The 71,369-nt window shown below is 33.7% G+C and overlaps 7 protein-coding genes and 1 pseudogene across 13 annotated transcripts in view; 3 read left to right on the top strand and 5 right to left on the bottom strand.

The window, feature by feature from the left end:
* The window catches only part of LOC100803944 (U11/U12 small nuclear ribonucleoprotein 48 kDa protein), a 4,671-nt gene extending 2,185 nt beyond the window's left edge, over positions 1 to 2,486 (bottom strand). For all 6 annotated transcript variants that reach the window (XM_014763230.3, XM_014763231.3, XM_041005772.1 and 3 more), the window contains exons 1-3: positions 1,273 to 2,486; positions 985 to 1,099; positions 246 to 353 (exon numbers count right to left, since the gene is read on the bottom strand). In XM_014763230.3, the coding sequence (XP_014618716.1) occupies positions 246 to 353; positions 985 to 1,099; positions 1,273 to 2,471 (1,422 nt within the window). In that variant the 5' untranslated portion in view covers positions 2,472 to 2,486. The remainder of the gene's footprint in view (positions 1 to 245; positions 354 to 984; positions 1,100 to 1,272) is intronic.
* Positions 2,487 to 5,057: 2,571 nt separating this feature from the next.
* Positions 5,058 to 6,291, top strand: GER6 (germin-like protein). The gene is made up of 2 exons (NM_001253277.1): positions 5,058 to 5,234; positions 5,529 to 6,291. The coding sequence occupies exons 1-2, from the start codon at positions 5,105 to 5,107 to the stop codon at positions 6,095 to 6,097; spliced, it is 699 nt and encodes a 232-aa protein (NP_001240206.1). The 5' UTR covers positions 5,058 to 5,104; the 3' UTR covers positions 6,098 to 6,291.
* A 5,162-nt stretch (positions 6,292 to 11,453) lies between these two features.
* Positions 11,454 to 12,733, top strand: LOC100803407 (germin-like protein subfamily 1 member 13; annotated as a pseudogene).
* Positions 12,734 to 13,815: 1,082 nt separating this feature from the next.
* Positions 13,816 to 25,662, bottom strand: LOC100798815 (probable UDP-N-acetylglucosamine--peptide N-acetylglucosaminyltransferase SEC). The gene is made up of 28 exons (XM_003536104.4): positions 25,242 to 25,662; positions 24,604 to 24,749; positions 24,417 to 24,515; positions 24,250 to 24,300; positions 23,738 to 23,854; positions 23,535 to 23,591; positions 22,621 to 22,740; positions 22,221 to 22,283; positions 22,053 to 22,131; positions 21,510 to 21,619; positions 21,364 to 21,417; positions 21,190 to 21,257; positions 21,005 to 21,107; positions 20,610 to 20,812; positions 20,169 to 20,265; positions 16,914 to 16,985; positions 16,726 to 16,802; positions 16,505 to 16,621; positions 16,306 to 16,390; positions 16,050 to 16,217; positions 15,669 to 15,779; positions 15,492 to 15,578; positions 15,248 to 15,375; positions 15,031 to 15,113; positions 14,766 to 14,871; positions 14,484 to 14,630; positions 14,261 to 14,381; positions 13,816 to 14,168 (listed from the first exon to the last, which is right to left on the bottom strand). Exons 1-28 carry the CDS (start codon positions 25,423 to 25,425, stop codon positions 14,055 to 14,057), a joined length of 2,967 nt encoding a protein of 988 aa, XP_003536152.1. The 5' UTR covers positions 25,426 to 25,662; the 3' UTR covers positions 13,816 to 14,054.
* A 9,309-nt stretch (positions 25,663 to 34,971) lies between these two features.
* On the bottom strand, positions 34,972 to 54,998 carry LOC100802355 (uncharacterized). Of its 2 annotated transcripts, XR_416484.4 has the most exons (14): positions 54,494 to 54,971; positions 54,255 to 54,426; positions 53,647 to 53,864; positions 51,985 to 52,045; positions 51,635 to 51,707; positions 51,433 to 51,510; positions 49,584 to 49,741; positions 43,327 to 43,495; positions 39,052 to 39,517; positions 38,550 to 38,951; positions 38,030 to 38,233; positions 36,462 to 36,595; positions 35,398 to 35,698; positions 34,972 to 35,283 (listed from the first exon to the last, which is right to left on the bottom strand). XR_416484.4 is itself a non-coding variant. In XM_003535334.5 (13 exons), exons 1-13 carry the CDS (start codon positions 54,833 to 54,835, stop codon positions 35,512 to 35,514), a joined length of 2,664 nt encoding a protein of 887 aa, XP_003535382.1. In that variant the 5' UTR covers positions 54,836 to 54,998; the 3' UTR covers positions 35,339 to 35,511. The 2 variants fall into 2 exon arrangements, 1 of the variants encoding a protein (XP_003535382.1); XM_003535334.5 differs by lacking the exon at positions 34,972 to 35,283 and having other exon boundaries at positions 35,339 to 35,698; positions 54,494 to 54,998.
* Positions 40,564 to 43,286, top strand: LOC102665526 (uncharacterized). The gene is made up of 2 exons (XM_006589153.4): positions 40,564 to 41,732; positions 42,059 to 43,286. The coding sequence occupies exon 1, from the start codon at positions 40,678 to 40,680 to the stop codon at positions 41,491 to 41,493; it is 816 nt and encodes a 271-aa protein (XP_006589216.1). The 5' UTR covers positions 40,564 to 40,677; the 3' UTR covers positions 41,494 to 41,732; positions 42,059 to 43,286.
* A 1,620-nt stretch (positions 54,999 to 56,618) lies between the features above and the next one.
* LOC100801821 (GDSL esterase/lipase At5g33370) lies at positions 56,619 to 58,996 on the bottom strand. The gene is made up of 5 exons (XM_003535333.5): positions 58,705 to 58,996; positions 58,377 to 58,504; positions 58,036 to 58,278; positions 57,510 to 57,762; positions 56,619 to 57,157 (listed from the first exon to the last, which is right to left on the bottom strand). Exons 1-5 carry the CDS (start codon positions 58,958 to 58,960, stop codon positions 56,922 to 56,924), a joined length of 1,116 nt encoding a protein of 371 aa, XP_003535381.1. The 5' UTR covers positions 58,961 to 58,996; the 3' UTR covers positions 56,619 to 56,921.
* Positions 58,997 to 64,383: 5,387 nt separating this feature from the next.
* On the bottom strand, positions 64,384 to 66,792 carry LOC100500155 (GDSL esterase/lipase-like). Its single transcript, NM_001250712.2, has 5 exons — positions 66,477 to 66,792; positions 66,092 to 66,219; positions 65,756 to 65,998; positions 64,964 to 65,216; positions 64,384 to 64,870 (listed from the first exon to the last, which is right to left on the bottom strand). Exons 1-5 carry the CDS (start codon positions 66,712 to 66,714, stop codon positions 64,638 to 64,640), a joined length of 1,095 nt encoding a protein of 364 aa, NP_001237641.2. The 5' UTR covers positions 66,715 to 66,792; the 3' UTR covers positions 64,384 to 64,637.
* Between the last annotated feature and the right edge of the window lie 4,577 nt (positions 66,793 to 71,369).

Below are 71,369 nucleotides of genomic sequence, written 5' to 3'. Positions count from 1 at the left end.
GCTTCAACTCCACCATGATTTTTTCCATAGAAATTCAAAATCAAGCTTGACCCACCTCACCATGCTCTACCATGATTTTAAAGCCAGTCCAAACACACCTAGAATAACTGTGATAATTACAAGATACTCAAGATTATTCAGCTTCAACGGAGCAATTGGAAAATGAAACCAGGACTAAGTACGTGAAGTTACCATGGTTCAAGATATAAGTAGAAAATTTCAATAACTACAGCAGTACTTCTAACCTGCAAAGGTGATTGATTTGTTTTCTTGCCACGATAGGACATTCTTCGACGTTTGTAATCCCTTTCTTCAGCTAGCAACTCCTCTCGTGTCTTTTCTCTTGATGTTTCCTACAATTGATAGCAGATAGACAAAATGTAATTACAGGTAAAAATAACAGAAAATATAATATTCACTTCATGGTCAAGATTCATTAGGGTGTGTTTGTATATGTTTTTAATTTTAACTATAAAATTGTAACCTTGTTTTCAGAAGCTTATATATGAAACAGTGAAAATAATTTTTTATTGTTGTTTTCACTATTTCCTACATAAAGTTTTGAAAATATGAAATGAAGAAAATATAGAAAATGTTTCCTCAAATAAAATGGCCCCTTACATAGCATGACTTAGGCACAAATTTATAACAAATTGCTCTCATGCTATTGAATGCAGACCAAGTAAGGAAAACAAATAGAATGTGGATTGAACAGTCATTTTCATTTTTGGGTGAACCTAGGGCATCTCCCTATCGAGAGACATTAACTAATCCCCTAAGATACCAAGATTCATTTAAGAATTTGACCTCTCCTAACATAACATATAAGCAAACTAATTCCCTAATTAGTCATCTGTTTGGCATTTCAGTACTATAAAGTATAAACAAGGAAAAGAAAGGAGTAAAACCCCATGTAGTTAGACAAATTAAAGAATCGCAACATGAGACCTTATTCTTCTGAAAATTATTATAGATTAAAAATACCTGGTTGGATGATTGCGGAAGATGAATGCTATCATGATCAATTAGAGGTCTATAATCAGGACGCTTTGTCCGCTCTTCATTTGCTTTTTCAGACAAATAAGAATACTCAGCAACCCTAAAGAAATAAAGCTCCATGTATTCAGATTAAGCCCACAAAATTCCAAATCATTTGATTGTAAATGACCAAAGCCAAGATCAAAGACACTATTCGTATCTAATAAGTTTCACCAAAGACACATTTCTGAAAGAAAATATACACAATTTGAAGAGTATATAAATACAACATACAGCTGATAGTTACTTGGCTGCTGAGAAAACCAAAATCCCTTAATTTTTTGTTCAAGCAAAGATCGTTCGTGCAGTGCCGCAACCGCCGCTGCAACTTGGGACACAGAAATCTTTCTATTCAGTATCCAATTTTTCTTTTCTCCACACTGAGCACCAGGTTTCGCTTCTTTGGGGTCTCCACTCTCTGTACCTAAATTTTGGGACTCTTGCTTTGAAGCAGCATTGTCCCCTAAAGGAAACAACAACAGAACCGAAGCACCAACCAGAATGCATTTTTTCACGAAATTAAGAACAAAAGCCTTTCCGTTAGCCGCACCGTAAAGAATCGAAACCTGAGACGCTAACCACGTCAAAGCCTGGTTCGTAACGGGGCAATCCACGAGCGAGTTTTGGTTGTCCACGGAAACGGAAGCTTCTCTCAGAATTGACTTGAGGCACATACAGCATAGTAAAAATATATGGTGCTGCATAGAGGTATCAATAACGACGCCGTATCGAGGCGAATTCGCTATCATCCAGTCCGTTAAGTCACGGTCGTTGGCAATTCCGAGACCTAAAATTGCACGAAGAACGGAACTGGAGTAGGTAGCGGGAAAATCGTTCCAGCAGTCGAGTTCACGCGCGATGGAGAAGTACTGAGAGGGAAGAATGGGCGCGTGGAAAGAAGCGCTCTCGGGGATGGAGTGAGTGTATGTGTCGGCGCATTGGAGAGATAAAAACGAGGGAAGGGTGAGGGAGGCGGTTCTGGTGAGGGAGTCGGCATGGGAGAAAGCAACGACGGCGGGGGAATCGCGGTAGAAGAAGTTGGAGAGAGAATCAAGATAGAAAGAGAGTTGATCGGAGGGAGAATTGTGGAGGGTTTTGGGGTAAGTGAGAGAGGGAGAGGGGTTTAGATCGGGGAGAGGGCGAGGAGAGGAAGGGCAACGGAGGTGGTGAAGGAAGAGGGAGGGAGGGGGAAGGAGGTGGTGGGGATTGAAAGGGCATTGTATAAGGTTGGAGTTTAGGGTTGGCGGTGATGGTGTGAGGGAGAGAACATGGTTTGAGAGAGTGATTAGGTTGTTGAGGGATGTGAGGGTGGAAGAAAGACTAGAAGAGCTGGGAGATGGATTCATGGAAGAACGAACCCCCTGGAATCTAGATTGCCGCCGCACCAACTCCTCCAAAATCCAATCAACCAAGGGAAGGCCACCCGCATGCATATGTGAGAGACACTGGTTATTTTTGTTGGCTCTTGCTAAATACGCCTTCCTGTTTGTTAACTCAGTCCCCTTTCTTCTAATTAAATTTGTTATTACCCATTATATCCTTTTTCGATACCCTCTCCCTCACTTGTATTATTCTTTAAACTTCTTTCACACCCTATCTTTTTGTTATAGACAATTTTAATGGGTGGTAATAACAATTGTGATTCCATTGTATTTTTTTTTTGCACCCCCACTAGTGCAGCAAATGTGTGTTTCCTTTGAACATATGGGTTTGTGAAAAATGTGTATAGCGGAATTATGATAATAATGAAAGTATGATTTCACTGCACAATGTACAACGAAAATCATACTTTCGTTGTACAATGTACATAAATTGTTACACAATAAAATCTTGATTTCGTTGTTACATAGGGGACAAATTTGCAACACAACAAAATTATGATTTTATTATGTTACATAAATTCTTATACAATAGAATTGTCTTGCCAAAAACCTAGGAAAAGGTGAAATCATGATTTGGTTGTGCATATGAAAAAAAAAATGGATTGAACAAGGAAGAGTTGCATGAGGCAAGGAGTGAAGAGAGAGAAAGAGAAAATGAAGAAGGAATGAAGAAAGGGAAAAAAGAAAGGAGGGAAGAAATGAAGAAAGGGAAAGAGGAAAGAGTGATGGGTGGGAAAGGATGGTGCCAATTATTGGAAAAGGTGTTTTGGTCTTTACAAGAATCTGGTAGGGATCAATAGCAATTTTGTTGGGACAATAACAAACCCAGTTATGTAAGATCTAGCTTGCATTCTCATATATGGCCCAAAAACATTTCGCCCTAAATAACTTCAAGAACAAAAGATGGGCTATATAACAACACACAAAAAAATAGTTTTTTATTTAATTATTCCTGAAATAGTATAAAAGATGATAAAACACGGAACATTAAAACTCAAAGGACACGCATTTGTTATTATGAAGATAAACATACTCAATTTACCTTTTCATTATCCTAAATCCTAACTCTCCTAGACATTAAAACTACAGTCATATGTAATCATCACTACCACTTTGAACGCCACTATCATTATCTCCATCATCTTCATCTTTATTTTTTTTATAAAGATAACTTTGTCGTTTTTAAGAATTTAATTATTATTTTCCAAGTTATTCGGTACACATAAAATAAGCCTATATATTATAGGCAATTTTTCATTAGTCCATCTAATACTTATGCGTATCAAACAATATCATTCAGTGAAAGAAAAATATTTGTGTTGTATTTATAGACTGATCTAGCTATTACACAACTATACCATACAGTATTACAGTTCGGGAGTGCATATTCTATTTCTCAATAAACAACAAACGTAGTTGTTGGTTTTGAGTGTGAATTTTCCTATTCGCCTAAGACATGGAGGGGAAAATAAATGTATGTACATTCTGCTTGTTTTCTCAAATGCTGACTGGTTAAGATATTTAGAGTGGGTATAATATTTGTCCAGAAGGATAAAGATAAAATAAAACACGTTAATTATCCTTATGATTTTGCAACTGTAAAATATAACAGGGGAGGAGAAGGATCACAATTTTACCAGTGGATATTCCAAGTTTCATAAATTAAAATGAAACTCAGATTCATAAATTTTGAAGTCATTGTCATGAAACTCTTTAATTACCTGCTTTGTAACAACTTTCTTGTTGGTACCATTACTATCTTATTCTTGTCCTATTGCATGGGTAGAAAAAAGAAAAATATAGGGAAACAAAATAAAAGAGAGAAAATGATAGATATGATACATGATTTGATGAGAAATGAAAAAAGAAATAAGAAAAAATAGAATAGAAATGACATGGAATTGAAAAATAAATGTTTGATAATGTATGTTTATATATAATTACTCTTTCTTGGGTTTCTACCAAATCTGATATCTTTCTTGGGTAGGAACTAGGAACCATTCATTTACGTCACTTGTGTGAGTGAGTCATCTTCAAACACTGTAGTGCGTTTGAAATCCTTTGGTAGTGTAAGAAAACAAATCAAAGCTAGGATGCAACTTAGTTATTCCCCGGATAGAAATCTCGGATCAAAGACTTTATGGACAAGATAAATATACAAAAGTGGACACTCGTTTCTTTCAAAATATAATTACGAGTTGATACATATTTGAAAATTTAATCAATTTTTTTGTCTTAAATAATTTCCATTATCCTCCACTTACTCTATACGATATCTATACCGCAACATGAAGGACCAATTAAAGACTTTGGCAAAAATAAAATAAAACCATTGAGGTGTAGCACTAGTTCCGGTCTTCTAAATGCTCACAAGATTTTAATTAGCCGCCGGGTCTCAAAATTAACATGTTCTAAATCATGCACCAGCTCCCATTATAAAACTAAATATTTCAGGCACAGGTAGTGGATACGTACAATGTCGAATGTACACTGTAATACTGAAAAATTTATCATGACAAGCGTGCAGACATTAAGAATGCTTCCACCATCAAATAGTTTACTAATTCTACAAATGCTAAAATATCTATATCAATGGCTCCGTACCCTATAAATAGCTAGCTTCCCATGCTACAAAATACACATCTCTCACACACTTAGAATTAAGTTAGTAGCGAGGAAGAAAAATGAAGGTTGTTTACCTCTTCGTTGTGCTGATGGCTTTGGCATCATCTGTTGCCTTTGCTTATGATCCAAGCCCCCTGCAAGACTTTTGTGTCGCTATCAATGACACCAAAGCTGGTGGTCTATACGGTGGTATGTACTGTATTCTTATATGAGCACCACTATTTAGTACGAAACTTTGATGCACAAAGCATACGTAATACATGTGTTAATATATTATTGGTTAAAAGAAAAAATAAAAGATAAGATACTTAATACAAATCACGGTGAATTGTCTTTTTATATATATATATATATATATATGTACAAAACGAATTCGTACTCCATAGCATTTTCCATTCTTATATACGTAAATTTTGCAGCTACAATATTTTGTGTCAAGAATAATCATCATAAAAGTTACATTGTGATTTTATGTATGTGCAGTGTTCGTGAATGGAAAATTTTGCAAGGATCCTAAGTTTGCTTATGCTGATGATTTCTTCTTTGGTGGATTGGGACCCGGAGACACTGCAAACGCACAAGGATCAAAGGTGACAGCTGTCACAGTTAATGAAATATTAGGGCTCAACACACTTGGTATATCCTTGGCACGCATAGATTTTGCACCAAAAGGTTTGAACCCTCCTCACACTCATCCTCGAGGGACAGAGATTCTGGTAGTCTTGGAAGGTACCCTCTACGTTGGTTTTGTCGCGTCCAATCAAAACGACAACCGGTTATTCACCAAGGTGTTGTACAAGGGTGATGTGTTTGTGTTCCCAATAGGGCTGATTCACTTCCAGCAAAACGTAGGTTATGGAAATGCCGTGGCCATTGCTGCTCTTAGTAGCCAAAACCCTGGAGTTATTACAATTGCAAATGCTGTTTTTGGATCTAAACCTCCTATCTCTGATGAAGTTCTCGCCAAAGCTTTTCAAGTGGACAAAAACATAGTCGACTACCTTCAGAAGCAATTCGGATACAACAACAAAGTTAACAGGGAACATAATTAAATAGTGATACCATCTCTGGCTTGGACCTTGGATAAATAATTTTCTCAATTTCGCTTCCCAAGCCATTACTGCAATATTATGCTTAGTTGTTTTGTGTGGATTTGAACTTGTAAGTGTAATAAAGGACACAGTAACGTGGCTAGCATATGTGTCTTTACAAGATCTTATATATATCAATATTGATACTGTTAAGTAAAAAAAAACTAAGAGTTCAAAAATTTAAATAGTATATATATATACCTTCTTTAATTTCATATATTTTTCAATTAAATTATAACACATGACAACTTATAGAAAAAGATCTGTTTTCTTACTTGAGTTGTCCATGTAAGATTGAAAATAAATTAAATCAACTCGAGACTCAATTTAACAATTAATTTATTGAAGTGGAATTCTTGAATTAGAAGAGTTTAACTTAAATTAAAAATTGAGTTCATTAAATAAATAAATTAAACTTGAGAAATAATTATTTTGGCTCATTTAATTCATGAACAATTTTTGGATATAATTAAATTCATAAAATTAAGTTTCTAATTAATTTTATATTATAAAAATGTAATATAATCATAATTTTAAATTAAATCAAGCTAATGATCTAAACTAAATTAACTACTTCACAAGTTTGAATCTAATTGATCGAGTTTAAAGTGAAAAAAGAGTTCATTTTAAACTCAAATCAAACTTTGAGTGAATCAATTCTTATTAAGTTTAGATAAATTAATTAAGTTTAAGTGGATTCAACTCATTTATATATATATATATATATATATATATATATATATATATATATATATATATATATATATATATATATATATATATATATATATATATATATATATATATATATATATATATATATATATATATATATATATATATATATATATAATCCATGCTATGAAATAAAATGTGAATTTGGTCTTAAATTGGCCTTTTTTTTATCCAATCTCACAAGTATTTATCTCCATTCTATATATTTAAAATTTTTCCCCTTTCTTCTCTTTTAATCTTTGTTATAAATAAATTATAGATTTCTTATTTTTATCATTTTGGTAGTATTAATTTGTTAGAACAACAACTCTAATTGGTTTGCACAACTTTTATGGCATGTTTGGTTATGCTTCTCCCATTGTACCATATTTACCTTCAATTTATTTTTTATATATAAGAATCAAATGTTAAAAAAATAAAAGGAACACCTGTATACAATGCCTCCCTCCAAAACACGTATTTAATCAATTAAAACCTATTTAACAAAAAATAATAACATTAAAGCCTATTCCTAATTGAATAGATGTTTTAATTATCTAATCAACTAAAAATGTTGGAAAGTTTCTAATCCATTAGAGGCTCTCCTCTTTTTTTAGGACTTTGGATTTTTTGGATACACACAACTTTAAAAAATAAGACCATTAATATAAAACTTTAATTTGATAATATATATATATACATATACATATATATATATATATATATATATATATATATATATATATATATATATATATATATAATCATATCATAAATAAATGATCCTTATATTATGGTTATCTTATGCAAGAAATTCCAACTAACTTTTATTTTTGTTTATTAGTTGAAAAACTTGTTTAATTATTCGACAAATAAGTTTTTTAGTATCTTTTAATTTTTTTATATTTTCTTCCACTTTTATCCTCATCATTTTTCTTGTTACTTTTTTAAAAATAAATCATGATTTTATTATTTTTTTATCATTTTATATTTTTCAATTATTTCAACAACTAATTTTATCGAACACTGATAACTTCATAAGTAAGTTTTTCAATTTCTAACAAGTTTTGGCAAACGTGTGTGTGCGTGTGTGTAAAATGTCAATTTTGTCTTAAATTGGCCTTTTTTAATCCAATCTCAGTATTTAACTTCATTCCATATATTTAAAATTTATCTTTCTTTTCTTTTAATCTTTGTTATAAATTAATCATAGATTTCTTGTTTTTATCTTTTTGCATTATTTCAAGAATTTGATGTGAATATTAAAAGGAAATCATTCTGTTAAGAAATAAAAGGAACATGTGTATAAAACACCTCCCTCCAAAACACGTATTTAATCAATTAAAACCTATTTAACAAAAAAATTTAACACCTATTCCTAATTGAATAGATCTTTTAATTATCTAATTAACTCAAAAATTTTGGAAAGTTTCTAATCCATTAGATGCTCCCCTCTTATTTTATTAGAAGAACTTTGGAGTTTTTGGATACACACAACCTACCCTACTAGAAAAATGCATTTTAGCGACATAAAAGAGCAACTGAAATGTATTTGTGACAAATAGAGACCGAATTAGCCACTGATTCAAAATTAGCATTTGCACAAATCAAGGACCACCTTTGTGACCAATGTACTCATGGCAACACAAGAATAAATGAAAGGTTTAAATTTAAAATTATTTTTTGAAAACTCCAGCGACTGATTTTGTGACCAAGCTTAGAAATAGCAACCGCATGTCTTTCAATTGCGCCAACGTTTTTTCTTCCTTAGCAACCGAGTTTGTTTCAGTCGTTGTTTTGAATCTCAAGATAGCCATTGAAAAGGGAATCCGACACTAGGATAATATGGAGTTCATACCAATTTAGTGACCGATCAAATTTTTAATTATTAATATTAATAATATTGTATACATTTCATATATAACTAAATATAAATAATAATAACAACAACAACATAGTTACCATAAATTATTTAGGATGTAATTTTTTTTAAGAATACCTAACTTAAAAATAAAAATGTCTTAAAACATAATTTTTTTTTAAATATAATGTCACTTTACATATTATATTATATTATATTATATATATATATATATATATATATATATATATATATATATTGTCACTTTACATATTGTCTTGTTAATTGTGGATAAACATTATTGATATAATTAAAATTATAAATAATAATAGATCTATGTTTTTTGGTACAAATATAAAAAAAATATTTCATATATTACAAGTAATAAAAAAGTATTAGAATATAACATTAGAAATACAATATCATCCTATAAAATCCAAGTGTAACACTTATGATTTAAATAAGACACAAGTGTAACATTTATGATTGACCAATATTCAATAAGGCTTAAGGATAAAAGTAATTGACTAACCAAGGCCCAATACGACCCAAATGCAGAAACTAATAATTTATCAAGGCTTAGGTATAAACTAATGATTGGTCGAGGTTCAATATGACCTAAGTGTAACACTTATGATTGTCTAGGGTCCTAAAAGATTGAAGTATAAAACTAATGATTGACTAAGGTTCAATAAGGTCCAAGAGAAACATTGATAATTGATTATGGCCCAATAAGGTCTAATTGTAACAATTATATAATTAACCAAGGCCTAATAAGGCTCAAGTGTAACACTTGTGATTTACAAAGGTCCAATAAGGCCGAAGTATAACACTTATTATTGACCAAGGCCTAATAAGGTCCAAGAGCAACATTGATGATTAACCAAGGTCCAATGCAACACTGATGATTGATCAAGACCTAATAAAGCTCAAATGTAACACTTATGATTGACCAAAGCTCAATAAGACACCTAGTATGATTGACTAAGGCCTAATAAGGTCCAAGAGCAACAATGATGATTGATCAAAATCCAATAAGACTCAAGTATAACACTTATGATTGACAAGACCCAATAAAGTCCAAATGTAATCCTTATAATTTACTAAGATTCGAGTAACACTGAAGATTGATAATGTTCAATAAGACTCAAGTGTAACACTTATGCTTAACCAAGGCCCAAGTGCAACACTAATAGTTGATGAATGGATGTTGATATGTGTTGGTAGCTTACTAGTTGTTGAGTTATGAAAAGTGAGAATGAAGATTAAATAAGTTGCTTGTTGGATACTTACAAAGAGAAAGCAAGAGTTTTCCCTATGGCTCTATTCTATTTTTCCTAATCTCGTGACAGCAGCCAAAAACGAATTAGGATTAGGATTTGTGCTTTTGTAGAACAACAGTTTCAAGTGTCCTCTAATTAACTGAATTGGTTTTGTAATTTTTGGAGTCCTGTAGAATTTTTAGCAAATTTATTGGCAGAACATGAGAAAGCTGTCTAAGTGCAGGATTTTACTACATATGGCTACTAATTGAGTGCTTTTTTAATCGCTTAAGAGTCCTTACAGATAACCTCTGGATACTGGTCTACCCATTAGGAAAATTTCTCAAACATAATGCATTACATACTAGTTAGAACCTTTGAATACTTGTATGCCCATTAGGAAAATTTCTCAAACTCAATGCTATGCATATTAGTATAACCAGTGGATACTTGTCTGCCCATTAGAAAAATTTCTCAAACCTCTGGATACTTGCTATAACTTTAACCTTTCTGTATTTAATTTGTCCAAGAGCCAAATATGCTTTAAGGTTCATTTCACTTCTTTTTTTTTTTCAAAATTAGAACTGCCAAATAATCTATGTAAGCCCAATGCTCTTTTCCTTCACGAGCAATTTGTTTTGTGTGTGTATAACTCGTGAAAGTTGTGATTCTGTTGTATTAAATTGGCTTGTTTTTTTCTCATTTCTCATATATAAAGTTTATGAATAGGGTCAATTCAATCAACAAATGTTATGCATTACTTGTTGGACATTTAGGCTGATTTTCTATGTAGTAGATTGGGCAAAAAAAGACCATATATTCAATGCGGATGATTTGATAAATGAAATTTTGGCTGATTCATAACTCTTGAACTTATCTATATGTTTTATTACAATTTTTATTCATATGAATGAATGTTTTATCCTATCTGGATTCCTTTTTTCTCTTTAAGGTAGGTTCATTGTGCCTTCTAGTTGTTTCTACTTAAGCTACCAATGTACTATGTTTTTTTATTGGTTGCTTTGAAACTTACTAGTGTGGATTATATATAATTTTTTTCTTCATTTTGTTGTGATTTCCTTGAATCCTAAATCTTACTAGCTTGTGATTTTCTACTTAAGATCTGTGATGGACATATTTAACTTTATTTTGTAGATAGAATTTCAATAATTGCAGCAAGAGGTCGTGGAATGTGTCACGGAGGAAGACTCATCTACCCCTTCTTCCTCTGTCAACGACAATGGCATATATTTTAATGCTATTGGAGGCAATGTCAAAGGGAATGTGTATGGCCTAGGTGCATTAAGCAAAATGTTCACCTCAAAATCTGCCTAACCTTTTGTGATTCAGTTTAAGGTGGTAGACCAAATACAGGAGACGCGTGAGAGGATTCAAAACTTGAACGTTGAGCTTACAACAAATTCATCCGCAAAAGGACTAGATGCAACTTATATTAGGGAACTTAAATATTAAGTCTCTCATGTCAGGTCCTACTACAACTACTCCCAGTGTAAATGACATTCAGAATGATGTTGACGATGTGGTAGTTGATTGGGCCGGAGAACCGTTCATTGCACCATATGACAATATTTAGCACCATGTTTATTTTGATTTTATTAGTTTCATAGTTGCACTACATGTCTTTCTTGTTGGTACTTTTTGAGTTACGAATCTACACTTCTAAGAATTAAGTTAGTTGCGAGGAAGAAAAATGAAGGTTGTTTTACTTCTTCGTTGTGCTATGGGTTTTGGCATCATCTGTTGCCTTTGCTTATGATCCAAGCCCCCTGCAAGACTTTTGTGTAGCTATCAATGATACCAAAACTGGTGGTATATATTTATATTCTTACTCTTACATAAATATTGTTGCTACTTGTTACATTATTTTGTGTCAAAAATAATATTCATCATAAAAGTTTCTTTGTGATTTGGTTTTTAAATTAAATGTGCAGTGTTCGTGAATGGAAAACTTTGCCAGGATCCAAAGCTTGCTAAAGCTGAAGATTTCTTCTTTTCTGGATTGGGACCCGGAGATACTTCAAACCCACTAGGATCAAAGGTGGCAGCTGTCACAGTCAATGAAATATTAGGTCTCAATTCACTTGGCATATATATCCTTGGCACGCATAGATTTTGCACCTAACTCACCCTAGAGGGACAGAGATTCTTGTAGTCTTGGAAGGTACCCTCTACGTTGGTTTTGTCGCGTCCAATCAAAACGACAACCGTTTATTCACCAAAGTGCTGAACAAGGGTGATGTGTTTGTGTTCCCAATAGGGCTGATTCACTTCCAGCAAAACATAGGTTATGGAAATGCTTTGGCCATTGCTGGTCTTAGTAGCCAAAACCCTGGAGTTATTTCCATTGCAAATGCTGTGTTTGGATCTAAACCTCCTATCTCTGATGAAGTTCTTGCCAAAGCTTTTCAAGTGGACAAAAACGTAATCGACTACCTTCAGAAGCAATTCTGGTACAACAATAGTTGAGTGGGAATACATGATCGAATCGCGATACCGTATCATCTTGCTCGGGCTTTGGTTGGATAAATGATTTTCTCAATTTCGCTTCATGCAATAGTCAATTACTATACAATATTAAATAAATGAAATGCATGTAGCTATTATGTCTGTAAGAGTTGTTTTGTGTGGATTTTACTGTTTGATATATCAAATCTAATAAGAAAGGACAATAACGTGCCAACACATTTCTATTCATCTAGTTAGACCAAGTCAAGTTTTTTCTTTTTCACAAAAAAAGAAGCTTGGGCAATCCTTTGAAATTTTCTAACGCAAATATTTTTATTTTTTTAATATAAATACTCTAGCAAGAGTTAAAATTAGATAATATTTTACAATACGTCAACAATGTAACTCAATAGCGTACTTTTACTTTAAAAAATAAGGATATATACATTCCCTATATTAAAACCATATAATTATTTATCTTTTTAAACATTAAGCATGTTGATACATACACATGTATAAAAAGTTAAGCCTTTAAACTTATTGAATGATAAATTTATGTCTTATTTAATATTATTTTTAAAAGGTAATAAAATATCACATTCAACCTTGAAATAAGTTTATATTATTTAAACAAGTTAGAGTAGGTTCTTATACATTTTAATCTACTTACTTTCATCCTCATTCCATGCTTTGAGTATTAGTAATTTTAATTTTTATATTTTTTTTGATATTTTTTTTTCCAATTAGTCGATTATTCTACTCTGGGACATGTCATCTAAAAATTTCAACACAAAATAAATATTTAAGTAAACTAACAAGTCAAGTTTTCAAATAGATGAAGTCAACAGTAAAAAGAAACACCTTTAACACAAGTCAATTTAGACCTTGATTTTTTTAAATAAGTCAAAATTATTTAATAAAACCTTGTTTGCCCAATCTATTTCTATATTCATGACTGATACCGTCACTGCTGTTGAATAAATTAATAAAACACTGAATGTTAAAAATTTAAAATCTTCGTAAAATACTGCCTCAATTCATTATATTTTATCGTGTATCTACAAAATAATGATTACAAAGGTAATCTATACAGCTCCAATAAAATTTCATTATTAAACAAAAAATCAGATTAACTAATTTCATTTCATATTAAAATTCATTCATTTTACTTGAAAACAATATTTTAGAATGTCTATTGTTTTAAAAAATCTCTAAATTTAATGTCCAAACAAGTGATGTTTTTAAATTTGCTTATTTAATGCATATTTTAAATTCACTTTGAAACTAAATTCAACTCAAAATTCCTCATCCAAACACAGTCATCTCTTAATAACCCTAATCTTGGAAGAAGAAGAAAAGAGAGAAGGCAGAACACCAAAGGCAAACATTTTCTTTTATAAATAAAAATACGTCACATTGTTGTACTCTTTTTACTACTACGAGGTAATCCACCGACGGTGAGTACACATCACAAATTTTCTCTTTTACTAATACAAGATAGGGGTAGTACATCAACAATGAGTAACTAAATAACCCATCAACATTTGAGTAACTACGTCTCAACAATGCGACCTTCTCTTAATTTTCTTATCTACATTCCCGTCTAATTCCTATGCTACCTGTCGTAAGGGCATTCGAGATCATTTTCAGTGACCTTAAAATGCTGAGGACGTTGACCAGAGCAATGCAGATTCCACATTTTAAAATATGATCTCTCAAGATTCCTCACCTGCAACATTCAGTGCAGCAACTTAAAGAACTGAACAGGCAACAGAAATACCATAAGATTGTATAGAGGGTTTATATAATTTCGAAACTCACCCAGCGGGCAGTGTCAAATAGAGGGCAAGTCAAGCGTACAGCTTTAAGCTTATTAGTAAGAGCTTTAAGCTTCGGCCGATTCAGAGCCAATGAGACTGCTCTATCTTCATACTCTTTCATGCTACATGGTTCCACAAAAGTTGAAAATTAAGTAAAAGACAGGGAGAAGTTTACAAAAGTAAGCAACCAAATCAAACAAAAAAACAAACTGGAAAGTGCTAACCTGCTAACAATCATCTCGTCCCCTAGTCCAGTGGCAAGACAGAGTGAGCCCGCAACCCTAGTAGCCATTTTTTCAAGAGGCAGAGTAACCATTGGCAAACCTGCCCATAGTATATCTGTTCCTGTTGTATGTGCATTGCATAAAGGCCTACAAGAAAACAAAGTCCACGCACATAAGACGAAGAAAAACTATATAAGCAAACAATTGTAAGGAAGGGGGAGAGGGCCAATTGTTTGCGAACAGGAAAATGAAGATACAAATAAAATACAGGTCAGTAATTACGAGTCAAGGAATAAGTCTGCTAAAGAACTTCTTCTGATGTGTTCATTCTTCGTGGCAACATCTGTGAAAATAATTTGATCCGGTTGTACCCCTTGTGCAGCAGCATCTGAAAGAGGTCCAGTACTCAATACAAATAGGATAATAATAACTTAAAAAGATCTAAATGCGTATTCACATGGACAAAGCCCATTGGAGAACTAATGAAAATGAAACAGATATTACCGATCAGAGTCTTAAAAACATATAATCAAACGACAACACATACATGCTCTCAGTCTCATTTCCCCAGCTGCAGGAAATCTGAGGAGCCAGAGTGCACTGTTGGGTACACGTTTAAGAATATTACACCTAAAATAATACAAGCATTGTCAGACATGTAAAGAATAAGATGCCAAATTTTGGATAAAAAGAAGAAATATGGAATATAATTGAGGGATATTATATTTTATATAAACAAGCAATAAAGTCCTGACTGACATTACCATGTATTAAATATTTCAGGATCCATCTTGTACAGTTGATTGAAGCATGCAAATATAAATTTATCCTCAGGTAGACCATAATCTGATCGTTTGTGTGGGCAGTTGGGATCTAACACATCTTGATTTTTCTGAACAAACAAAACATGCAGGACAAAGACACTCAATGCCAAGCATACAAATACATTAAAAAAACACAAACAAAATTAAGCCCAAGGTTATCCATTAAAAGTTCAAAAAACATAACCTGTTTATAATCATTTACAAAGTAGCAATGGGGGAGATGTACAATCTTCTCTGAATATATATTTGCATACCCTAGTGGTGAAACAAACTGCAAGAGAAATAATAAGAAATCAGGAAGCAAGTAATGAGTTAATAAAAAATCGTTCTCTCACTTATCTGGAAGCATCAAGTTTCTAACCTCATCAGTGACTAAGTAGTCTATGTAAGTAGCCCCAGTTGTTCCAGGGAATCCCATATATGAAACTTGAATTGGTGCAGGTTGCATAGCAAATATCTCATTTCTGGCACCCTGAAAAATAATGAGAATTACACCGTGCAAGAAAAAAGAATATTTGAGACTTAGGAGGAGGAGGAGGAGGAGAGAGGGGCTATGAATTCCAAGCATAAAATTTACCAGGTCATGATACAATTACAGTTTCAAACAACAGGGGAAAAAAGTCACTCCCAATACTATAGTAAACAAGTAAAATAAAAAGTATAAAACCAACCCCGATATAACAAAATTGAATTAATTATGAAGCTTGAATACTAGAAGGAACATAAAAGAATTACTCCCTACCTTAGTATAACCATTTAGGTTGACAAGGATATGTATCTTATCCTCATTAATCATTTTTGCTATTGCATCTGATGACATGGCAGATACATCCACAAAGTGCTCTGCTTCAGACTGAATACGTTGCCTCCATTCAGTACCATCATTAGCACTCAAGGCATAGCAGAACACCTACATATATAGATTGATAATAATACATTGAGAACAGAAGGAAAAAAAATTGTAAGACAAATAGGTTGATTGAAACCACATTAAATACCTCCACATTCTTCCTGTTGTGCATACCAAAAACAGATCCCATGAGATGAGACAAGGGATGATTACCAAAGTCACTACTCACATAACTGCAACCCAAAAGTTTCCCACACTTAAAAAAAATATAACAAAACTTTTTGGTACAGATAGAACAGAAGGAGGAGAAAATTATTTAGAGATTTAGCTACAAAATTATGACATACCCAATCCTTAGTCTTTCATATCCTCCCTCGCGCTTGATTGGAATAGGAGAAGGATGGTTGAATGGAGGAAGAGCAAAACGAGATGCAATTACCGAGCAGTGTGCAGCATATTTACGGCTGCAAAGAGAGAATGGAAAGGATATTATAAACTGAATATACTATAGAATAGAGCATTTCATATTTTAATTGGTTGTGCCTCCTATGAACAGCAATATTCATACCTAATTTCCAGAGCAAGCATTGGATCAAGAGGATATGCTATGGCATGGAATGGCTGGACACTAGGAAGAACAGACATCTGAAAGACAGAAAGGATAATAACTGAAGGACATTCAAACAAAAGCATGGTTGTACATATCATTATATTTTTAATAGAAGAAAAGCAAATGGAGTATTCATTGCTACTGACATTAATCTGCCTCCTGATTATTGATTCAACTTCCTTGAACATTTTATCGCGATCCTCCCAACAGCAGACACACTGCAATATGACAAAAGATTATATACTGATTGATGCCAAATGAAATTACAAACTACACTAAATAATTTTAATAGTACTACCAACACTTGATCATGAACTAGCAGAGCAAAGCATTGTGATAACCAAACAATGGAGAAATGGCATTTAAATACATTACACACACCAACAGACGGGAATTAACACCGTAATTCCTTTTTAGGTTGTGGGAATGGGCAGAGCATCATCACAAGACAATGCTAAAGATAATAGTAAACAAAAATGAGAAAGAACATTGTTGCATTATAACATATAGAGCATCATTTTAATCATGACTTCGGTCAATTTTACTGGAAAGCATATCTAAAACCCAAGTTTATGATATAGTCCAATCAGCTCTAACATACAGAAGGCTATACTATACTTATTATTCATTCCAACCACATGACCTGACCAGCATCATCTATCTGAAGCCCATAAATGCAATAGCCACTTAATCATATGGGTGGTACATTGGTGTAACAGCCCATAAATGCAATAGCCACTTAATCATATGGGTGGTACATTGGTGTAACAGCCGTGCCTTTTAAGTTTTCCTATAAATAAATAAATTAAATAAATTAGGTCATAATTTTCCAAAACACTTTTGTTCCTTTTTTCTTCTTCTAAGAACCCTAATAGAGCAACCGGAGGAGGAGCTCTAGAAAGCACCAGAAACGCCACAATTGCTAACGCAGAATGCTTCAGCGACTACATCGAGGTAAGGGATGAGCTACTCACACTTGGGGATTAGAAGAAGCATGTATAGGGATCCTTAGAGAATCAATTCTGGGTTATTTTGGGTTGTTTCTTTTTCTTTTTTTTCTCTAAAATTAAGTTCTGTTTTTTTTAATAGTTTCTCTTGTCATTGTGATCGAATTTTACTCGTGCAAGATTTGTTTTTTTTTTTTATGTTTCCAGCTTTGAATTTTACATGAATCATTTACATGTTTCAAGCTTTGATTTCAAATTTTGAATTGTATAATATACACGTTAATTCCTTTTTTTTATATACGATCCCCTAACGTGAATGGCCAAACCTCAAATGGATATTTTTTTTTGTATGAATGATTCTTATGGCCTGGACTTTCTGAGTTTGGCATTAAGCAGCATCGCACCCCTATGTCCTTTGGTTATAATAATTAACTTTGTGAGAAGATGGATATAAGAGTGGCTTTCCAAATGTTTACTGGTCTAAAAAGAATTGCAGCGGCTAAAGAAAAAAGAACTGGTACGTTAAGGTGCAGTATGTATGTTTAATATGTTAATGAATTTTTAATATTAAATTGATAAACGGATTGTGGCAGGTGAACATTCTTTCAAGGTGCAATAATATATGTTAATCATTGGAAATATTAATTCATAAACGGCTGTGCAGTAGTGAAGCTTTAATTTACATATATATATATAAAGTAGATATCAAGCTTTTTGTTGAAAGTGCCCTGTACGTGATTCCTTGTGGCACTGTTTTTGCTGTTTGAGATTTCCTATAGCAGTTTAACATATATATTAGAGCATTAAGAAACATTTGAAAGTATACAAAATGGTTTGATACAGTGTTTATTTTTGTCTTAGTGTATTTCAAGTATGCATCTTCACTATGATGTGTAATAATAATAATAATAATAATAATAATAGGAATAAATAAAATAAGATTATAGAAATTATTGTTTCATAGTGATTATTTTTTTTACTTTATAAATTATTTGTTGTAGAAGTTTTTTTAATTATTTTGTTGAATTAATATATTTCAATTTAATTAATTTTTTTTTGTTTTGTTGCGTCAAGTAAATGTTACTATTGAATGATATGTGTAGGATGCATGGGATGTGATAAATTATTTTATTATGAAATTGTGATTGGGATTGTGTGTAAGTGATAATCATTTGGTACGTAATGGATTGTGAATTACATGATTGTTGAGATGGTGTATGTATTGAGTTTTGAGCTATGAATTATGTAATCACACAACTGTAAGACCCTTTAAGGGCGACGAGTTAATGTGCAATGAGTTGTGAGTGTGAGAACCCAACAAGTTTAATCACTTGAGGTGCGATGAGTTAAAATAGTTTTTAAAAAAAAATTGAAATTTCGAAAACAATTGAATAGTTGTGTGCATTGCATAATTCATAGGTAAAGTTTATGTGTTCAAATGTTTTTTTCTGGATTGGACCTGAATCAGGAAGGAGAGGCCCTAACGGACTCTTTGGAGTGTAGGCTTTGGGGGTCACCCGATTTGAGTGCTCCTTTAAGCCTGTGTCGATCCCATATGGTTGGAGCATTCTTGCAAAACAAGCATGACCCTGACTGATCTCCCTATGATTTTACTTAGTGAGCATGACTTGATATACCCATTGCGTGGTGTTTCTTGTCATGTACTCCTAAACGTCCGACGAGGTTTTTCACCGAAAAATGGTACCACATTGCATGTAGGCTTGAGTCTAGAGTATTTGTTGCATAACGCATGTGTTTGACATTCATTGAGTTAACAATAATTGTGGTTTGATGTTATTTTATGGAGTATGTGATTTTGTGAAGTGATGTTATTTATATAAATTCAGCTTTAAGTATTATATGTTTTAATGCTCTAATATTTTATTATATATGAATGTGATAACTAATTCCTGGTGTGTGTTTGTGTTTGAGTTGATTGTCATTTTCTTTCAGGTGAGCCATCATATGATGAGTTCCATGCTAGAGATGGAGAGACGTAGTCTGTGATAGGGATATGCTCTAGTAAGTGTGACATTAGGACATGGGATTGTACTTCACATGTGATAATTTCCGTAAATGATATGATTGCGTTATATTTTCTATTTTAGCTTTTTTATTCAGAATGGACAGCCTTGTTTTGAGCCAGGATAACTTTTTTTTTTATTCGAACAATTTCTACTATGTTTTTCACTAATTTCTACTATGTTTTTCACTAAGTGAATGTGAATCCTTTATCTTTTGAAATTAATTTAAAGTCAATGTGTTTTTAAAAAAAAAAAAAAAATTCACATGATTGTATTTCCTTTTATTTGTTATTTGTGTGGGTAGAGGGTGTCACAATTGGGATATAGGATAATGAATTCATGTAACACATAAGCAACAGGATTATATCAAAAGCTTCTCTGCCAAACTCAGAAAATAATAAATAATATTATAATAAAGAATGGACAAAACCTGAAGTGTATGAAGGAGATTGCAAGTTGCTTCAGGGAAGTCTGGACGAAGAATCAATGCTTGTTTATAGCTCTTCACAGCAGCCTCTACATGTCCACTGAAATAGGTGACATAATTTAGATTAGCTTACAGCTATGACCAAGTATCTAGAGAGATCACATTGTTTACACAAGCCACACAAAGGTTCTGCAAGGGCAATGCAACGATATGAAGTCTAGAAAACGCAAGAAACTTAACTAATAATGCAGCCAACTAGAGTAAAAAAGAAACAAGAAAAAAATTCCTAAAAGATGCAAGTTCCAGGTTCAAATTCAATATCCGACTAAAGGATACTTATATTTCATGCTCGTGCTGCTAAGAATGTAGTTTGACTTATTCTCTAAAGTTTAAGAGTATGCTGTGGGCTTCACTACCATGAAGCAAAACTAAAAATTAGCGTACCTATCTTTATAAGCAGAAGCCAAATTAGCATGGGCTTCTGCCATGGTGGGCCTGACAACAATTGCCCGTATGTAATCCTGGATAGCATCACTAACTCTACCAATCTCCTTATATGTATTGCCTCTATTTACTAGTCCATCAGCTGCCAAGGGGTCAATGCGGAGGACCTCATTGTAGCACGATATGGCATCTACATAATTCCCCTGCAATAATTTGTCCACAAAATATCAGTAATGATATATTTTCAACAACAATTTTTTTGTAAAAGCTTCTGATCCTTACAGCCCACCCCCCCCCCCCCCCAAAAAAAAAAAACAAAAGTTTTATCAAAGCCTACATAGAACAATTAAGACATACAAGCACTGTATTCATAATTATATTCACATCAGAGCTACCTGCTGCTTATAGATTATGGCAAGGTTGTTATAAGGAGCAGACAACCCAGTTGTTACATTCAGTGTAGCTTTATAATATTGAGCAGCAGCAGCTACCATGTTCCTGCATTTAACCAAGAAAACTCATTCCTACATGTACAACACAAATCACTACCATTAACATGATGATACAAGGGATCACATACCATTCCATGTATATATTTCCAAGATTGGTCAATGCTTGTGGATGGTTGGGCTGTAATGTAAGGCATTGCTTCATCCCACAAAGAAAGTACATTGAGTAGGAATTTTAATGGCATTAAAGCATAATGACTAGAAATATATGTATTGCAAGGCCACGGGATAAGGAAAGAACATACATTATAGCACTGGATTGCTTCCTCCACTCTGCCAACATCTTTTAGAGCATTACCCTATAAGTAAATCAAATAAAATATTATATAATTGCACATAAAATTGCATGTTCCGGTTTTTTAAACCAATTATGACACAAGAAGAAACCAACCAAGTTATTGTAAGCTTCCAAAAATCTGGGGTCACATGCAACAGCTTGTTTATAGTGTAGAATTGCCATATCCAGTTGACCTTGCTCATAATATATACTGGCCAAATTACCTGTGCACCATTTGAAGTGATAAGTATAAATTGGGTTCAATATATCAGTAATCGCAAAGCAGCATAATTTGAATAAATGGAAAGTAAATTTGGATTTTGCCAACAGGCAATAGTTATCTGCATATAGGACACATTTATTCACTGTTTAACAATTTTCAAAATGTTATTTTACATGAACAGCAGGATATATAAACCAATTATGCTACAAATCTACAATATATCAGTGGCCATTTGAGACAAGTCATTGATAGTGATTTTAGAACTAGATAGATAGTACATCAGTTGCACAAATATCAATTTTGCAATGGTTATACAAGTGATTATGAAAAATGAGTATTAGATCTTCATTAATATTCGAAGTCTTTGCACTGATCTTGTACCAAGAAAATAAATTAGTAGCAAACAGATAAAGAAATAAAACAACAGAACCCACCATAAGCCATGCCATAGTTTGGTCGTGTCTGAAGAGCATGTTGATAACATGCAATAGCTTCTTGAGGCATCCCTAAAGCCTGATATAGGGAGAATAAAGAAAACTTTCAGGTTTCCAACAACAATTGAAGTACTAATCCTATCCAACCAATCATGCTAAACACCATACCTTGTATACATTCCCAAGGTTCAGATATGCATCAGGGAAGGAAGGTTTTAGTTTCACTGCTTCCTGAAATATTTTTCAAAAATAAAAGTATGAGAATATATAATGACAGAATAGTGTGAGCAGCATCAGAGACAATTCTAAATATAAATATATCAGGACTTCACAAGTATGAAGCAAACAGCACAAATTTAAGGAAGACAAATGCACCGCACATATGTATGATATATCAAAACTTACACAAGTCCCTCTTGCAGGTAAACATCATTTAGTAATGAGAAACGAAACATCACAAGCAAATTCATCAAAATTAATCAGAGAATCTGATGCACCACTGACAATCTGACATCTATCACAAGTTTAAGAATTTCATTCGAGCATGTAATGTAGTAAAGAGACATACCTTGTAATACTGAAGGGCTCTGTTGAAATCACCAGACTCCATGAACAGGCCAGCAAGATTTGACCATGCAATAGCGAAGGTAGGTTGAATGCGCAATGCCTCAAGGTAACAACTGTATGCCTGCAAAAAATGTTAGATTCTGACTATTTGCAGTCTTGGAGATGGAAGTTACAACAAGAGCAACCATCATCTGAGCCCTGGCTTGAAGACAACAACTTCATATCTGTATCGAACTGTGTATTTGAGCACAGTTCCCATGCACGAATTACTTAAATCAGTAACTAAATTGTAAAGAAAAGATGTAGGGTACAAAATACAAAGCACTGAAGGAGCCCTCCAGGCTTCAAGGCCAGCACACAGCCAGTTTTACTACTTTTATGGGGCTATACAGAAAAGGGAAGATGAATTTGACCAGCATAATATCCAATGCAGACACTCATTCAGGGGAATCCAGTAGATAAGCATCTCAAACTAGAAGCCACATTAGGGTAAAGAAACTATAATGGCTCTGACAGCATGATGTGGTACACCAAGATCTGGGTAAGTAGCATTATGGCAGAAAAGGTCTTCAAAAAGTCAAATCAAGTCAAATCTCACATAAAACAACTAATTCAACGCGATGGAATATAACTCATACTTGCAAATCAAGTAGAGCATAGTCTAAAACTAGGAAGTAGAAAGCCCAATTCCACTTTAGAGAAACTATACAGGCTAAAGAATCAGGAAAGTGGTACAACAAATCCAATTTCAGGGATGTCCCACTGTGGCAGAAAGGTCATTAAGAAAAGACTAACCTCCTATGCGGTAAGAATTGATAGTTCAAAAAAACAAAATTATAGGTCATAGAAAAACCTCAAAACTCAAAAAGAATACCACTTAAACAAGATAATACATTATCCAATGTTAGGACTTACTTCTTGCACCAAGCCTTGAGCTTTCATAAGATTACCCAAGTTGCTATGGGCATCAACCTGTAGTAGTACAGTAGAAAACAATCATATAAGCCACATGATAAAACAGAATGTAGAACAAAAGTAAGAGATTACACACTATTCTTTCTGAATAACTACTACTTAGCATGAGAAACTATTGTCATCAAACAAGAAGTAAATAATACCATTAGAGGATTTATAGCAAGTGCTTGACGACAACACTGGGCTGCTTCAGTGAGTCTTCCTTTACGCATGTATGCACTAGCTAGATTTGACCATGCATCAGCAAAATTGGGACGGAGCTACAGCAGCAAAACCAAGAGGAGGCAACGGGTTAAATAAACCAATCAAGGATTGCACAAAAACATTACAAGAAAGTACATAAGGAAAAATTGCATTAAATGAAAGGGGAAATGACTAACTATTGAAAGATATATAACATAAATAACAGTAAAGCATTATTCTCATAATAAGAACGAGCACCAAAGAATTTTATGGTGAAGCTTATATGGTTGTTGGACACACAACGAGAATTTTGGTTGGGAAAAGGTTACTACCATATCTGAGGGGAATAATAATAATAATAATAATAATAATAATAATACAAAATAAAATAAAACTAAAACAAAACAACAAATAAGCTCATAAAACATTCACAAAACAAACTACAATTATTAGTCAAGAATTGCATACGGACCTCTATGGCAATCAAGTAGTAGCGAATTGCAAGGTCAATGTTTCCTTTCTCCTGCACAAAATAAAGCTCTACTGATTCTGGAAAATGTATGATATTCGCCTACTGCACACAAAAAATAGTATAACAAGCTCCATCACAGTCATACTGAATTGCCGGCGGTTACTAACCTTCCATGCATTTGCCATATTCCCGTAACACTCAGCAAAGTGTGGCTCAATCCTCAGTGCTTCTTCATTTTTTGCAACACACATATCAAAATCATGCAACTGCCAGTACAAGAAATCAGCACCGGATCATAAACAAAACATCCAACAAATGACAAGACTAAGCAACGACAATAGAAGAAGAACAAACCTGATAATAAACTGCACCCAGGAGTAGTAAGTTGTCAGTACGGAGCGGATTTCTCTCATAGACAGTGTTGCTGTGTTCTAGGGCTTGCTTATAATTGCCAGTCTTGTACATTTGATGTGCAAGAGACAAGTACACATCTTCATCAACTGCATCACGGAGTAGTACAAAAATCATTTCACGAAATGCTAAGGATACATACAAATGCTTCAATCAAAAAATTGTGACTTTACTTCAAATGCTCACACACTTTACCAACTAAAAAAAAAAAACAAAGGGCAAGCAACTACGAATAGGCTATCCTTGCTCACCAAAACAAGCCACGAGATCGAATAACAGAAAAATCAATAAACAAATATTCCCAATTAAAAATTTCCTAATAAAACCTAATTATGAAATAGATGAAGCCAGAGTAAAATTAAAACTAATTTCAAATGTATTTGGCGCGAAAGAAGTGTAAAACCTCCTGAAAAATCCGCCACCAGCTGACTTAACTCCATCAAGAGCAATCAATAAAATGACGCACCGAAAACACAAACCATAAACATAGAGCAAGAAGGAAAAACAAAAAAAGTTGCAACACAAAATCAATAATGAACTGGATTTACAGTGAATAGATTAAAGGGAAGAAAAAAAAAAACCTTCACTAGAATCATGACCGCGTAACGGCAGAAGAGTGAGCGACGCGGGTTCCTGCTTGACGGAGAAGGGCTCCACGCGATCCGCGGTGAACTGCTGCCGAGAGGTGTCGGCGGAGCCGGGAAGCTGCGGCTGGTGGTGGTAGTGGTGGTGGTGGCGGTGGTGGTCGCCCTGCGCGGAGATCATGGTTCCGGCGGAGAGGTGCGGCGAGAGAGATCAGAGCCGAATCAGAGGCTGCGGAAGACGACGATCATTAAAACGTGTGCGATCGGAACCAGATCGCGTGAGGTGAAGTGGCGGAGAGAGAAGATTGCTCGAAAAATCCAAACCCTATGTGAGAAATTTCTCGAGTGTTTCTTCTTCTTTCTCTCCTCTTTTGGGGCTTCGCTTCGTTTCTGTTAAAACTGTGGGAATGGTGACACGACGGAGGAGTCTTTTATAGTTGATGAGGGTCTCGCTCTGGAGTGATCTCGGCCGTTGATGTCAGACAGCAAGAAAATGCCACCGTTCGGTAAATGGTGATCTCATTATACAGTGACACGTAAGTGCTGATATTTAATATTATGTGATTTTGTTATCTTTCTTTTTTTCTCCGACAAACCATGATGGAATTTTTTCACCTTTTTTCTGCTTTTTTATTTTAAAAAAACAAACTAGTAGAATTTAAAATATATATATATATATATAATCTTTCATAAATATATGAAGAAATAAGAAGTAAAAACTATATTTTTTAAATCTTTATGTTTACATCTGATTAAAGAAATAAGATAAGGTTAGGAGACTCTTCACATTTATTATGAGTTTGAATGAGAGAAAAAGAGAATAAAAAAAGGAAAGTTTAAAATTTGAATTGAAATAAAAAAAAGTTGAATTCTTGTTTCTAAAACTCAACTTTTTTTATTTTTTATTTAACTAAACAAAAGAAAATACATTGCTATTTGTATTTTTTTTCTTTTGGTTTTGTTTCCTTTTTACCAAACGTATCATTAAAGTTGATTTGGTGAATTTGAATTAATTATAACCTAACTCAATTTATAAAAATGTTATACAGTATAAATATGTACAATTTTAAGTGCGAAGAAATATGTTGAAACCCTGTATTGATTATAAATATGAAAGAGTGAGAACTTTTTATACACTTATAATTAACTAAAAATAAGTTAAATTAATTTTTGGTACTCTAATTTATTACTTAAATTCGATTTAGTTTTTTAATTTGTTTGGGTTCAATGGTCAATGACTAACTAGTATTAGTATTAGTGTTAGTGATTATGATAACAATGGCACCGATAATAATAACAACAATACCAACAAAAATAATGATTAACTAATGACACGGATAATAATGATAAGGATGATAGTAATAATATGGAAATATTTTAAAAGATAAAATATACTTTTTATTTTAGACTTATTTGGTGGTTAATTAAATTGATGGTAGGATGATGGAGCAGTGGTGAAATTATGACAATGACAAACAATGATAATAATAACAACAAAAATAATAGTTAGGATTATTTGGAGTGGAACAATTATATTGATAGTCTATTTTCAGTTAAGGACACCTATCTCAGGTTATCAAACTCCCATAATCTTAAAAGATAATAGTTTATTTAAGAACATTTGGCAGCAGGATGTTATGAAAATTGGTAAGAAGTTATTCCAACAAATGAGTTGAGATATAAATGGCATATGACCACTTATGTTAATTGTCCTTTGTGTAATGAGAAAGTGGAAGATATGTTGCATGCGTTCAGACACTGCAAATAATTGGACAAATAGCATAGGGCTAGTGATGAGTGTTTGGGCTTGTTCGTGATATCAGTAGGAGTAAGGTAACTCATAAAATCTTAACTCCGGAGAATCCTAAAGACAATCGTGATGTATCTAGGAGATGGAAGAGTGAAAATAGTGAATGTTTAAGAGCAAATATTTTGACTAAAGAATGAATATGTTAACTATCATTTTATTGATGCATATGCACTGTATTTCACTAGCTAATACAATCGAAGTAGGATTAAATATGTTATATCACTTATATGTGATAACACCATTTGTAAGAGATTAATAATACTAACTTGCCACGTGTCAATCAACACAAACCAATATGCTTAGAGGTGGGGAAATCATGCACAAAAAAGTAATTACAAGGTTCCTACTTCTCAAAAGTTGATAATTAGGTTTAAGCTTGGAAAGTATTTCAAAAGGCGACTTATCGTTTAGGATAGTCTGTTTATTAAGTACGTAGTAGTAGTAACTAGTAAAAGCATCACTCCAAAAATGTTTTGATGGGGAAGAAGATGCAAGCAAGACATGTGTGTATATGGGCTATTTGGTGTGAGATGATAGGTTGTGAATTCTAAGAGAGAAGAATATCAACATCAGAGTAATGATAGATAACGCACGCAGATCTAGTTATGAGCCAACACTGTTTTTTTATTGATGAATATAAATCCACATTACAATCTTCTTTAATCTGTACAAAACAAAGTCTATTTATAGACAACTAAACTTAACTAACATTTTAAGAAATAGCAAACAGTTAGTCAGTTAATAACAGAATTGCATAAAATTGAATAGAATTGAACAGGTCAGCATAGCTGACTGGACCAAACCTACAAATCTCCACCTTGGTTCAGTAGCTATGAATTTTTGAAGGATCAACAATGTGGCTGCTAATTTTTGACAAAACAGTGGACAAGGATCACTTGAGTTGAATCAGATCCAAACAGTAATAGAACTTGCTGCTTGGTAACACTTTAATGATCATGTCAGATGGGTTATCTTCAGTAGCAACTTTCTGAATAGTTACAACTCCCTCTGAGATGACTTCTCAAACAAAATGTAGCTTGATGTCCACATGCTTGGTTCTCTCATGATAAACTTGATTTTTGGACAAGTGTATTGCACTTTGATTATCACAGTGTACTATGATGATTTGATCTTGAAGTTTGAGTTCTTGAGCTATTCCTCTCAGCCAAAGAGCTTCCTTTACAGCCTCTGTTAGTGCAATATACTCTGCCTCTGTAGTGGATAAAGCCACCACCTTTTGTAGGCTTGCTTTCCTGTGAGTGATTTCCTAGTGTCAAGGCAGCCATCATAATCAGAGTCCACAAACCTTTCTATGGCAGCTGAACTGTAACTGTTCTTATTAGTTCCACCATAAACCAGACCCTTCCTAAATGAACCTTTGATGTATCTCAAAATCAACTTCAAGGCTTGCCAATGCTCCTTCCCAGAATTTGACATGAACCTACTCACTAAACTCACTGAATATGCTATATCAGGTCGAGTACACACCATGGCATACATCAAAGAGCCTACTGCATTTGCATAAGGAATTTTAGCCATAAATTCCATGTCTCTTTCTGAACTAGGTGCTTGATCATTGCTTAGTTTGAATTGTTAGGATATAGGTAGGGTTACTTTCTTAGCTCTAGACATTCCAAACCTGTCCAATACTTTCTTTAAGTATGACTCTTGAGATAGGAACAAGTACTTCTTGTTTCTGTCCCTTTTGGTTTCAATTCCCAAAATCTTACTGGCAGCACCTAAATCTTTCATTTCAAACTCCCTTTTAAGTTCAACCTTTACCTTTGTTAACTCACTCTTATCATTGCTTGTTAGCAAGATATCATCATACAACAATAAGAAAACAAAGGTATTGGGTGTGATGAATTTGAAGTAAACACAGTTGTCATACTTACTTTTGTTGAACTTAATTCTTGACATGAAATCATCAAATATCTTATTCCATTGTTTGGGAGATTGTTTCAGACCATACAAGGATTTGTTCAGCTTACAGACATGATCTTCCTTACCATTTGCTTCATATCCTTCAGGTTGTCTCACGTGGATAACCTCTTCCAGCTCTCCATACAAAAAAGTTGTCTTCACATCCATTTGTTCTAGCTTCAAATCAAACTTTGCAACCATAGCTAGAAGTATCCTGATAGACCTGTGCTTTACAATTGGTGAGGAAACATCATTGTAATCAATGCCTTCTCTCTGTGTGAAGCCTCTAGCAACTAGCCTTGCCTTAAATTTGCCATGTTCAACTCCTGGAATTCCTTCTTTCATCTTGTAGACCCATTTACAACTTACTAACTTGGCATCAACTGGTTTCTTCACTAACTCCCATGTGTGGTTGTCATGGAATAATTTCATTTCCTCATCCATAGCTTTTCCTTATTTCAACTTTTCCTTACTTGCCATTGCAACCTTGTAGCTTTTTGGCTCATCATCCTAAACTTCACTAGCAACTACAAGGGAGAAAGCCATTAGATCAGCATAACCAACTTTTTCTGGTGGTTTGATCTGTCTCCTGGTCTTATCTCGAGCCAGCAAGTAATCATTTGTCTCATCTTCAATATCAGGTTGAGTTCCTTCTAGACATTCTTCCTCATGGGGTATGTTGTCATCTTGTTTACTCTGAGTTGTATCAGGAGGCTCCACCTCAACCATTGGTTTTATTGGAGCTAGATCCAATTGTCCCTTGTTAGTATTTGATGTTGTTTTGTAGGCCATTTCAGACTCATTGAAAACCACATCTCTACTTATAATGCATGTCTTATGTCCATCTTCCAGACACCATGGCTTATAGCCTTTGACACCTTCTGGATACCCTATAAACATGCACTTCAAGGCCCTGAGTTTCAACTTGTCTTACTTTATGTGCACATAGGCAACACAACCAAACACTCTAAGTCTGTCATAGGTTAGAGGATGACCAGACCAGACTTCTTATGATGTTTTCATGTTCAAGGCTGTAGATGGACATTTGTTTATAAAGAAACAAGTTGTTGTCACAGCTTTTGCCCAAAAGGTCTTTGGGATAGTTGCACTCGAGAGCATGCATCTAACTTTCTCAAGTATGGTTCCGTTGAACCTTTCTGCTAGGCCTTTTTGTTGGGGCGTTCTAGCAACTAATTTATGCCTAGCAATTCCTATCTTCTTACAATAATCACTGAAAAATCATAATAGAATTGAAGACCATTATCTGTATGAAACCTCTTGATTTTCCTTTCAGTCTGATTCTCAATCATTGTTTTCCAATTCTTGAAAATCTCATAAACCTCATCTTTAGTTTTGAGAATGTGAATCCATAACTTCCCTAAGAAATCATCTACACAAGTCAGGAAGTATCTTGCACCAAAATGAGATAGAGTTCTAGAGGGATCCCCATAAATCAGCATGTATCAAATCCAAGGTGCCTTTAGTTCTTTGTTGACCAACTCCAAACTTTACTCTACAGGCCTTACCATAAACACAATGTTCACAAAAATTCAGTTTCTCCACTTTGTCACCACATAGCAAACCTTGTTTACAGCGCTCCACCAGACCCTTTTCACTCACATGCCCCAACCTTCTATGCCACAACTTAGTTCTTGACATATCTCTTACCGAAACTAAAGCTACTGACCCAGCTACTACCTCTCCTTCCAATGAGTACAAGCCATGTTTCCTCACACCCCTTCATTACAATTCTTGAGTCCTTTATAACCTCCAATGTGCCATTTTCACCTCTAAACAAACAACCTTTTCTATCTAGTTCGCCAAGAGAAATTAAATTTCTCTTAAGATCAGGAACAAATCTCACATCTTGGATAATCTTTTCAAGCCCGTCATGTAATTTTAATCTGATTGATCCAATACCTTGAATTTTACATGGCTTATTGTTTCCAAGTAACACTGACCCTCCCTGTAGCTTAGTGAACTTCTCAAACCAGGGCTTATTTGGTGTCATATGGAATGAACACCCAGAATCCATAATCCATTCTCCATCAGATTTCCCAGAGCCTACCATTAAAGTTTCTGTAGATTCATAACCATCTTGGACTATCGCTGCATTTCCTCCTTCCTTTGATCTATGAGAATTGTAACCATTCTGCCTTTCAAGACAAAATCTTCGAGTGTGCCTTTCCTTTTTGCAGTGGTAACATGTTATATTAGGCACATTTCCACTATTTCCAGAATGCGGCTTTGATTTCTTCTTTTCTTAATGTGATATTTCTTGGTTCGTTTCCCTCGGACTATTAAACCTTCACCACTCATAGAAGCCTTTTGTTTATTTCTTTCATTCAATTCCTTTGAGTTTAGGGCTAATTGAACCTCTACCAGGGACAAAAATTCTCTCCCATCCAAGAGAATTTCTTTAAAATGAGAGAAAGACTTTGGTAAAGCACACAATAGTAATAGGGTCTGATCTTAGTCATCAATAGTCACATCTATAATTTCTAGATCAAGAATCAGTTTATTGAAGACATCTAATTGAGATTCCATAGTTCTATCTTCTTGCATCTTGAATGAATATAAGGCTTGTTTAAGATAAAGATGATTTACCAGAGATTTGCAATTTCGACCAAATTCCAATTGTTATCTTCTCCTTCGAGACCTGTCTTGGTAACTTGTCTCCAAGACTCAAGATGATTGCATTGTGAGCCTTATCCATCAAGATCTTCTTATCCCTTTCCTCCAGCTTTGCATTAAGAGCGGTTTCACCTTGCAAAGCTTCTTCAAGACCCTGATGAACAAATAATGCTCTCATCTTCAATCGCCATAAGCCAAAATCATTTTGGCTTGTGAATTTTTCAACCTCATAGTTCACAGATGCCATATTTTTTCATTCTGCGCTCACTGCACCAGTTTGTTGTGAATTCTGAGAGAGAAGAATATGAAGATCAAAGCAATGATGGATAACGCACGTAGATCTAGTTATGAGCCAACACTTCAACATTGTTTCTTTACTAATGAATATAAATCCACATTACAATCTTCTTTAATCTGTAGAAAAACAGAATGAACAAAATTGCACAAAATTGAACATAATTGAACAGGTCAGCATAGCTGATTGGACCAAACCTACATAGGTTCTAGAGGGATAAGATTTTTGTTGGTGGTGGTGTGTGATGTTTGGTAAACATAGAGTCAGAGTAACTCATGCGACCAACACAAAAGTATTGTTGAGAAAGGGTGTTGAGTTAGATGATTAAGCCATAATAGTTCTAATGATTAGAGACCTAATATAGCAATACCAGGTTTTGTGGCCAAATTTTTCAGACATGGAACCATGATCTCTGTCCTTATCAGATTTACCATGATAATTACCACCAAAAAAATTCCCAAAATTACCTCAACACCTTGAAGTGTAGACATGACTAGAAGCATATTTCTTTTATTGGAGAGAAGTAGAGAACCAACATTTTTTGTACTTCTCTAAGCTTTCGAGTTCTGAGGCCGTGTAAGGCTATTTTAAAGTTTTAAAGTCACAGAATTAGTGAAAGCATCAATCCATCAAAGATGCTTCTAAATGATCTATAGAGTCTACTGCTGTGAGCATATTTATCAACACTTAATTACTTGATTTTCAACATGGATGGTGTAACATTCCAAAAATAATTTAATAATTATTTAGATGAAAATTATCTAAATATATCTTCTAATAAATAAAGGAAAAGATAGATTAAATCGTTTTAATATATTAAATTGTTATTTAAAAAAATATATTAGTATGTATAATAATATATTAGATTGATTAAAGATAATAATAAGTAAATATAGTAAAAATAAGAGATAAAAAAAAGTTGGTGAAACAAATCTTAAAATATATAATTTTAAATTGTGTATAACATTTATATATAAGAATAAACCGTTATTTTTCTTAAAATCATATAAATAAATAATTTTTTTTACATTAGTGGATTGTTTAAGGATTGAGAAGAATGAAAAAACTGAAGAAATCTTGTTGAAACAATTGATAGAAAAAAAAAGATAATGAAAAACTCATATTAAAGATTCAAGAATTGAGCAAAATATTTATCTTTTTAAAACTTTCATGGTATAGTTTTTAAAGAAAGTGTTTTATATTCTTGATATAAATAAATTGGATCGACCAAATTGTAAGTGTACTACTAAAGTTCATAAAAAGAAATCCTTAGGTGCAATCTACTAACAATTAAATTAACCAAGGCATGCTATGCCGACATTTAATTTGTGGTGATGATACTTGCTTCTTCTTGTTTTTGTGTACAAATTGAAACCTTGAAAAATACAGATATGCGGCACGGGTGTTTAAAAATACAAAAGAGAACCCGAGTAGTATCAATTCCTTTCAATTGCTAAAGGGACCCCCCCTATTATGATGACCTATATTGGAGTCTTGCCTTTAAAAATCATGGTGCTAGTAAAGGACAAGAATTTGGATGCTATTGGCCTAAATTTTGTAATATAATAACAGTAAGTTAGAATACATGACACTAGTAAGGGAAAAGTTAGAGTACGAGTAATATATACTCATTATGTAAATTAATGTTACTTTATGATATTGTGTGTGTGTCTTGTGTTTGAGTGATTGTATTGGTATTTGTATATTTGTATGTTTATTTAAGTATATTTTGAATAGTGTATTGTTTATATCATAAATTGATAATTTTGAATTATATGATAGATATTTTTATTTGGGATAATGATGAAATTATTATAGATAACTCCATGTGGGATGAGAAAAAGATTTCAAATACCTTTATCTATGATGGGAAAAACACTAAGACGTCATTCTATAAAATATGAGCTCACAAATTCTTTAAAGAATTTAAGATCCGTAGTGATTTCAAGAATCAAAAAATTGAGTCTAATGATTGCGATTATGAGAATCACCAAGTTAGATATGTTATATTTATTTGAATGCATTGAGGTGTTGTTGTTTATTTAAATATTTTATTTATTCAGAATGTCATAAATTGTGATTGTTTTAATCTTATTTTTATTGGAGTATTTGTATATATATATAATCTTGTTTTCAATTTATCGCAGATGTTATGGTTTATTTTTTGGATTACTGTGTCAATTGAAAATAATATTATTTATAAACACTTTAAGTTTGTTTTATTCACTGAAATTATCATCTTGTTAAAAATGTTATTTTTGGACCACGAGGAAGAAGATGTTAGAATTGAGGATAAGACTTAGTTACCTTTAAATACATTTTTAACTTTGTTAATATTCAAAATAATATACCAAATGTGGTTGATTAAGTTATATTTTTAGTGAGTTATTTTTAGATGTTCATATTTAAGAGTAATATTTTTATTTATGTAAAGACTTACTTATTTGACTTTATTTATTATACATAAGATATTTTTCTACCAATATAATTTTGAAATTTTATATTCTTTACCGTATGGGATGTTATTTTAATAAAGAAGTTTACATATGAGTTCTTACGGAAATTAGCCAACTCAATTTTCAATCTACAATCTATCGGAATATTCGAGGAAGGATCAACTAAAATTACTTCATCTCATTTACCTTGTTTGGGCATTGCATTTGCAAGGCAGCAGGTGTAATTTCCATTGTCAACTAGAACTCCTAGTAAAACAAAATGTCTACCTTCAATGCTATTTCACGTACCTAACTAATAAGTAATAACTACAGCACTTAATTATACTTTTTTGTCAACTTTTTTAATTTTGGCAATTTTTTTATCCAATAAATTAATTTGATTCATTTTATCCTCAACTTTTAATAAACTTGAAAATTTTATCCATCAATTTATCCATTGATAAGCACAAAAGTTGTGGTAAAATTTGTCAATAATAATTCGGGGTAAAAAATATAATTATGTTAGGAGCAAATTAACATATTAGATAAAATTCCCAAATTTCTTAAAAATTGGGATAAAATGAACCAAATTTAATACCAAAAATAAAAAATTAAGAATAAAAAATGTAATTAAACCTAACGAAGTCCTATAATGCTGTCATTAGTTTCTTCAATAAATGTTATTAAATTCCTTAAATATTTTACATGAAATCTACTAGTACTAATCAACCAATGAAGTTTTGTTGCTGAAAGGAAGGGAGAATCAACAAATAAAGTGGACCGGGTCTTGACAACCCAATCACATTATTATCCACCGTGAAACCCGAGTAATTGGTTGTTGGTGACGTTAAATTTTCCACAGCATCATTTCGTGTTGGTGGAATGAATAAGCATCGTCGTTGCAACAGTAGGAACCTTCCATTGCTTCATTTTCAAAACACCCTGATCAAAACAATAGATTGTGGCGGAGTCAAAGAGAACCGAAAAACTCGGGAGAGGAGAAGAAGTGCTACCAATTTAAGTAAATTTTCAAGGCTTGATACTGTACATACATACATTTGGCTCAGCACAAAATTTGCACATATGTGCAATGGTGGTGATTCATTAAACATCAACCGCTAGCTATACCAGTCCGAAACATTACAACCATTACAGCATGAAGGTATAGTTTTACAATCCTGCATCCCTAATGACACCATTGGAGGTATTGTCAATCCTCTGTTTGGCAGAAATCACCCTATCTAAAGTGTGGTCTGAAACTGAGATCCCTGTGGTTTCCAAATCTGCAACTACAGCAACAGCTGCATCTAGTTCCCCAAGATCAACGCAGAGAGAGATGGTCTCATCATAAAGAGGACTGCAACATGGCATGGGGGAAAACAGGGAAACAATAAGCTGAAAAGCAACAGATATGGGATGGCAGAAAACAAAAGGTTGCCTTCATTTTGCAGCTCTTAATCATAGTGAATAAACTGCTGCATAATCTAATCCAACCCAGTCGAACAGTTATGCCTTCAACCATAGGAATTAAAAAAAATAGCGTACAGAAGTTAAATACTGCATCTCAATTTTAAAAAAAGCAGTAATACACAATTTTTTCACTTATTCATTCCAAGGTGGAACTATGTGGTCCATTATGCTTTAGCTCCAAAGGAACCATAATGACTAAATTAAGCCACAAATTGCAAGAGAGTTTCTTGAAATGTAAGAAGATAGAGTTAAGGAGTACCTTAAGGCACTTGTTAAGAATTCAAAATTGGAAAATAGTAATGAAAAGTAAAGCTTTTTAAGTTGACAAATGCATCATTAAACACTTTCTATTTTTCATTTCTTAAAAAGTGTCCTTCGTGCATCCATTGTCAGGACCCAATGTAAAATAGTGAACTTCTACAAATTAGAGAGGAACAGTAAATTCATATGATTTTGAAGAATGTTATGCTTTATGTACTACAGATATGACAGTTTCAGGTGCCAAATTTAGGAGGGTAATTCTTTCCTCCGAAATCTCAGTTGGTTTAACTTTCTTTACCCCTGGTCAAGCACATAAAATGTCTAGATTTTTGTTGACTGGGTTGGGAAACCCACACTAGAAAGTCTTTTTATATGAAGAAAATAGTTACCTCCCAAACTTAAAACCAAGAGCATGAGTTGTTTGCAAAATTGTCAAGAAAGCTGAAGGTAGAGGTGCCCTTATAGCTGCACGCAATATCATGGCACAATCTCCTATAGTTGGTCTCCCTCCCAACTCTATGACCTGTACCATACAGCCCAGAATCTCATTCAGCAAAGACATGCATATTACAGAAGAATGTTGTTAGGTTAAATACATCCAAAAAGACCAAAATAGTATTGCTATTTGCTAAAAAATATTTATTGAATGTGCTGGCTTCAAAAATCAGAGGGAGCTTCTAACTTTAAACAAAATTAGAGGAAGTTTCAGAAATATTTACAAGGATGATGAATATATCTCTACTCCATTGTAATATATAAGCCAAATTTCCAAATTGAATGAAATATTACACTATGCCTGAACAGGAATGTACAAGCGGATAGGTAGACAACTAGACATCAATGTAGTCCTTTTCTTTCTTCTTTGATGCAAAACAAAAATAAATATCACTATTCAGAGTATTTATAAGTTCATTTGTGACATGCCAATAATGTTTAATGTCCCATTGAAGGGAGGAATGAATCAATAGCTTAAGAAAACAAGAGCAACATATCCATGTATCCCTGTAAAAGTTGAACCAAGTAAAAAAAAAAACTTGTCACCAAAAAGATTGCCAACCAGTATGTTCCAGTAAATTATTTTCACAATTGACAACCGGAAGACATAATCTCAAGAGTATCCCTTACATTTAAGAGATAAAAAAATGTAAAGTGATATCCTAGATATGCTAGTATTCAGAACATAAATGGAAGAAGTGCTCCAATGAATCTTTCTCACAATATATTTCATAGAAATTCCCTTGGTTTTATGATCTTCAGTCTTCACCTCAAGTGAATGAATAAACTCAGAAATGGAACTAAAATAATTTACAGATTAAGCAACTTCACCCAAACTATTGGAGCTTCTGGAGACTGACCATTACCAGTAGAAAGGAGAGAAGATACTAAAACAGGGGATACAATATCCCCCCAAATATGGGTATAAAAAAAGGCAGTTGCCCAATAAAAGCATAAAATATAATAAAATAAAGCACTCCAATTTATTTGTCTATCTGCTACTTAGAAAACCAAAACACGCTCAAGTAGAACTAACTGATGCCAAATTAAATTACTAATCCAAAGGCATAAAAACATTTTTGCTAAAAGTTCCAGCATCAAAATTAATAAACACTAAAAAACACTGAGGAATAAATTTTTTATAGTGGCATCAAATACACTGATGTTTGAAACCTGTATGAAAATAGATGTCTTAATATATGAGCAAATCAATCAAGAATACAAGATAATTAACACTATCAAAATCAAAATACAAAATTTAATGTCATTCAATATCCTTTTGGATCTAAGTTTACTTAAAAGTGGAGTGTGAAAAAGTATAGTTTTCATTTTGTACATGTGAAGAGGCAGTAGTCATGTTCTCTGTCTACAAGAAACAGAGGAATTTGATCATTTAAAACCATTTCAACAAGAAGCAAGTTTGCAGTTAAAAGGAAAAAACAGTTAAGGTTTAGCTATTTACCTTGTGCATAACTTTGATTGCCAACTCAACTTCCCTTTCCTGTGACCATCTACGAGGAGGTTTGTTCTTGAGTTCTCTCTCCCATGTCCATCCCCAAGCATCTGCTAATGTATACATGTCTGACACATCAAAAATTTTCCGTTTCCTCATTTCCTTAAATGCCTCAAATAGGTTCAGCGGAAGCCAATCATCATCATCATCATCCTGCAAGCAAACAATATTAGATTCTCAAAGAACAGAATGTTCAGAATGTAAAAACTGCAACAAAGGTTGAAAGAATGTAATGTTAACAGTGAACACAATTTATGGTCCAGACATGGCTCTCAGTTTCTCATGAATCACTCTCACTCAAAATCTCAGGCTCCTATATTAGTTTTATCATATTTGTTGACACATCCCAACATTTTACGATCTTTTGTACAAAAAAACTTGCCTGACTGACCAAACAAGTTGCTGAATCTCACTATCCCACCCAAATTTACAAAGGAAAAGAAGAATACCAAGGAATCATCTATCGTACCTCAACCTGCACTCTGCGAGATCTTTTAAACTTTTTTGATGTAGCAGTAGGTTGATCAATATCTTTCAACAACTGGACTCCAATCATTTGAAGAGGCCTTTTAGCTTCAACTTCTTTCTCCTTTATCCTGTTTACATCTTGGTTCTCTGCTGGTTCTACTTCCTCTTCTGCCTGCTCTGCTTCCTCCTCCTCATCATCTGCTTCATCATCTTCAACCTCTTTTGCAGCATCTTCAATAGCATCAACATCATCCAAAACTTCAGGGACATCTGATTGAACTGCATCCGTTGGCATTTCTTGATCACCATTTAAGCCTTCTCCTAAAAAGCGACGTTTCCAGAACTCTGTATTTCCTTCCTCCAGCTTTATACGTGAAATTAATGCATCCAGCTCTTCGTCCACCTGGAATATGAATCACATTTAAGTTTAGGCATTATATATTAAAGATCCAGATGGAGAGAAAAGAAAAAGGTATTTAGATGAAACAAATGAAGAAATCAACCTCTTCTTCCTCCTCTTCCACGGGAGGAACCCAAAGGGGCCTACCACGAGATCGATTTATTCTCCTTGCTTTCTGTACACGCTGGTAAAGAACATTTCTAGTTCCATCAATAGGCAAGCCTTGTGCATCTAGTTCTTCCTTCAGTTCAGACACGAGCATTTTACTAGCAGCCTTAGGCTTTAAAACATTCTGTTCAGGCCCCTTCATGAGCTTTTTTAGCCTTTCCTGCACTCTAATATAATCAAATTCAGATACATCATCCCCTAAAGCTGCAAGTCCTTCATTCTGCAAGGTCTTCAGAAGCTTTTTATTGTGCAACTTCAACTCCTCCATGCATCTTTGCTTGAAGGATGTCTCCATTGGGTTTGAATAAATAAATCCATGAGCATCAGGATCTAGAGGTGTTTTACCTCTTCGAGGCACCCACCGCTTACGCTCCCCAGTTAGGCCACCCTCATCAATATATCTGTTTCAATTAATAGCAATCAACACATCAACAAAAATAAATCAATACACAATAATAAGCATGAGTTCATTAAGGTTGTTAAGAAAAACTCAAGTCCCACATCGGCTAAAGATAAGGCCAAAATAGAGTATATAAGTGGGAGACAACCCTCACCCCAAAGCTAGTTTTTGGGGTTAAGTTAAGTCCAAACCTACATTCTAAGATGGTATCAGAGCCTATCCTAGATCCATTAGACAGGTCATCTACCAAGTTATCCATGCACCAAGCCCAAAAGTGTTGGGTGTGAGGGAGTGTGTTGAGAAAAACACAAGTCCCACATCGGCTAAAGATAAGACCAAAATAGAGTTATAAATGGGAGATAACCCTCACTCCAGAGCTAGCTTTTGGGGGTTGAATTAGGCTCAAACCCACATTCTAAGAAAGGTCATCAACTAATATATACTAGATATTAAATAAGAAAGAAAACCAAAAAGAAAAAGTAAGAAACTTTTCTAACTAGAAAACTTACAGGAGATTCTTAGGACCGCTGCTTAGATTTTGATTTGCATATTTCGCCAATATTGGCTACTACTGGTATTTTCAAAATATTTAAGTTGCCCCTGGTATGCAAACTAGGATGCACACAAACACAAACTATAGAAACACAATTTACGATCAAGAGGTAAAATAACATGCATTTGGTATGCACACTGCTCTTGTACAGCATAAACACAATTGAAAAGAAAAGCCAATTGAAATAAATAAATAAAAGACAAGTCAAATCATTATAATAATTTCAATTCTCCCTAGCCGAGAATAGATAACTGTTGACAACTGTATGTCTATATTAAGAAATAATTAGACAGCTGGATGTTTATTTTTGGAATTAATTTTCTAGAAGATTGAATAATTAGGATCAAGATCAGATTATTCCGATTTGATCTGATTAGATTATTATTTTGGATCAGAATCAAATCTCTTTGATTTGATCTGATCCCTTTTTATTTACTTTCTTTTCTGCATTTATTATTATGTAATTGGCAGCCTTGCCTATATATGTAAATCTTTTATTCCTGAATAATATACAAGAATTATTCTTCCTTTCCTATTGTTTTTCTCCCCAGCAGTCCCTAAAATCACATGGTATCAGAGCTTCGGCTCTGATCTTGTGGTATCCCGCCATGGAAAAAAATGCTGCGACTGGAGAAAATTCCTCCACCACTTCTACGAATTCTGGTGGTAATGAAACTGTATCATCCCCTATCATATCTGATTCTCTGTCCATAGGTACCAATTTACAGCTTGTGATTCAAAAGCTGAATGGTAAAAATTATGTTGAATGGGCTCAATCTGTGAAACTGGCCCTTGATGGCAAGGGAAAGTTGGGCTACCTGACAGGAGACACCTCTCAACCAGGAGTGACCGACCCCTCTCTCCCAAGATGGAAGTCAGAAAATTCACTAATCATCGCATGGCTGATCAACTTAATGGACTCTTCCATTGGGAAGTCATACTTATTCCTCCCAACTGCGAAAGATGTGTTGGAGGCCGTCCGTGATTGTTATTCTGATCTAGAAAACTCTTCTCAGATTTATGAACTTAAGACTCAGTTGTGGCAGTCCAAACAAGGAGACAAGGATGTCACAACCTTTTACAATCTCATGGTTACTCTCTGGCAGGAGCTGGACCAATACTATGAGGATGATTGGGAAAATCCCAATGATGCAACCAGGTTCAAGAAGAGAGAAGAGAATGATAGAGTTTACATGTTTTTAGCAGGCTTAAATCAAGAATTGAATGAGGTGCGTGGTAGAATTTTGGGCAGAAAATCACTGCCGTCAATGCGAGAAGTGTTCTTTGAAGTTAGGAGGGAGGAATCCAGGAGGAAATCATGCTGCGAAACTCTGATGGTACAAGGATGCAAGAAGCTGAAAGTTCAGCCCTGGTTGCAAGGGGACACGAACCAGAAGGAGAAAAAAGAAGCGACCTTGGTGTGATCATTGTAGAAGACCATGGCACACTAAGGAAACCTGCTGGAAACTCCATGGAAAACCACCCAACTCCAAAAAGAAACCAACTGGAGGGGGTCAGGCTTTCCAAACCTCAAATGCTGAAAATGTGGAGTAGAAAGGCAACTCCGAGTCATCTCCGTTCACTAAGGAATAACTAGAGCACTTGTATAAACTCTTTACCACAAAAATGTCAGTGACTCCATCCTCTTCTTTGGCTCAAAAAGGTATCTCTTTCTCTGCTGCTCTCCTTAGTTCCAAACCTGATTCCAAAGCTCCATGGATCATCGATTCTGGAGCCTCTGACCATATGACAAACTGTTCAAAATTGTTTTCCACATATAGTCCTTGTGCAGGTCACAAAAAGGTCAAAATAGCTGATGGTACCTTTTCTACTATAGCCGGTGTTGGTTCTATTCCTATATCTAAAACTTTAACCCTTCACAATGTCCTTCATGTTCCAAATTTATCATGTAATTTTTTGTCTATAAGTAAATTAACACAGGACTTAAATTGTTTGGCTATTTTTTATTCCTTTACATGTAAATTTCAGGAGTTGAGTTCAGGGAGGATGATTGGCAGTTCTAAAGAGGTTGATGGTCTCTATCTCTTTGAAGATGAGTCTGGTCCTAAGGAGAAACTCCAAAAAAATTGTCTCAATTCAATTCTGATTCATGAAGATGAAGAAATAATGCTATGGCATTATCGGCTAGGTCACCCCAATTTTTTGTATTTGAAGCATTTATTTCCTGACCTCTTTAAAAATAAAAATCCAAATTTGTTTTCTTGTGAAATTTGTCAATTTGCAAAACATCATTGTTCTTCTTATTCCCCTAAGGATTATAAACAATCTAGTTCATTCACCTTAATTCATAGTGACGTTTGGGGACCTTGTCGGGACCCTACACCAAATGGAAAAAGATGGTTTATTCACAGATGCAGACTGGGCAGGATCTATTACTGATCAGAAATCAACATCCGGTTACTGCACATTTGTTTGGGGAAACTTGGTTACTTGGAGGAACAAAAAACAAGATGTTGTGGCCAGGAGCAGTGCCAAGGCTGAGTACAGGGCAATGGCCCAAGGTGTTTGTGAGATTTTATAGCTTAAAAGGATTCTAGAAGAATTGCAGCTTCCTATGACTCTTCCAATGAAATTGTATTGTGATAACAAGGCTGCAATCAATATCTCCCAGAACCCTGTTCAACATGACCGAACCAAGCATGTTGAAATTGATAGACATTTCATAAAGGAAAAGGTGGATGCCGGCCTAATTTGCATGCCTTTTGTTCCTTCTTCACAGCAAGTTGCTGACATTCTTACAAAAGGATTGTTTAGGCCCAACTTTGAGTTTCTTGTAAGCAAGTTGGACATGTTGGACATCTATGCACCAACTTGAGGGGGGGTGTTGACAGCTATATGTCTATATTAAGAATTAATTAGACAGATGGATGTTTATTTTTGGAATTAATTTTCTAGAAGATTGAATAATTAGGATCAAGATCAGATTATTCCGATTTGATCTGATTAGATTATTATTTTGGGTCAGAATCAAATCTCTCTAATTTGATCTGATCCCTTTTTATTTACTTTCCTTTCTGCATTTATTATTATGTAATTGGCAGCCTTGCCTATATATGTAAATCTTTTATTCCTGAATAATATACAAGAATTATTCTTCCTCTACTATTGTTTTTCTCCCTAGCAGTCCCTAAAATCACAATAACAATCATATATGCAAACATAAATAAAATAATAATAATAATAACAACAACAAAATAAAATAAAAAATGCAACTATTGCTGAAATAGAAACAATACCTAGAAATATAATCAATCTCATAGCCAATTTCAGCCTCCTCTTGTAATGGTTCAATCCATGAGCTCACTAATGTCCGGTATTTTCTGCTCAAGATCATTGCCCGTGAGGGGATTGGCTGGTTATCTTTGGCCATAGCTTCTAAAGCTTCAAGCATTTCAACAATTCTTCCTGAATTTAAAAATGACAACTAGGTTGAGGCAAAGCATTCCAAGAGAATTTTGGTCATAAGATTTTATGAACTATAAATTGAACTCCAGAGAGAAGGCAATACCATGATGGTTATCTTTAGTAACAAAGTTCTTGGTCTCAACAGGGGCAACAAAATATAAGAAAAATAAATTTTAAAAAAATGATTATGTATTGTGGAACCAGATCTTCTACATATAATGGCAAGGCGGGTTACCCATCAACTACTCTCCTATAAAAGGATTTCAGAATCGAAAAGAGAGAAAAAGCTTAAACTCAGAAATGGAGTTTTTGATATTAACTAACTCAACTGAAAGTAGTTACATCTCTAGTATTTATACTAGAGCTAAAGGTTGTTACAACTAACAATAGTAATTGTCAACTAACCACTGTCAACTAACCTAAGGTTAGTTGAGAAACTAACTCAGTTAACATAACTATCAATAGTTAAAAGACAGAAAAGGAGTAATTCTGCTCCTATAATCTAATACCCCCCGGCAAGCTCACGAGGGGTTGACAAAGTGTTTGTCAACAACTCTGAGCCTGTCCCTAAAGATAGTGAAGTTGGAAGGGGAGAGAGATTTGGTGAGAATATCTGCATATTGATCAATGGCAGGAACATGAATCACTTGAAGGCTTTTCTCCATGACTTTTTCTCGTACAAAAAATAAGTTCAGTTCCATGTGCTTGGTTCTGGAGTGCAGAACAGGATTATGAGCCAAGGAAACTGTGCTCTTATTATCACAGAACACCACTGGAGTAGAGTGTCTCACATGTAATTCAGACAGCAAAGTCTGAATCCAAGTTACTTCAGCATAGGCAAGAGCCAGGCTTCTATACTCTGCCTCAGTACTTGATCTAGTCACAACCTTCTGCTTCTTAGACCACCAGGACACCAGTTTTGGGCCTAAGCAAACAGCTACTCCTGAGGTTGACCTTCTGTCATCTGGGTCTGAAGCCCAGTCAGTATCACAGTATGCTTGAACAGAAAAACTGGATGATTTAGAAGCCTGTAGCCTTAATCCCAGGGTAATGGAACCATTCAAATATCGCAGAATCCTCTTAACAGCCTGCCAATGCTGCTCTGAAGGATTGGACATAAACAGACATACTTTATTTACAGAAAAACTGATTTCTGGTCTTGTGATAGTGGCATACTGAAGTGCACCAACCACTGATCTATAAAGAGTAGGATCTGAGAACCTTTCTGAACCTGACTTGGATAGTTTGCACCCTCCAACCATGGGAGGTGCAATGAGATTAGCTTCATCCATATTTGTTTTGGCTAGTAGATCCCTGAGATACTTGGATTGAGTGAGAGTAAGAGAGCCATCAGCCTGATGAGTACTTCAATCCCTAGGAAGTAATCCAAATCCCCAAGATCTTTTAAAGAAGAAACACTATTTAACTGAGAAACCAGTGTTCTAATGAGTTTAGAGTCACTCCCTGTGATTATAATATCATCCACATAGATGAGGATGTAAACCATAGAACCTGCCTTAGAATAGACAAATAGAGAAGGATCACACTTGCTGGGAACAAACTGAAACTGCAGCAAAGTGTGTTTAAGTTTATCATACCATGCTCTAGGTGCTTGCTTAAGCCCATAGATTGCCTTATTCAGTCTACAAACCAGCTGTTTGTTAGAATTTTCAAAACTAGAGGGTTGTTGCATGTACACTTCCTCTTCCAGCACAACATTGAGGAAGGCATTGTTGACATCCAGCTGTTGAAGGGGCCATTTATTGGAGATAGCAAGAGTAAGAATAATCCTTACAGTGACAGGTTTTATCACGGGAGAAAAGTTTTCATTATAATCATGACCAAGCCTCTGATGAAAACCCTTGGCAACCAGGCATGCCTTGTATTTGTTGACAGAACCGTCTGGATTTTGTTTTAACCGAAAGACCCACTTACATCCAATAGCTATCTTGTCAGAAGGAAGCTCAACCAAAGTCCAAGTTCCATTTCTATTAAAGCATCATATTCAGACTGCATGGCTGCAAACCATGTGGGATTTGAGATGTCAGTTTTAACAGATTTGGGTTCAGCATGAGTCAACAGCAGTGTAGGGTTAAGTCTGGGTTTTACTATTCCAGACTTGGCCCTTGTACACATGGGATGAGTATTTTCTGGTCTAGATAAGGAGGGTTGAGGTGGGGAAGCAGGCTGTAAAGGTTCAGGAATTGGGGAGGGAGGGTCAGGTGGTAAGTTTTGAGAAGTGGGGATAACAGGATCAGAGGGAGTGTAGGTGTAGGGGAATGCAGCTGTGAAACAGAAGCAGTTGTGGTAGGAGAAGAAAGGCTAGGTTCAGGTGTGGGATGATAAGAAGATTGCTGCTGTTGTATAGAAGCAGTGGATAGGGATAAGGTTGAGAAACAACAGAAGAAGCAGGGATAGTTGGTAAAACTGTGAGAGGAGTTGGATTTGATTGGTCAGCAATAATAGGGTTAGGCTTTGAAGAAAATAGGGTAGGATAGGGAAATTTTGACTCATTACACAGTACATCCTTTGAGATGTAAATTCTGCCATCAGATGCTAGACATTTGTAACCTTTGTGTGAGTAAGAGTAGCCCAAGAAAACACATTCTTGTGATGTGTATTGATGTTTATGGATGTTGCAGGGTCTTAGAAGAGGGAAACAAACACACCCAAATATTCTGAGAAAAAAATAATCTGGTGTTTTGTGAAACAATTGCTGAAAAGGAACCTCATTTTGGATGGATGTAGATGGAAGTCTGTTGATCTAGTATACTGCAGTTAGAAAGGCCTGACCCCAATAATGAAGAGGCATAGCAGCCTGAGATAACAGTGCCAACCCCATATCAACTATGTGCCTGTGTTTTCTTTCTATCACCCCATTTTGGTGATGGGTATGAGGGCATATTAATCTGTGCTGAATGCCCAAATCACTCAGAAACTTAGTAAAGGGTCTGAATTCACCACCCCAGTCAGATTTCACAGCTTCAATAGGAAAGTTAAACTGAGTATTCACCATAGCCTTAAACTGCTTAAACACATCCAGAGTTTATGACTTGTTGTTAAGTAGATAAATCCAGGTAAATCTGGTATTAGCATCAACAAAAGAAACATAATACTTGGTACCAGTACTCGATAAAAATGGTGCAGGGCCCCACAGGTCAGTGAAAACAAGTTCAAAAGGACTAGAATAGGCAGATAGGGAAGGAGAAGGCAGTCTATGTGACTTGCCAAGACAGAAATGGGAAAAGAAATCTGAGATATTCTTATTGATTGTTGAAATTTTACAGATTTGGGATACATGTCTCAAGACATCAACACTAGGGTGTCCTAGTCTAGCATGCCAAGTGGCAGCAGAAAAAGGTTTACAAGTGGCAGAAGTGCCAACAGAAGTATTATTCTGAGTACTATTTACAGAATCAGAACTAGAACTTGAGTAAACAGTAGTGTAAGACTTTGACTTGGGAAGTTGAAGCAAGTCAGGAAATTGGTAGAGACCATCTTGTCCCACCAAGCCCTTGAGAAGAACTTCTTTAGAAACCTGTGTTCTCACCAAACAGAAGGTAGGGTGAAACTCAAAATAGACCAAATTGTCCTTACAAAACTGACTCACACTAATCAGATTTTTAGTAATTGAAGGAACAAAGAGAAAATTATTAAGAATGAGAGAAAACTTAGGGTTTAAAGGAGATGGAAATAAGGTTAGACTTGTGGAATTAATATCAATACCCTGCCCATTACCAATGGTTATTTGATCTGGACCTTCAAATGGTGTCAACAGCTGACTGTTTTGAGAAACATTAGTGACATGATGGGAGGCACCAGAATCTGGATACCAACTGTTTGAAGGAGCTGAACCAGCAGTAGCAAGGTTAGCTTGAGGAGGGGCTTGAGGAGGAAGAGTTGCTTGAACTCCAGCATCATGCACATATGGCATTTGAGGACAGTAGTAAGGAAAAGGACATGATAGGCATGTATTGCTGAGCAGAGGGAAGTTGTTGTGTTACAGCTTGCTGAGTGGAAGGTTGCTGAACTGAAGACGTGGTTTGTGTTTTCATAAACCATGGGCTGTGTAGCAACATAATAAAAACTTCATAGCGATGGTAGCAAAATGAAGCCTCATGACCAAATTTGTGACAAACTTGGCACTGAACATTTGCAAACCTACCATCACCACAGCCATCTCCTCTACTGGCATTGCTTCTCCCTCCATTGCAACCTCCATAGCCACGTCCACCTCTACCAGAATTAAAAAATCTGTTACCATTGTTTGCATTGCTTCCATTGTTCGAAACATTGGAATTATTATAATTCCCTTGAGTGAGGTGAGCTTGAGCATTAACAGTTTGAGTGCTTGAGCTACCACTGGAGGAACTTGGCAAATTTTGTAGCACTTGAACTGGTTGGACATAGGCAGAACTGTTAGAAGTTGAAGCTCCTTGGGAGAAATTAACAGCAGAGTTAGTAGAAGCCCCTTGAGTCAAGTTAACACTGATTTGGGAGTCAAGTTTCTGAAACCTATTAAGCCTAGCTTCATGACCTAGCAGTAACATCGCAACCTCATCAATGGAAAGTGGTTCAAACTTACTGCAGATTAGTGGCATAGTGGACTCATAATCCCTGGGTAGCCCCTCAAGAATAACATCAAGTCGCTCATCAGGAGAAATTGTGACTCCAATTGAACCAAGTGAATAAACAATAGTCTGAATTTGTAGCAAGTACTCAGATATAGACTTATTTTGCAACTGCATACTACGAAGCTCAGTTCTCAGTTTACAAGTTTTTGCACGAATTAAAAAATGAAAGTGAGAATGTAGCCTATCCCACAAATGCCACGAGGTGCGACATCCAAGAAGCCTAGGAAGTCCTCAGGAGAGATTGTTGCTTGAAGACAGGACAGCAGCAACTGATCCTGTGATTCCCAAGCAAGGTACTCCGGAGAAGAGATTCCAAGATCGTGATCTGCTAGGGTTCTGAAACGCGGAGGAATAGTAGGATTTACCAGAAAGTGATGAAGACGATGACCTTTCAATACAGTTTCAACTTGCAGACACCACAACAATTAGTTCAAGTTTGTAAGTTTTGCCGAGATCGCATGTGAGAAAGAGTAAGGCTGCGAAGACAAAGACGTTGAGGCTTCTGGAATCGCTGCCGTCGGAGTAATTGCCGCTGTTGGAGTAGGGATCGACTGAAACGGTGTTGCAAACACTGGAGTCATCGTTGGAAACTCTGTCGTCGTCAGAAAAGGCTGAGTCACCGTTAGAAACGGTTACTGAACCGCCGTCGCTGGAAACAGTTGAGGAACTGCCATCGCCAGTGTTGAAGCCATAGTCACCGGAATAGAAGAATCCGCCACTGGAGCTGAAGAACTTGGCAGTGGAGGAGAAGGAGGAGGTTGAAAATTATTTGCCGAAGACATTGTTAACAACACAAGGATCGAACAAGCTCTATGATACCATAAAAGGATTTCAGAATTGAAATGAGAGAAAAAGCTTAAACTCAGAAATGGAGTTTTTGATATTAACTAACTCAACTAAAAGTAACACATCTCTCGTATTTATACTAGAGCTAAAGGTTGTTACAACTAACAATAGTAACTGTCAACTAAACACTGTCAGCGATCCTAAGGTTAGTTGAGTAACTAACTCATTTAACATAACTATCAATAGTTAAAAGACAGAAAAGGAGTAATTCTGCTCCTATACTCTAATATCCTAAAATTCTTCTTTGAGCTGAAATTTTAGTACAACTGTAGGATACATGCCTCAGATCTCCTTACATTTCACCCAGAAGATGGGATGACATTTTTTTAGGGGGTACAAAATTTTTAGGTTAAGGAGATGGTGCCCCAATCCAACGTAGGGAAAGCTTTTGAGTTCAAAGAATACTTATGGAAGATTTACACTTCACTCCATGGAGATAAGTGCAGGTTCAAAATTATGACTAGTGAAATGCAACACATGCACACCATGTGTTGCTTCACTCAACCAACCCCTTAAGGTTGATTAAATGAAATTTTAAATTCTTTATTAATAAAGACAACATCTTTAAGAATAAGAAAACTAAAAATACATAGCCACTATAAGCATACCTTCCCGACATAATGCCCGAAGGTACAAAGAAAGTGGATCTCCATGGTTCCCTTCATTATGTAGAACTTCTATACCCCCTTCAAAGTTTTTAAGAGCACGGAAATGCCTAATAGCTTCTCGTACCACACAGTACTTGGTAAAACACTCCACCAACAGCCTGAAGAGACAATATGGGACAAATTAGATCAAGATGACACTTCATAGTCATATATTACAAGATCCTTAACCAATACGAAATCAATTTTAATTTAAATAAAACAGCTTAATGAGTACCTACCTATCTGGTCCCAAAAAATTACAGGTCATTATTCAGTTTACCTGATAATCTAAGGATCCTTCAGAAAATAGAAGGAAAACTTCAAGTTAAAGAATAGCATAGAAGCACTAAAAAGTCAACATATAGTTGACTGTAGACTACTTATAGCATGTTTGTTTTTCTGATTAACAGGTCTGAAACCCACGTTCATATGAAAGCTACTCCCTCTATTCCAAAATAATAGTCTTTTTAGTCTTTTTAGCCTTTTTAAGCTATTTTTTTCCAACAATACCCCTAGATATGATTAAGAAGATATATTAATACTTGCATTAAAAAGAGACATCAGCCATAAAAATAAGTTGGTGGTAATAGGATATTTATGACAAGAGTAGTTGAAAAACTAATTGTATTTTGCCTAAATTTGTGCCAATTGAATATTTCTTAATCAGTGTTCCATTACCTTAAAGGACTATTTTGGAATGGACTATGGAGGGAGTACGATTTTTTGCTTCTCTGTAAACGGAGCATTGGAATGTGAGCCTACGGAGTATAATGCATACACATACATGTTATTAGTCGTTGGTGCAATGTAATTTCCTTGCTGTAGGCAGTATCACTAAAACCTATATATTAAACCAGGATTCCAGAGGACTTCTGAGTTCTGATCATCTGAATTTAAACTCCTGGTTTTTCTGTCTAATAAAGGGTTCTGTGATTTAGTAGCAGATTAGCAGCGTCAAGTTGTTGTGCTTCTCAGGTGTATTTAATTGGAGAGCAATGCCCATGTTTTCAAGGGGACTCAGCCCATATAATTGTTATGCTATAGATTCAGTTTTATATTTTCTCTAGGAAGCTCCCTCATTGTTGTTTTAAGGGAATTTCACAACCGATATGCAGACGGCTTTGTAGCAATGTTTAGCCTCACTGCTGCCTTCCTTTGGTTTGGGAGGAATCTCTTCATCCCCCCCCCCCACTCTTTCATAATGTTTCTTCTTTTTATACACATACAGACTCACTAAAGCTTCTTTGCAATCTATTGCTTTGTCACAGGACTTGCTTCAAATTTCTGTTTATTACTGTTAAGATTACTTATTATTGTTATAATTATAACTGTTACTATTTTTTAAAATAACAACAACAACAACAAAGCCTTATCCCACTAGGTGAGTTCGGCTACATGGATCACACGATGTCATTCGGCACAATTAAAAACCAAAGGCTAAATTATATACTAATAAATTCAAGGCTTAAATATCTTTTTAGTCCTTACAATTTAGCATTCTTTTGTTTTTCGTCCTTGCAAATTTTTTTTTCTTAATCCTTGCAAATTATGCTTGTTTCATTTTTCGTCCTTATAGCGCTTTAGAAAACATTTTTTACTGTTCAAAGCATTATCTAAAGTGTTTTAAGGACTAAAAACAAAACAAACATAATTTGCAAGGACTAAAAACAAAAAAACAATTTTGTAAGAATGAAAAAGAAAAAAAAACACTAAATTGCAAGGACTAAAAAGGTATTTAAACCTAAGTTCAAACAATTTTACATCCAACATGTTAGTCAGGTTTGTAAAAGAAAATTAATACGTGTCTTACGCATGGGTCTTCGCATTTGGCTGTATACGTTTGTGATCCTCAACCATCATGCCAAGTAACTCAGCAACATCTTGTACTCTATAAGCCACACACAAACAAGTTTAATACAATCACATCACCTAATAGCAAATTTAACTCAATCCATGAAATAATCAATTTAAGAATTCCAATGGGAGGTTTCACAGCTATTTAAATGTCTAACCTGTCATAAGATTCAGCTCTAGTATAAGCTTGAATAACCCAATTGTATGTCTCTGTATCAGGCTTCATGTAATCTGTTATGTAACAAATTAAAGATAATTTACCTTGCATAGAATTAATAATGAAGAAAGAGAATTTAACAATTTAGAAAAGAGCATCCCACCTCCACCACACACAAACAAAAAAGAAGAAAGATACCATAAGAATTGAAACATAATTGTGAACCCAGTAAGAGTATAAGAAAAAGAAACGAGATTCCCTTAAAATGGTAAATGAAATCTTTATAAGTAAACAAATATAAGCATCAGAAAAAGAAGAAAGAGGAAGAGAAAGCAGATGTGGAGGGCAAACCTTCTCCATATTCCATGTTCTCAAATGTTGCAAAAGCTATTTCAGGTATTCCGCAGGTAGCCTAATGAATTTGTAAGATAATATTAAGAAAACATAATGCAAACAGAAGAAGATCACACAAGCTCATAATTTGCTTTAACAAAGCTAATTGAAATTTGATAAGTTTTAAAAAAACAACAACTCAGCATTGTTTGCCTGAAACCTGTAAAACTGAGGGTCCTTTTGATATGTACCAAGGTATAGCACATAATAAATACTTAAGTTACAGAACATTTTTTTTATCCTGTAGATTGTTTGTGAGACAATGGACAACACAATCAAAGCAAAATAATGTGAAATTTACTGCAAAACCCTTTTTAATAATATTAATTATAAAAAATGGTGGTAACGGTGGCGAAGTTTGTGCCAACGACAATGATGACAACAATCATGGTTTTAAATTGCAGTCCGCAACCGCAATGTCAAGGTATTTTGACACTCTGCAATCACATCATGACCGCAATTGCAGCCACATCAGATGCATTTTCTCGCAATATAAAGGTTTTCAGGCTCACCACAATGCGACCGCAACCGCAGTGGTGGGAATAGTGGCAACGGTGATGGTTACAGTGATAGTGGTGCCAACGACAACAATAGTGGTGATGGTAATAGTGGTAGTGGCAACAATGATCATGGTGGTTACAACATTGGTGGCGTGACGGCAACAGCCGCATTAATGGAGGTCGCACATTAAATGAAATAAAATTGGGTATTTTTGTCTTATGAGTATTTTGTATTTGGGACAAAAAGTTGTCCCATGGTAACAAAAAAATTAAGTTTTTGTTTTGTCCTTCATTTGATTTGTTTGTCCCATGATCTTTTTATAGATCAAACATGGGACAATTGTATTTGTGTTGTCCAGTACCATGCTTTTTAGCAAATGAAACGGACCTAAAGTATTATTGTATCATAATCCATATTAGTTACCTTCACATCTTTTCTAGTCACAAAGAGAATGAAAAAACAGGAAGCAAGGATTTGATTAGTGTTTTCATAAGGGAATTTATCCTTATGAATCATTGCCAAAGATAGGAGTCACTTAATTGCCACAATATATGAATCATTGCCACAGGATAGAAGTCACTAAATTAGCACCAATAATCGGTTTGATTTGATGTACAGAGAAAAAAAATAAGGAATGAGATATGTATGAAAGATTATTTTTTTTAAGAAATACAGAACTCTAAATATTTTCACCCCTATTTTTAAGGTGATACAAAACCAACCACTAATAGTTATAAAAAGAACCACCTAATCTTGCTTTCACAACACAATTTCCCTTGCAAAATTCTTGGATATGGGAAAAAATTAAAAAACACGGCATCTACAAAATTATAATCGAAAGAAAAATGCTATATCTTCCTAAAAATCCTCCTCCTATTTTATAAAGAAAGTGTTAAATGAAAAAATTAAATACATAAAATGTCTAAGAAAATATAAAACGTTTTTAATACTTACCATACAAGGGAACTAGGGGGATTTATAATTATTCTAATTGAAAACATATCATAAAAGACTATCCAAAAGTCACCTAAATGTTTCCACACCTATTTTTTCAGCAACACCAAACTGACCCCAAGAACACAACATTTTGACCACAAAAACCAGATTGAGGAAGGTAACCTGCACACTGAGGAGGCAATTGAAATGAAACGTGGTTGCCATCCGGCCAGCCGCCTCCATCTCATAGGCAATGTCTAACGCATTAGAATGGTCCCCCACTTTGCAGTCTTCCTGGATCAGAAGATCATAAACCTCATCAGTAGCTTTAAGCCCACCCTTGGCACCCTTCAAGAACACTTCGTTGGCATCTTCTAAATGCATGTTACGAACAAGTTCCTCTACACAACACCACAATTAAAACACACCATAAAGGAGACACCAAAACAAATTAACAATAAGTAATCTGCTATACGATAAAACAAGAAGGCAATATGAATTGAGTTCCTCCTATAAGTTAAAATAAACTTGTACACTAAATTATGTGAGAGAGCTTCTACAAATTAGTTAATGGAGGAGAACTAATTTTAGTTTATGGAGAAACTCATTTCATTTTTTTCTTCTATTAGAAATGCTTCTAAAGAAGCTCACCGAAAGAGGCCCTTATATAGAAACTAACTTCTCAAAAAGCTGAGATGCATAAGGTGATTATAGCCAACTCGATTCATTTTACTTTCTTATTTTCTTTCTCCTATAACTGTTTACAAAGAAGTTTATCCAAAGGAACATACCAATGAGAATAAGCCAAGCTTGGCGAATATCATAATTTAGCTTTTCCATAGCTGCAAGTATTTCTAGACCTCTAGTGGCGCGACCTTTAGACCCGAATAACCTTATCAGTGCCAAGAACGTCTCGTGAACCGGTCGAAGACCTGCGGCCAACTCTCTTCTCAACGATTCCATCTGCGTAACAAAGACAATAATCAGTTAAATTGAGACGGCGTCGTCGTGGGGCAATGAATTAACATACCGCGGCTTCTTCGTCGCCGTTGAGGGCGTGCGACACCACCAAGCCATGAAACGACCGAGGACCGGGGCTGAGTCCCGCGGCGATCATGTCGTACATGACTTCCGAGACGCCGTTTGAGTCGCGGTTCCTGGCTCGGTCCATGAGCTCCTCCATGAAACTGAACCGGAGGCCGTTCTCGACCGCACTTTCGTCATCCTTCGACTGCTTCTTCTTTCTGCCTCGCTTGTCCGGAGCTGAAACCGCGGCGCGAACCGTCACGGCTCGGGGAGAGAACCGGTTCAGTTTGAAGGGGAAGCGGGCGTAACCGTAAGTGTAAGTGTAAGGTAAGATGAGTGAGGACATGAATGCATGTATGAGTTTGTGTAATGGCTTCAATTCGAGGGAGTGACTCAGTGACAGTGTCCACTGAGTGACGCACCAGGGTGGCGTGTGATACACCGATGATAAGGCAGACCGCGAATTGAAAAATATAAACAAAAACTAATAATGAAGATATAAATCGATCTAAACAAGAACAGGATCATTTATGTAGTAAAGTTAAGAATTGGATTAATTTATAGATCCATCAAAATTAAATTAAAAGAATTAAAATTTGTAAAGTTATTTGATTTGATGGTTAATATTAGATATTATTTTCATATGTATTATTATTTGTTTTATTTTTAATTATATTTATATTATTAATGGATCATATTTTATTTATTTGTTTCAGTAAGTCTAGTTGTAACAAATCTGTTTATAATAAAGTTTATTGTAATAAATTAATTTTTAGAGAATAGTTATGATTTAGATTATTATAATAAATTTTATTGAAAAATATTTTATTTTAATTTGAATTAGTCTATTTTATAATATTATGTTGATAGTATTAAATGAATCAATTTTGTTATTATAATATTGTTTTAATTGTATTAGATATTTGAATAAATTATGATATAAAATAATAATTCTAAAAAAAAGATCAAATTTAAATAAATAATTGGTTGGTCTGTGAAAAAAAAACTGTTTACATATGGGCTGGGTTAAAAAAAACGGTAAAAATCAAAACAAATCAAACCGATCAATTCTAATTGAGTTGAGTCATAAATTTGATCAAAGTCGACTCAAACTTCCTCTGAACACCCTATCTACAAATTTATAATGATAAGTTGTTTCTTGCACCTCAATATATGTAGGTTTCGTGCGCCTAATCCTAATAAAATGTATAATCACAATTTAGATTAGCCTTTCTGAAGGATTAAAAAAGTGCAAGAAGCTACTTCCTTTTTTATGCCATGCAATTCAATTATTTCTTATGGATAACAAATGGAAGAAGATAAAATATATTTAAAGGATTTAAGACATAATAAATATAAGATGTAAATTAGGGTTTAAAGAATAAAAGAAATGGAGGTAAAAAAATTAGGATGCAAGAAATTATAAAGATGAAGGGTTTAAAGAATAATGTTGTTAACTAACAAAGGTCACCTTAGGAAAAAAAACTTTTTTTACTGCACTAAGTCTAAATCATAAACAATTTTGCCTAGTTAAACTACTTAATTAATCTTTCCGTATTAGGAAATTTCTTTGTGTATCAACAAGATTTTAGTGATGCAAAAAATAATTGAACCTGCATCAAGAAGAAAAATAATTGATCCGACATTTTCTTTTTTAACTTATCAATCATGTTTATGATAATGATATCTATTTTATTTCTTGTCTTTATATTTTTTATATTTATTTACTTTTTTGTGTTCTTATCATCCGCATCATTACCTTTTTATGAATTTTCTGAAATTATATTTTTTTTATAAAAAATGGCACGTTTTTTTTTATAAAAAAAACAAGAGATCTTCATAATAATAATATTAAATTATTAATGGATTTCTTATATACACTTTTACAAATCACAAGAGATGTTCTAAAAATTATTTACATCACCACTATAAGAATAGGATGAAAGTCACGATACAACTCAAAATGTCGTATAAAAGAGTGCCACATGAAGATTCAAAATCAACAGTTTATCGAAGACCACCAAAAACCTCACTTTTTTAATAAGCAAAATTTCAATAGACCTCACTTTTTTAATAAGCAAAATTTCAATAGATTGGAGAGTACAAGGAGTACTCTAAGCCATTAACAAGATACAAAGAGTGTCAACACTCACAGATACAACAGAAAGGGTCAATACACCAATCTTAATAGTAAGAACGCTGTAATTTTTTTCTCAAAACTAAAACCATAACTAGACCTTAATAAGATCTAAGATAGAAAGTTAATAATATCTATTGACCCTCTCCTAAATACATTCTCATTCCTCAAAATCACACAAAAGAACTTACTTCTATAGAGAGGAAGGTACTGTCATTATTCGATGGACCGGAACAACATGTATATTCTGCAGTTTTATTCTGTAGTCTGTAATGTATGGAAGATGTATGCATGATTAGTATTTCTTGGAATCCAAGGCCAAAATGGTGCTGAGATTCATTGGGTGCATGTACTTTGAAGTTCCTGACATAATCTGCTGAACGATCAATTTGCTAGCCTTTTCCGATGGATGGAATGCATCCCAAAACGCAAATTCGTCACGGTATGGACATAAGTTGGACGCCACCGTGCACAGTCCAATACCATTAAAGGGTCCTTGACCACAACATGCTACTTTTGACGTAATAAATCCTGCACCAACAAATTGATTATGCAATCATTTAAGTCTCCTTTAGTTGTCAGTTATTTATTGCCATCTGGATTATAAGTTTAAGAAAATAAATATTTTAAAAATTATTCTTAAGAAAATTAATTAATTAAATTAAATTGTATTATTTTTAATTAATAAATAAATACTTTTTAAAGTTATTGTTTATTGAAACTTGATATATTTTAGAGAGAGTCTAGTTAAATTAGACCTAGTTAATTGAGATTTATTTATATTTAAGATTAAAAAAATAAGAAATTTTTTGTTGTTTATGAAGAGAGTAATTCATATTCAAACTATCTAACTTAGAATAAAGGCTTAAAATGAATTAATTACCATATGTTTGAGGATTAGTGACGAAATCATTGTGCATGAGTTGTGTGTTGGCTGCAACGAAGACATCTGAACCAACTTCCTTATTGAGTTGTTTGATCATCTCAACAAGTTGTGGGTTGTACAAGGAAGCAGCTTGCTGCAGCTCCTCTGAGCATTCACCATTTCTTCCTCGCAGGGCTAATTCGGCTGGAACACAACCTAGTGGACCAGTTCCTGTCACCACCACCCTTCGTGCTCCAAGATCATATAGCCTCTGATCCAATAATCAATTAATTGCATTCCATTGATCAAACTCAATTGTACTATTTAAGGCGTAATTATATTATATATTATGAGAAAACTGAAAAAGTAGAGTGGGCAAAGGAAAATGTTAATTAATTTATTGTATGTACCAGCTTGAACATGATCTTCACATGAGTGACACAATTAGTTTTAAAATGGTCAACTACTCAACTATAATAATTAGAAAGACTAAGAAAGAAAATTAAGGATAGATAGTGTTAATGATAGATAATGGGGGAATTACCCGTAGAACCTTCTTGTATTCAGAGATCACAAACGTGACATAATCTGGCAAAGCGAATTGACGGGATCTAGCAGAGTTAGGCACCAAGTAGTAGTTATTCACAAAATCATTACCTCCACAGGTGATGAGGACTAGTGCTCCATTTACTAATTCCTTTGTTTTATCATCTCCGATGAGGGCACTCACCCTTTGTTGGTATTCTTGGAAGTATTCTAGTTGTCTTGAGATTCTGATGATGTTTACCTGAAATGGCAACAACATATATACATGCCCTTAATTCAACCGAATCAATTGCACATATATATAAATGGTCCATATTATATAGATACTAATTCACATACAAATTGGACTCCAGTGTCATTGAGGACTCCAATGCCAGCAGAAGCAAAGTTGGCACCAACGAACAATCTTTCCCCGTTGAGCTCAGGACTTAAATATGGCAACGTGGACTCTGACCCAAGTTCTTGACCTGCAAATATTAATCACAAATTAACTTACACTATATGGCATAATAAGTCATATTTTTTTTTTGTCTAAACCACAGATATTCTGTGCACAGAGACAATTCTGTCTAAACAGGATATGATCACTATGTATAATAAGTCATATAGTATTAATTAAACAGCACAAAATAAATTAACGATGGAGAAATCAAAATTAGAACTGAACTGATAAAATCAGGAATGTTGAGTCCATTAGAGAAACGGCCAGTGGGTCTGCGAGTTGGATAATCAATGCCATAAGGTGGAGCGTCTGCTCTAGCTGTGGTGGCTAAATAGTTGTTGTTGCCATTATCAACGAGAGAATCACCAAACACAAAGAAGGCACGTGCTGCCTCTGCCCCTTTGAAATTGAAACCGCTAATTGCTAGTGCCATCACTAGACTCAAAAAAATGCAAGACGTGAAAACTGAAGAGCCAGCCATAATTTGGAATTGGATGAAATTGAAGGCTAAGAGGGTTATTTGTGATCAGTGGTGGCTACACTTTAGAGCTGTTGCCCATATATATATAGATTGATGTGTCAAGTGCAAGCATGGGAAATAGTCGATTTTACATAGTTCTGTTCTGACTAGGTGGTTGTGCCATTTTAAAAATAAATGGCCCACGTACTGATAGTTGCATTTTGATTTTTGCATATACGTACGGTTACATGAATAGCATAGTTGTATTGGAAATTAAGGTCGCGAGAGTTGGGACGTTTTATCTGACAACTGCACTGGTTATGGCATGATTTAGCAAATTCATGCAAACACATGCATGCTATATTGTGGGTAGATTTGATCGTGCTTATCAAACTCAACTCGTTAATTATTAGAAGTTTACGTACCAATTCACTTATTATTTATTCTTTGTAAGTTGATGTGTAAATTTTTTTAAAACTTTGGATAGATTTAATAAACTCTAAATAAAATTTTTTGAATTTACTATCGAATCAACGAGATCGAGTTAAAAAAAAAATAAAATGTGAGTTATTTTAGATTGTTTTCTATTAATTTAGTGTTCAACATACTTCCAAATCTAAAAATTCTCATATTTAATAACATTAAACTCTTGTTTTCTAATAACATTAAGTCTTCGATAGTAGGAATGTTCTATCACTACTTCATTATTATTTTATTATTATTTAATCGATATATTGTTCATAGATATTTTGTTATTATTTTTATATGAGGTGGAATTACAAGTCTAGGATTTAAGTTGATGAGTCGAGTTAATAAAATTTTTTTAGTCCATTTACATATTTGATCACCTTGGATTTGACCTTTTTTGAAGCTACATTTAAGACTTAGTAGATTGTAATAATGTAACTAAAGTTACTAACTAAACTAGAGAAAGCATTGGTAATTTGATTCCATCCATGCGTCTGCTGGAATTTCCCCGTCAAATTAAAAGAAGAACATGGGATACTTGAGCATCGTTCGTCATTTTTCGTTTTACTCTAGCTAGCCAGCCCTACAAAAGTTTAGAGTTAGTTTTTCGGGAAAAAAATGCTAATCCCAGCTTCTATTTTACTTTTTTTTATAGGAAAATTTACCTTTTCTTTCTTCTTCTATGCTTCTTTATCTTTGTTTCAGTCTTTATCTATTTTTATATCATAAAATGATTTAAATACTTCATCCACATCTGAGTGTAAGACTTTTTTAATTAATTTATACATTTTAAGAAAAATAATTATCCTATTAAATTTATTAATTATTTATACTATAATTCTAAAATTATTCTTTTTTTCTCTTTACCCACTTAATTTTTTCTCATTAATGTTTGGAGATATAATAATTAAGTAAAAATATATAGCAAAAAAATTAATACATTAAAAAAAATAATTTTATAAAAAGGAACAAACAAATTCTTAAAAATGATCTTACAAGTAGGAACGAAAAAAATATATTGTTGGTTCACCTAAGTTTACACTTTTTTTAATTTTGATCCCTTTAAGTTTTTTTTTCCATTTTTGGTTCATATAAATTTGTGTTTTTCAATATTTATCATTATAATTTGTTTTGTTTATCTTTAGTCCCTACAAATTGAAGTCTTTCCAATTTTGGTCCATCTATTTTTGCATTTTTTTCAATTTCAAGAACTAATTAGAAGGACTAAAAGTTGAGATTTTAAAGGGACTAAAATTTTAAAAAAGTAAATTACAACGACTAAAAGCAAAAAAAAAAGAAGCTTACAAGAACCAACAAAATTAAAATACACAAACTTACCAAGATAAAAATATATTTAAGTAAAAAAAAATAAAATTTTAATATTTCTTTTATGATTTTTTGTTGTTTCAGACACCAAATATGTAATTTTTTATTACTTTTTATTTTTATAAAAATATCAATTTAAAATAAAAGCAAATTACACTTCTCTTCTTTATACAGGAGATGTTTAATTAAATTGCATGTCATCATTTTTTTTTAAAATATACTCTCTACCTTTTGGCATTATTAATTTAAGAAAGAAAGTGAGAGAAAAGAATGAAAAAAAAAGAAGAAAATGAGATAGTCTTACAGATTATTTGGTACCAAAATATATAACAAAATAAAGATATTTTTTCTATTTTTTTAGTTACATAAAATGTGAAAGAAAAAAATTGTATATAAAATTATATAAAAATTCCTGATAAAAAAGAAATATTTAAAAATAAATATATTTTAGTCCTTTTTTTTTTATATACCAAAACACTTTTTTCTCTCAAACTGGTCCCACGTTCTTTTTAATTCATCTTTTCCTGAGTTGACTCCCTCTCTCATAGTATGTATCGATCCAATGAAAAAATTAAGACTAAATTGTAGTTCTAGTAAAAAATCACGAAAAGAAATAAAGGAACAAGAATTGTGGATCAATAATTAAAAATTGACTAAAAATTATAATTTAACCAAAACAAAAAATGTATTTTTTTCTTTCTTTGACCAATCAATCCCTCCCTCTTTTCTTTTTAACAAATAAACCCTTTAATTTTGGAGATAAAAAATAGGACAAAACTTAGATACAAAATTTTAATTGTTGTTTGTTGTTGTCTAATCAAATTCAAGTTTTTTTCTCGATAATCTATCAAATAAATATTTATATTAAAGGATTATGTGATTACCAAAGTAAAACTTCAAAAATAATGTGCAAAATGTATAGCAGTCATCCATATGCAGGAAAACTGAAAAGGAGAACACTGGGGAGATGGAGAGTCTCACTTTCCGAGTTGTAAATTTTAATTTTACAGTTTTTTTTCTATTTTTTTACAAATAAAATTACAATATAAGAGTAAATTGATGTATAATAAAAAAATATTAAATATTTTTTATTTATGAGTAAAGTACGGAGATATTTACTACAGGTGTATGAAATTATGAATGATCAAAGCGTGGTTATCGACGTAGAAAAAAGTACTATCACGCCATGCATACATTACTATAGCTACTTCGTTAATAATCAATGTTCAAAGACTGGATGCATAAGTAATGTGGACATGTGGTTATCAAACGTAGAATAAGAAGGTACTATCAAGCCAAGTATATATAAGGCTTTTTTACTACAGGGGTATTGGTATTTTTAAAAGTAATTTTCTAATGGGTGAGTTTTAAAAAATTATACAAAAAGAATAAGTCATTACAAGTGTCATGATTTTCTACTTCTTTTTTAACTGATCGTAACAGTTAATTTTTCTTTTTTACGATTTTAAAGTTATAAGTAATTTTTATTTTGATTTTAGGACTTTAAAGTTATAAAACCTTTTTTTTTTATCATAAAACTTTTTTTTAATGTTTAAGTTTTTTGTTTTTTTCAAAGTTTATAATTTTTTTACGGTTCATTTTTTTCTAATTTTTAAATTTTTTAAAAATTATTTAAATGTAAAATAAATAATTTTAATTTTACTTATTAATAATATATTTTTAATTTTATTATGTATTTTTATTAATAAATTATCTAAATTTTAAATAAATAAAAACATTTAAATAAAATAATATTAAAAATATATAACATATTTTAAATAATAAAACATTAAAATAAATTAATAACATATAAAATAAAACCATACAAAAATATACTATTAATAAGTAAAATTAAAATTATTTATTTTATATTTAAATATTTTTTAAAAAATTTATAAAAGTTAAAAATAATAAACCGTAAAAAACTTATAAACTTTGAAAAAAAACATTTAAAAAAATTATGACTTTAAAGTTATAAAAAAAATTTAACTGAAATTATAAATAATTTTACCATTTAAAAAATAGAAAATCGTAATAAATATTATAATTTTTAACTCAAAAGTTGTAACACACATGACTTATCTCTTTGGATAATTTTTTAAAATTCACTCTCGAATGAAAAATTAAGTTTAAAAAATACCCCTTTTACTAAAAAAAGTCTATATATAAAATTACTAGCTACCCTGTTAATTGACTCGTATAGCTTAGTGGGCAAAATTTCTTGAAGAAGTACTGGTACACATGACGTTAGGTTAATTTTAAATGAGTCTAAATACTTGCACCTACATATCTCCATTTTTTTTCCTATTAGATACATATTTTCTTTTTATATGCCATATTCCACCGCCTGCCAATTATAGCTTCAAACATAAATAGGGGGACATTGGTAAAAGGAAATGTGAAAGTAAAACCAGTCGCATTAAAATTCGTTGACTTTCTAACCATAAAATATAAATAAAGAATACAATCAACCGTTAAAAGAATTTCAATGCCTGTCTAATATGAAAGTGCTACTTCATTAAGTAAGGGTTTCGGAAAAAAAATTATTATTAAATAAAAATACAATTATCCAACATAATAATAGTTTTAAAAATATTTCATACCTTTTAAATAATAAATATAAAAATATTACTTTTATTCTTTAATATTTTGCAGGATCCAACTTAATTAAGTCTTTATATTTGTTTATATGGAAATATAGAAGAAGAAAAAAAAAAGAATATGCGATAGAAACACCAAATTTGTAGTCTTTGTTTTTTCGATGCACTTAATATGCATTAGGAAGAAAGTGGTCTGAATCACTTTAATAATCTCCCATATATATATATATATATATATATATATATATATATATATATATATATATATATATATATATATATATATAAACTACATAGACGAATATTGTATAACATAAAATAGACTATTACACTTTAAGTAGCTAGAGAAAATACTTGTCTTGTGAATACAATATAGTTAATGAACCTTACCCTTAACCTTTACTTAGTGAAAAATGGTAGAAGCTTAAAGAGGCTGACTTTGTGTGTAAATAATACTTAGTTGCTTGGAGAAACAAGTTAAAGAATACTTGTGTTTGAGCTCAAGAGGCTTTGGTTAAATAATACTACTTATAACAATGTTTTTGTTGGTGAAAGTCTTAGTGGGATACTAAAGTCTGGATATAGATTGAGTTTAAGACGAACTTCTAAAATTATGAGACTTATTGCCCCTTTCATGAAACTCGATCACCTCTTCCAGGTTAAAAACTATGCATTTGCTCTTGCTTATATGGCCATAAGCATCACAATTAAAGCAAATCCAATGGAGTGATATACTTTGTTGTTTAATTCAAACTTTTATACTATTGTTCTCGTGAGGTCAACTCTAATGCAAATCTCGTCCTTTGAGTTATTGAATTATCATCTAATGCATCTTCATGTTTAGACAAAGTGTTTGAATCCACCTTGACTACCCAATCCATTCTCAATTTCTAAGAGGATATGCCTACCATAATACTTAATAGGAAATATCTCGACTGCAATTGGTTTTAACTTATTGACTTGCGTACGTATGAGACTATAATTGCATTATTGAATAATCAGAATTGAGAAGGACTTCGACTATGACCGTTATGTTCATCACGCGCATTATCCATTAAAAATACATTCTAATCATAGATTTCTAAATTTTTAGGAAGCACATAAAGTTGAGAGCCATGATCACAATTACTACTACCATTCTCCACTACACACAAAAATTCTCACAACGATGTAATCAAAAGAATAGTACATTTTCGAAACCACAAATGACACTAGCTAGAGGATTCATCAACAGATAACAAAACTTAGGGAGGGCACATATTTAGAATATGGCTTCACACTTATCCTGTTGCATAATGTATCAATCAAACCCTGGAATCTAGGGCCATGATGGTGCTAAGATTCATGGGGTGCATGTACTGGTCAGAGCCAGTCATCATCTGTTGGACTATGATTCGGTTAGCTTTCTCCGATGGGTGAAATGGATCCCAAAACGCGTATAGGTCTCTATTTGGACACAAGTTGGAAAGGGGTGTGCAGAGTCCAACCCCATTAAACGGGCCTTGCCCACAACAAGCTATCTTTGATGTAACAAATCCTGTTGGCCCAAGTCCATAGTAAAAGTTTAATATGCTTTCTTAATTTCTGTCCTAAAAACTAAATGAAATGAAATAATAGTGCACGTACGTACCAAAATCTTGAGGGTTGGTAACGAAATCCATGTGCATTTCATATGCATTTACAGCAATGAAGACGTGAGCGCCAATCTCTTGATTGAGTCCTTTGACCATTTCAACAAGTTGTGGATTAAACAAGGACGCAGCTCTCTGGAGTTCCACGTCACACTCACCATTTCGGCTTCTCAAAGCTAACTCTGCTGGCACACACCCCATTGGTCCCGTCCCCGTTACAAGAACCCTACGACCTCCCAAATCATACAGCCTCTGCACTCGTTAAGTATATGCATGCATTAAGGATGTAATGAATTTACACGTGTATCAAACCAACATTGGGTAAGATCGATGTCAATGCAACAAACAAAATTGCAAATGCTAATAAGTATATTAATATTTTTTAGATACTGGTTAGGAAATTGAATAGAAAAGGCTTTTTATCAAAAAAATGCTATTAATGTATTAGACCCAAAAACATTTTTTGTTTATAAATTATGTTATGAATTATTGATTCCTTGGAGGAATACCGTCAAAGACCCATAAAAACAATTTCGGTATGGTTCACCTACCAAATTTTTTATGTCTCCTGCATGGTCACACTCATTTGCTAACTTAAGACATGTAGGGCCCTTCTACATTTCCATGAGCATTAATTTTATAGGATCATTATTACCCTATAAACTAAAGATCTCTGTTATTTAATTTCGTCAACAAACTGCAATGTCAAATTCTAAGCAATTGAACTATATATACGCATGAAAGGGCATGCATGGTTGAAAGAAATATAGTATTTATTGGGAAATTAATACCCTCAAAATTAGTCGGTACTCGGATATGATATAGGTCACGTAGTCTGGGAGAGAAAACTGGCGAGATCTTACTGAATACGGGACCAGGTAATAATTGTTCACAAAATCGTTGCCTCCAAGTGTGATGAGGATTAGTGCTTGGTTTACATGCCTCCAAGCTCCCTCCTTACCAATGTGTGCACTCAACCTTTGCTGGTAATGTGCGAATAGCTTCAGTTGCTTGTAGATGTGAATGATGTTCAGCTGCCAAAACAATTTGCATAAGCTACTATTACCTTTGGTCCCGTATATTGAACCTTTTTTATAGTAAAATTAACATTAAGTAATTGTACTTACAAACTGAAATCCGGTATCATTGAGAATTCCAATCCCTGCTGATGCAAAATTTGCACCAACTAGGAGCCTCTCTCCGACAAGCAGAGGACTCAAATACGGCAGAGTAGGCTCCAAGCCAAGGTTCTCACCTGTCACAACATAACATGAAACTAATTACTTTCAGCCATGCATGCATGCAAATGGGAGACTAGAACCAAACAAACATTCTTATAACTTGTATAAAAATTAAAATTAGTGACTGAAAAATTTATATGTAATTTTTTTATATTTAAAAATGTCACTAAATTTAGTGATTTTAGAGTTAGTGAGGAATAAACAATTTTTCGTCACTAAATTTAGTCACTAATCCATTCTACTAATTTTCTAACATGTCACAAAGTCATACTGATTATGTCGGGGATGTTAAGGCCGTTAGAGAAGCGTCCAGTGGGTCTGTGTGTTGGGAAGTCAATGCCATAAGGAGGGGCATCTGCTCGTGCAGTGGTAGCCAAGAAATCATTGTTGCCACTGTCCACGAGTGAATCGCCAAAAACGAAGAAAGCCCTCCCTTGTTGAGCAGAAGCAAAACTTAGAGACATAAACAAGCTTGTCACTATGATACAACACACTAAACAACTAGCCATGGTTTTGGATGGATATTAATTGTTGCAAGACTTCAGTGCTGATTATATTAGTACTTTATATGGATCTCTCAGTGTGACACTGGTGTGGTGTGGGAAGGGCTATATATAAGGTCTGATCTGAGAAGTTGATCTAACGATTTCTCGAGTGTGAAATGAAGCTAAGAGAGCACATTGATAGTTCATAAATGTGGTTTTCTACCACCTCTACAAAGATTAAAGCAACCGCCGAATGAAGAAGAGAAAGTACCTAAATTAATTGCTCCTGGTTGTTTGTTTAAGCAAATGTGTGACTTTTTCCTCAGATTCCAAAACATATCCTTCGTATCAAATGAACACTACATTGTGGTCCGCCAACCCCCGCTACTTGTCATTACTAGCAGCCTATAAAGCATGGTAAAAAAAAAAAGGGGGAATGATGCGTCATTAAAACCACATGCAACTTCAAGTTAAATATTTTTACTTTTACCCACACATCTTGGTATAAGTACTTCACTTGTCGATGCCATATCTATGTTACATCACCTGTGATTTAGATCGATTATTCAATTCTTTGAATTTATTTTATATGACTCTTAAATTTGTTTTTACTTTCATTACTAATAAAATAGATTAACATTATGTAGCATCTAATAACTATACTTGAGAGTTTTGATGTGTTTTTGAAAATAACAGGTGTAACTTAATTTGCTTCAGATGGGTTCTAACAATATAAACTATAAACCAATTCTAACAAAAAAAAAGGGGGGGGGGGGGGGGCTTTTCTTTCATTTTTTCAGTTATTAATTTGATCAAAATTTATTTTATTTTTTACTTTTTTTTATATTGGTTTGGAAGTTTAAAATGATTTCATTTAATTTTTAACACTCCTCGTGATAATATACTCTCTCCATTTCTTTTTACTTAAGTATTGTTTATAGTACACAAATTAAGAAAAGTAGTTAAAAATTTTGTTTATCTTAATTTTTTTAATTTTTTAATAAGTCTTTTATTTCATTTATTTATTACTTTGGCATATTATATATTAATGTTTCTCCCTCTATTTTTGGTATGAGTAAAACTGAAAATATAATAATTAGAGCTATCTTATAAATTTTAATTGATAATTAAACATTTTTTATAAAAAAGAAACCAATATAGTAGTGAGCAGTGTCAACAAATTATCAATTATCTCGAAGTGACTATTAATATGAGGATATATTAAATTATACTTCATACAGTTGAGGTAGATTCAACGCAGCTGAAGTCAAAGTGAGCTGATAGTCGATAGAATGCTATTATGTCAGAGTTTTAAGAGTTATGCTCTGCAGTTTTGGTGTCAAGCTAGATCTGGAACTTGTTTGTTGCGATGTCATTTGAAAGATCAAACTGAACCCATGTGCACCATGTCGCCATGCGCCTCAAGTTAATTGACTTGAATCTTGTGTTGTTGCGATGCTTCTTCTAATTAATTAATCTCACGAAGTCGGGTTTACTTTAAAGGGTAATCAATTAAGCCATCATAAATGGTTTTCAGCTAAAACGTGTCCTTAAGCCTCTCGGATCGACATGCAGGATAAAAAAATTAATAAAAAGGTAAAATAAGTTAAATAATTTCATAGATTTATATATAATTATTTTTTGTAAGCTAAAATTAACATGTACACTATTACGAAAAAAGTTAGATGAAGAAATTTTTAAAACAGTTAAAGTGACTGAGTGAGTCATGAGAAAAATTTAATTATTTTGTTTACATGATTCGTTTTATTTTCTTCTGATAACAAAATCTCTAACTTGCATAGCAGAAACCACAAACTTGCCCTTGCGGGGATACTGGAGAAAGGAAAGAACGCATATAGTATAATTACATGAGAGAAAAAGACAGGCCTCCCGACAGTGTTATTTTCCTGATATTCAAAGTTCATTTATGAAATTATGCTTAATCAATAAATTCCCTATTGTCACAATCATATCTTGGTTCATTTGGACCAAGATAGCAAATGACCAAATGCTCTCTTTCTAACAAAACCCCATTTAACGAAGTACCTAACCTTGTTGCTTTCCTTCTAAATAAGGATTTCAGTCAAGGGGCGGGGACCAATTAAGAGGAAATATATATACATGTGATCAACATAAATAGGGTGGGGTTTAACCTCTTCTAGTATCACTGACTCATATCTTTGAGTTAATATATAGCATCACTTACAAAGCAGAACTTTGCAAAAAAAAGGCATGTGAAACCGCCTCAACCAAAAAGACTGATACATTAGATAGATGTTTAAAAATCAGGTGACAAAAATGTGTTTAATGTAATTTTGCAAAAGAATCAAGATCCTTTTGTTTTTATTTTTTTAGTAGTTAGATTACATTGAAACGGGTATCACAATCATTATAATTGCAAACCAAACATGCACACAATCGGCAAACAAATTCTTTAAGACCTTTCTTATTTTTCTCTCCAACTATGCAAACCAATTCTTTAAGACCTGTAAGACCCTGCTTAGTGGAAAACACACATACACAATGGTTTTCCAATTAATAAGATCCATCGCTATAAGTACAAAAATTTACATAGCCAGAGGCAGAATGAGAAGACTCTGCTTTTTTACAGTCTCTTGTACGTAGTATATTCTTTACTTCTACCAGCATTTAAGCGATGACACGCTAATGTATGCTGCATGTTTATCTTAACATACACCATGGTTAATTCAGCTTGATTATCTTGTAACTAGAGTTAATTTAATTAATTACAAGCTAATTACTCTTATAACTAACTATATAACAGCTTGCTAACATCAATCATATAAAAACTCAATGTATTTATGTAAATAATGATTTGATCATTTGAACATTATTAAAAATAATATTCAATTTCTTTTTTCTCTCTTTTCCATCTCTATACCATAGATTCTAACATGGTATCACAGCAAAATCATTTTCTCTCCGTTGCCACCTCATTTCCTTATTCCCTCTCATTCTTCTTTTTCTTTTTCTTTTTTTTTGCTTTTCATCTAATTTCTCAATTTCTTCATCCTTGTTTCTTCATTTTGTTTCTTGGTCCCATTTTTGATTCCACATTTATCTCCCTTTTTCTTCCACCATTTGCATCTTATGTCTACAACATATCTCGTTTATTTGCGTCTTCCTTTTTTAGAACCATCATTTTTTTATGAACCCTAACCATCACCTTCACTTCTGATTTCTGACCACCACCGGTTTTATTTGGAAAAATGAAACGAGAAACAAACTCTCCCAACAATCCACAACAAAATGCCTTTGTTTTTGGTTGCCGCTGTCGTGAGGCAATTTTCGGCCGTCATGCGCCGCCTCCCTCCGTCGTGAGTGGCAATTTTCGGCGAGGATGCATATGAAAGTGTTGTCTTAGGCTTGATGTTGGATTTGATGCCCTTGAGTTTGGTAGATCTCGATGTTCTCCCCATATCTAGCATTGCCCAGTTTTACCTACAAGGTGTTTGATTAAATGTTTCTGAAGATTTTGAAGATATATTGACTACTATTTGAAGTCTTGTACTATTTCAAAAAGGTTCACACCAACTGTTTGGTGATTTATCCTTTCATTGTTTCATTAATATTTGACTTGTTTTGGCTTATTGTTTTCAACCTTTGAGGCTTGTTTTGATGATTGTAGCTTCTGCCATGTGTGGTGGTTAAACATTGTTCTTTTGTTTGCTTTTGTCCATGGTGGTTAAATACTATTTTAGCTTCTGTCATGGGTGGTTTGATTGCTTCTATCTTGAATGGTTAAGCATTGTTTAACTTCTGCTCTTGATGATTTGAGCTTCTGCCAAGTGATCTTGTTGTTGCCTTTGCTTGGTAGTTAAGTTTTGATTTATTTATTTTGACCTTTGATGCTTGCTTTGGACTCTTGGAAAAAGATTGAAAATGTCGATGTTGATTGAAGACTTCTAGGAGCTATGCACCATGGCCGCACCTACATTTTGATTTGTTCCTAAATCATTCTATTGTTCCGGCATGTTTATTTTAGTTTTAGAGATTACTAGTGCTACTAGCATTAGCTATATTTTCAATTTCTGTATTCCAAGCTAGGAACGCCAAATATTCATTCCTAGCTTGAGGGGGGCTCTTAGCATAGACCATGATTAATTCAATTTGATCATCATGTAATTAGAGTTAGTTTTTAAGATTGAATTAGACATAAATTCACATTCTAAAAATCTAATATGGTATTAAAGTATATTCAAGATTAATTAAAAGAGTCACTCATCATGTTATCCACACACTAAGCTCAAGAAGTGTTGGACGTGAGAGGATGTATTGAAAAAAAACTCAAGTCGCACATCGACTAAAGATAAATCCAAGTTAAAATATATAAGGGAGGAGTAATCCTCACCCCTTGATTTTTTTTTATTTTTACAATTAAAAATGCAGTTTAATTAACTTTTGTTTATTTACTTTTCACCCAATAACCGCGCGTGCATGCATGTAGGAGGAAGATACACGCGCAACTCATGCCAACAAACGTTTCTATGTAGAATGGAGGGTAAATAGAAGAATCCTGCCCCAGTAAATGGCTCTACGTGGAATGGTGGATTTTGGTGATCACAGAAAATAATGTTTCACTTTCCATGTATTGGTGGGGACAACCTCCCTTCTCAGTTCTCATAGATTATATTTATGTATCTACTCTCTATTTTCTT

Source organism: Glycine max, chromosome 10 (assembly GCF_000004515.6).
Source record: "Glycine max cultivar Williams 82 chromosome 10, Glycine_max_v4.0, whole genome shotgun sequence".
Lineage (NCBI taxonomy): Eukaryota > Viridiplantae > Streptophyta > Magnoliopsida > Fabales > Fabaceae > Glycine > Glycine max.
This window is presented reverse-complemented; position numbering and strand designations above follow the sequence as displayed.

Bases quoted from the DNA above. Each gene is read 5' to 3' on its own strand.
- GER6 (NM_001253277.1), top strand. From the start codon at position 5,105: ATGAAGGTTGTTTACCTCTTCGTTGTGCTGATGGCTTTGGCATCATCT. The intron at 5,235-5,528 runs GTATGTACTGTA...ATGTATGTGCAG, and splicing joins AGCTGGTGGTCTATACGGTG to TGTTCGTGAATGGAAAATTT.
- LOC100801821 (XM_003535333.5), bottom strand. From the start codon at position 58,960: ATGGCTGGCTCTTCAGTTTTCACGTCTTGCATTTTTTTGAGTCTAGTG. The intron at 58,505-58,704 runs GTTCAGTTCTAA...TAATATTTGCAG, and splicing joins CAACATTCCTGATTTTATCA to GTCAAGAACTTGGGTCAGAG. The intron at 57,763-58,035 runs GTAATTCCCCCA...TTATTGGATCAG, and splicing joins AATACAAGAAGGTTCTACGG to AGGCTATATGATCTTGGAGC.
- LOC102665526 (XM_006589153.4), top strand. From the start codon at position 40,678: ATGGAAAAAAATGCTGCGACTGGAGAAAATTCCTCCACCACTTCTACG.
- LOC100802355 (XM_003535334.5), bottom strand. From the start codon at position 54,835: ATGTCCTCACTCATCTTACCTTACACTTACACTTACGGTTACGCCCGC. The intron at 43,496-49,583 runs GTATGCTTATAG...TTTTAAATTCAG, and splicing joins TCGGGCATTATGTCGGGAAG to GAAGAATTGTTGAAATGCTT. The intron at 38,234-38,549 runs GTACGATAGATG...GTTTGCTTGCAG, and splicing joins CTCGCAGAGTGCAGGTTGAG to GATGATGATGATGATGATTG.
- LOC100500155 (NM_001250712.2), bottom strand. From the start codon at position 66,714: ATGGCTAGTTGTTTAGTGTGTTGTATCATAGTGACAAGCTTGTTTATG. The intron at 66,220-66,476 runs GTATGACTTTGT...ATGTTGTGACAG, and splicing joins TAACATCCCCGACATAATCA to GTGAGAACCTTGGCTTGGAG. The intron at 64,871-64,963 runs GTACGTACGTGC...TTGGGCCAACAG, and splicing joins TACCAACCCTCAAGATTTTG to GATTTGTTACATCAAAGATA.
- LOC100798815 (XM_003536104.4), bottom strand. From the start codon at position 25,425: ATGATCTCCGCGCAGGGCGACCACCACCGCCACCACCACCACTACCAC. The intron at 22,741-23,534 runs GTAAGTCCTAAC...CATTTTTTGCAG, and splicing joins CTCAAGGCTTGGTGCAAGAA to GCATACAGTTGTTACCTTGA. The intron at 14,169-14,260 runs GTGAGTTTCGAA...TGAATGTTGCAG, and splicing joins TATTTGACACTGCCCGCTGG to GTGAGGAATCTTGAGAGATC.